At 41.0% G+C, this 59,736-nt stretch overlaps 2 protein-coding genes across 2 annotated transcripts; one reads left to right on the top strand and one right to left on the bottom strand.

Moving 5' to 3' along the window:
- The first annotated feature begins 2,322 nt into the window (after positions 1–2,322).
- LOC132401375 (testis-specific serine/threonine-protein kinase 2-like) lies at positions 2,323–3,877 on the top strand. Its single transcript, XM_059983501.1, has one exon. It carries the CDS (start codon positions 2,468–2,470, stop codon positions 3,875–3,877), a length of 1,410 nt encoding a protein of 469 aa, XP_059839484.1. The 5' UTR covers positions 2,323–2,467.
- Positions 3,878–6,252: 2,375 nt separating this feature from the next.
- Positions 6,253–59,526, bottom strand: ess2 (ess-2 splicing factor homolog). Its single transcript, XM_059983236.1, has 10 exons — positions 59,333–59,526; positions 50,313–50,481; positions 47,772–47,870; positions 47,479–47,636; positions 43,222–43,339; positions 28,561–28,691; positions 23,879–23,981; positions 16,008–16,117; positions 11,486–11,601; positions 6,253–9,883 (listed from the first exon to the last, which is right to left on the bottom strand). The coding sequence occupies exons 1-10, from the start codon at positions 59,468–59,470 to the stop codon at positions 9,613–9,615; spliced, it is 1,413 nt and encodes a 470-aa protein (XP_059839219.1). The 5' UTR covers positions 59,471–59,526; the 3' UTR covers positions 6,253–9,612.
- Between the last annotated feature and the right edge of the window lie 210 nt (positions 59,527–59,736).

Raw genomic sequence — 59,736 nt, 5'->3', positions numbered from 1 at the left:
GTTAATCAGTCTGATGGCCTGGTGGAAGAAGCTGTCCCAGAGCCCTTTGGTCAGGTATATGGATGCAGAGGGGTTTGCAGGTCAGTGGGACTACACAGAAAAATGGTTCAGCACAGCCAAGAAGGGCTAAAAGGCCTGTTTCTGTGCTGTAATGTTCTATGGTTCTATGGTCTTGGCACTTATGCTGTGGTACCATTTCCCAGATGGTAGCAGCTGGAATCGATTGTGGTTCTGGTGATTCGATTCACAACTATCTTTGTAAATGTCCTGAATTATAGGAAGTTCACAACTACAAATGTTCTGGGCTGTCCACACCATTCTCTGCAGAGTCCTGCGAATAAGGGAGATACAGTTTCCATACCAGACAGTAATGCAGCCAGTCAGGATGCTCTCAATTGTGCCCCTGTAGAAAGTTCTTAGGATTTGGGGGCCCATACCAAACTTCCTCAACTGTCTGAGGTGAAAGAGGCACTGTTGTTCCTTTTTCACCACACAGCTGGTGTGGACAGACCATGTGAGGTCCTCAGTGATGTGGATGCTGAGGAACTTGAAGTTATTTACCCTCTCAACCCCAGATCCATTTATGTCAATAGGGGTTAGCCTGTCTCCATTCCTCCTGTAATGCACAACCAGCTCCTTTGTTTTTGCAACAATGAGGGAGAAGTTGTTTGCCAGCTCCACACATTTGCACAGCATTCTTGCTCTGTATAGCCTTTCTCTTCAACTGTTTTGTAAAATATATTCCAGTTCTGCGCACTTTAATTATATTTAATTTTAGGTACTTCACTGATATAGCCCAGCAGTCATTTTTGGCCCCTTATTTCACTGTTACCAACAATGACCTACCTCTCTTTGAGCCACTTGCAGTCTCTGGCTTGGTTGACCAGACCTCATTCCCATAATACAAACACAAGAAAATCTGCAGATGCTGGAAGTCCAGAGGAACACACAAAAAATGCTGGGTCATCTCAGCAGGCCAGGCAACATAAATGGAAAAGAGTTAACAGTCAACATTTCAGGCTGAGACCCTTCATCAGGACTCATCAGGTCTCAGCCCAGAACGTTGACTACCTGCCTCCCCTGGCTGGAGCTTGAGATCAAATCAGTTCAGAGCCAATGAACATTACTTTGTAGGGCCACTTGTTTGCACCCCATCTCAGCATACCCGCTAACCCCCATTCCTGATGAAGGGTCTCAGCTCAAAACGTTGGCTACTCTTTTCTCATGGATGCTGCCTGACCTGCTGAGTTCTTCCAGCGTTGCATACATATTCTTTGATCCACAGCATCTGCAGTTGTATTTTTGTGTTGTGTGCTAACCAATCCTGTTTCCACTCTTGTTAAACTTCAGCTCATCCTAAATGTTACTGCAGCATCCTCCCTGATGGCATGATTCCTGGTCTAGCAAAGTTTTATTTGCCATATACATTTACATGTATGTGACACACAAAGAAAACACAACAACATTCAACAATTATATTAAAGAAAGTTAAAGTATGGATATGGAATAAAATGTACATAAGTACCAATATGTATTTACAAAGCTTTATCAAAACTAGCTTAAAGTGTTTACAGTGCAGTGATGGGAGGAGGGGGGTAATACAGAGAGAGAAAATGAAGGGCTAATTGGAATGGTTAACTCCCTGTTTAAGATGGTATAAGGTTTTTGTTTTAATAGTACATTAGCACTTTCCAGAAGGGAGCAAAAAGCTATTTGCTGAATGTGCAGTTTCTGCAATGATTTTCCTGCCCTCTTCTTTGCCCTGGGCACATACAATTGTCTGCTAAAAATTACATACTCAGTTTTTGAATGCCTTGTGACCTTCCATGACATCATGCCCTTTACTCTTGTCTCCACCAACTCCACTGTCATCTGTGACCTTCGCACACTTTCAATCCAACCTGTGCTCAATCTCCTGCATCTACCATTTCCAGTTCATCCAGAAGGTTTCAAAATGCTCACCAAACAGTTACCATGATTAATAAAAAGCAGGAAAATAAGTCATTCACAAATTACAAGTTGTGGAATCAGGACACACAATCTAATGTCAGAGTTTGATCAAGAGAAAGCAAATGAAAATGGCATTGTAAGAAGAACACAATAAAATGGGAGAAGGCCACAGCTCTTCAAGCCTGCTCCACTGTTCAACATGATCAGGGTGGGTCGATAACGATCTTTTCTTCTATGAGGTGTGGCAGAGGAGGAAGTAGTGACCATTCTGCAGCCGTGTTCTCTACCCATTGTAGCACACCATCCATTGTGCCTTCACCTGTGATGTAACAGGCAAACATTCTTTCTAGAGCCATCACAACAGGAGTTGTCAGTAAGGTGGTGACTTGTTACTGTGTGGAAAACGACCTGCTGGAGTCTGAGTGAGAAAGTAACGTTCATGCACTGGGCAGAAGTCTCCATGGCATTTGTGGGCTGGCTGTCAGGCAAGGTGTATATCTATTGATACCACAGCACCATGGATGATGGAATAGTCTTGAAGAAACGAGGCTACACCTTGGGTGTCAACCTGGGAGAGGGGTCATACGCCAAAGTCAAGTCCGCCTACTCTGAACGCCTGAAGACTAACGTGGCCGTAAAGATCATTGATAGGAAAAAGGCACCTGCTGACTTTCTGGAGAAATTCCTACCCCGCGAGCTGGATATCCTGGCCATGCTCAACCACCGCTACATTGTCAAAACCTTTGAGATTTTTGAGACTTCTGACGGGAAGGTTTACATTATCATGGAGCTGGGTGTGCAGGGAGACTTGTTGGAGTTCATCAAGACCAGGGGCTCCCTGCCGGATGAGGTGTCACGGAAGATGTTCCGGCAGCTGGCTCTAGCCATCAAACATTGTCATGAATTGGGCGTGGTCCACCGGGACCTCAAGTGTGAGAACCTCCTCCTAGATAAGGACTTCAATATCAAACTCTCCGACTTTGGCTTTGCCAAGCGGTGCAGTACAGACGACCAAGGGAGACCCCTGCTCAGTAAAACCTTCTGTGGCTCTGCAGCATATGCAGCTCCTGAGGTTCTACAAGGGATCCCTTACCAGCCCAAAGTGTATGATGTCTGGAGCCTTGGGGTGATCCTTTTCATCATGGTGTGTGGATCAATGCCATACGATGACTCTAATATCAAAAGGATGCTCAGGATACAGAAGGAACACAGAGTAGATTTCCCTCGATCAAAGGTGGTGTCTCCTGAATGCAAAGAGCTGATCTACCGCATGCTCCACCCGGACACCACTAAGCGCCTCACCATCGAAGAGGTACTGGAGCATCCCTGGCTCATCACCAGCAAGATGAAAGACTCTTCTGCACCCAAGAAATCAGAGGCGACCTCGGAGAAGCAAGGGCACAAAAAGGAGGAGAAGCACAACGAGAAAAGTGAGCAAAAGCACGACCAGAAGTACCAGTGGGAGCTTGAAACGGGGCACGAATGGGTGGACATGAAGCACGAGGCAAAGCATGAGTGGATGAACATGAAGCGAGACAGGGCAGACAGCAAGCAGGAAGAGGAAGCTCAGGCCGAGCCCGAAGCCCACCGCATAAGCGGGGCTGAAGAAGAAAGTCAGCAGCAAAAAGGGGAGCTGAAATCAGAGTACAAGGAAGGGACCAATTCCGGGTTGAAGCAGGACAAGTCCAGAAGAGAAAGTGTGATTAGCGGCAAACTAGTGGACGCCAAAATGGAGCCGAAAAGCAGCCGTCGCAAATCTCGGAGCTTCAGAGTGAGCAACGAGGATCAGCCCGACGACAGTGAAGTCTACCCTGACCAGGAGAGCTTGATTGATCCACACAGCAAAGCCGAGCTGAAAAAAGTTAGTTCCAAAAGGTCAAAATCTGTGGAAAAGAAGGGCAAACATTCAAGCAAATCCCGTGCCTAGACGCAGATGCTCAGAAGCTTCTACATACAGTAGCAAAAGACAAATAATCATTTGTAAGGCTACCCAACTCGTTGCCATCTGTTACTTCTGCTTGCACAGAAATCTAATAAAGAATCAGAAAAGAACTAATACCCTATAATATTTGTAAAGTACTCAGGTCATACAGCCTTTGACCAAGTACAGTAACTACCCAAAGTCATGTGCAGGTCAGGCGGAACATTAACGGGAAAAGGGAGTTCTCGGCAGTACACTAAACTGGTCACAGACCAAAGGGAAAAACGTTATGGGACAACCGGATTGGGAACGGCTGCCTGGGGGTCAGAAAGCTGACAGTAGATAAGATCTCAAACCCTCCACTCTGTTGCTCCTGCCCCCAACATAGCTTACATTGGTAAAAGGCAGTCCCAAAGATCTTTTTAACAGTCCCCTCTGAATCAAAACTATTCTCGGTAACAATAGTTCACACTGACCTTGCTTGGTTTCTTTCCATTTTTCACATTTCATTTCCATCTCGTTGCCCCTCATCCTCACCGATTCATCAGCGGCTTGGTTGGTATTCTTTTCCTGGACTAGGATTGCAGACATTACCAGAACCAAAGAAAAAAAAGAGGCCTCTCAATAGATCATGATTGATTCAACATTCCTCAAATCCACTTCCATGCTCTTTCCCCATAAACCTGATTCCCTTATTAATTGGAATCTCCCAATCCTACCCTTGAATACACACAGGGGTTCTGCCCCATGTGGCAAGTAATGACTCACATTAAAAAAATTGTCATCTTAGTCTTCAATGAGCACACTATTATTTTGATACCAAAAGATTCTGTAGATACTGGAAATCCTGATGAACGGTCTCAGACCAAAATGTCAACTGTTTATTCCTTGCTATGGAGGCTGCCTGAACTACTGAGTTTGTCCAGCATTTTGTGTGTTATTCTGATACCAAGTCCTCCGATTCCTTTGTAGCTGCCAATAACTTTCCTCTCAATGCCATTGAGTACAGTCCCAACACTGCTTCCTCTTAGGACAACTCCTCCCAACACAGGTTAATCCTAGTGAACCTTCTGCAAATTGCTTCCAGTGAAATCTTCTTTCCTTAAAAAGAGAAATTAAGATACTTTACAGTTCTCTTAATGTTTTGCACAGTTGCAGTACAATGTCCTTGAAATTTCCATTTACTTTCCAGACTACCTGCTGCACGTGCTGGCTTCCTGTCTCTCAGCATAGGGATCCTCGAATCCCTCTGTGCTACAGCTTTTCTCGTTCTTCCTTTCAAAACCCATTTCACATTTTCCCCACATTATGCTCCACTTGCCAACTTTATGCCTGCTCACTTAACCTATAGATGCTTCTCTGTAAACATTGTATTCTCCACATGCCTATCACTGAGTTGGCCACAAATCTATTTCCTTCCTCTAAGTCATTAATATATCAACAGCTGTGATTTCACCACTGATCTCTGTGGCATCCCATCTAGGTTAATAAATCCCATCTTAAATTACCACATTATCTTGACTTGTTACTTCCATACCCCTCCCATCCATATACTTATCAAAACTTCTCTTAAATGTTGAAATGGAATCAGCATCTATCACTTCCATTGGCAGCTTGTTCCACACTCTAACCGGCAACTTAGTGAAGAGGTTTCCCTTAAACATTTCACCTTTCACCCTTAACCTATAACCTCTAGTTCCAGTCTCAACCAACCTCAGTGGAAAAAGCCTGCAAGAATTTACCCTATCCGTACCCCTCATCATTTTGTATACCTGTATCAAATGTCTGCCCCTTCCTACATGCCAGGGAATAAAGTCCTAACCTATTCAACCTTTCAATCCTGTATCGTTCCCATATGTAGGTGACCAGAACTACACAAAATACTGCAAATTATGCTTCACCAATCTTTTGCAACTTCAAATTAACATCCCAACTCCTGTGCTCTATACTTTGATTTATGAATGCCAATATGTGAAAAGCTCTCATTACGAACCTTTCTATCTGCACCTTCCGGAAATCTAAAGGCACGTTATCAACTTTTCCCCTCTAGCCACTTTGGTCAATACTTCATCAATAAAAGACTAATACATTTGCCTGACACAAGTGCTCTGGGGCAGCATCATCAGCCTTTAGCCTTGATTATTTTGCCAAATACTATTTCTCTAGTGAAGGTGATGGTATTTAATTCCTCCCTGGCAATATTCAGGGTTAAGGGAATGCTTGTGGTATCATAGGGACTGGTGCAAAATACCTGTTTAATTGTGTGTGCCAAGCTGTGATGGTGAATACCTGGTCACATGAAGAAACAGCAATATCACTCATATCCTTCTTCATTCTGGGTTAATTCAGCACCCCCAAGAAATACAGCAATGTACATGTCGTAAATATGAAAAATACACACATTCTTCAAGTTTATTTAAAAAGAGATACACAGAGAAGGGTAAGCCTCTTGTTCCTTGAGCCTGTTGGGCCCATCAATGTGACTTAATTGAATTAGTGACATTACACTACATTCTCCTCTGTGCTTTAATGTCTATTAATTTCAGATTTTAAAAAAACATTATTGGCCTGGTATCAACCAGACTCCAATCACTATTTACATGTAGAAGAGGGAAGACCCAGTTTTAATACTTAAGCCAGTCCTTTCATTCCAGGCATCTTAACTAGTGTGACAACATACCCCGAGTTCTCCCAAATACCTTAACAACTTCATCCAAACCACCCCTCCAGGGAACACTGCGTAACTTTAATGCTGCAGAATAATTCTCTCTAAGCCCAAATATTCTACCAAGGTCACCCTGAGTCCTGCATGTGTGATCGGCCAGGATTTTCGAAAGCTCTGGTTTTATTTGACCATAGCAGCCCTCACCCCAACCCACCCTGTCCACTCGAAATACAATCAACAATCTATGTGGCTTTTTGGGACATTTCCCATGGCCTATGTATAGTAAAGTTCCAAAAAGCAGGAATGCTTGGGACTATGTTGGAGGTTTAGATTTTCCAAACCATCAGATATTTTATTAATATCCCAACACACATGTTTAATTCCCATTTTTAAAGATGTTTCACAGTAACATTTCAATGAACCCATTTAGATTCAGGGGAGCATGGCCAACAAATCGCGTTAAGTTTAAAGGGAGTGTGGGAACTGGGTGTGTGCTGGTGAGCAAGATGTAACTTTGATCCCAGATGTTGCAATCATCTTAGCTTCTGTCAGCTGACTGCATTTGTCAGCAGCAATCATTCGCCACATCTCTGACCCATCATATTGCACTCCACTTGTACATCTGAATGGAGTTTCACTTCTCCCTTGCCTTAGCTTATAACATCTTTTCCAAGGTGCTCAGTATTTCTTTCACTGACTATAGGGAAGGAATTGAAAACCCATTTTCCTACTCTTCTCATCTACACAAAGGTGGCAGATGATCATGAAACACAAGAGGATACTTATTAACTCAGAGATATCAATGGGAATATATATGCAGAAAAGTAGCAAATAGAATTATTTTAGATCAGTGTGAGGTGATGGATTGGAGAAGAAACAAGCAATGAGATGGATTGTAGGAGACTGAGTGCATTCTACAGGGTCCAGATAAGAACTCAGTTCCATTAAATTCTGATAATCCACAATAATTCAACATCTGACTCACTCATTAGGACACCCACTATCCCTGGATCTGCATACTCAGAGACAGCTGCACCTGGGAGCACCAGGGGCCAGGAATGTGAGCAGGAGTTCACAATACGAGGGACCCCAAGGTAGCTTGGATCTGGTGTGCACCCTGAGCAACGTACTGGAGACTCACCGGCTTCTGTTTCCCTGAGCTCCCTTTAAACTCATCAGGACTTGGTTTCCCACTCCCTTGAAATTCAGAACTTACTGGAAATTTATTAAACTATTTGTCACTTTTAAAATATTGGAATAAAATGAGTAATGCCCAGTAGTCTGAAAATATGTTAGTCTGTCACTAAAGTCCCATCCACACAAGATTTATTGCATATAGATAGGAATAAAAGTGATAGGAAAGCAAAAGATAAACATGCCTTCATCAACAAGGAATGAAATGTGAAGATCTGGGATCCATACATTGAAATAAAGACTAGTTAAAACAACTCTGGTCACTTAAAGGAAATACATGATAGCAAAGAATGTGCTTATAAGATGTTGTCAGGATTGGAGAATTGCAGATGTGAAGAATTATTGATTAGATTGACACTGCTTTCTGTAGAAGAGGTGGTAAGGGTTTAATTTAGCTGCAGTGTATAAAATAATGGTGGTACAGGATAAAGAGGAAGGAGTAAATTTGCCCGAACACAGAGAAAATTAAGCAAGAGGCAAAAGTTTGAGAGGTTTAAGAATTAAGGGTAGGAGGAAGTCCAAGGAGTGGTGACGGTTTGGAACTCACTGCCCGTTGTACCAGGAAAGAGGGATTAGCCTGAATCTTCAGTTGCTATGGCTACAATCCCCTGAACAGCCTCCAGCGCCAGAACTTGCCTCTATGATTTAGAGCACCTGTCCAAGTGAGGACATGTTACCGAGGCTGCAGTAAGTGAGTAGATGCAGGAGTTGGTTCCCATCTGGAAGCATTACAGTACTCAAAGTCCACATAAAAAAAGCCGCATATGGTTTCTTTTAACCAGAGGTCATTTCTAGAAAAAAAATTTGTCAGGAAATTTCAGCACAATAACGGAATAAAGACATGTCCAAGGGGGCTCAGGGCAAAGCAAAGACGTGTGTCTGTCTGTCTGCGTCTCCCTGCATACACATATATACACACGCTCGCAGCAAAAAAGGAACCAAAAACATTGTCTGGGGACGGTAGAATGGCAGAGGGAAACAACCCAGGGGAGGGCAAGAGAGAGGATGGTCTGAGAGAGGATGCATCAGACAGACGTGGGTTAAAAACCCTGCCCAAGGCTGATGCAGGTGGAGAAACAAATTTTAATACAGAGGGAGGGCTCGACCTGGGGTGGGGGGGGGGGGGGGAGCCAATAAAGAGATGTGAGAAAGGGAGCACTGATAAGGTACCAACGGGCAGAGAGGGGACACTGATGATGATTGGGAGTGCGGGTACAGACAAAAATGAGTGAACGTGAATGAGCAGCATCCCCTGAACACTGGCACAGTTTGTAGATGGTCGCTCAGGGTGCACGAGAGGGAGACCCTCCAGTTTGTGTTGTGTACAGGGAAAGGTATGTCTCGCTCTCTGTGTCTGTGGGTACACGCAATTAACACACTGATCATTAAGTGGGAAGGCAGTGCCTTAGGAAGTGAGGCCACAGTAGAGTCCCTGAACCAACTGTACTTCCACAACAAAGTCATCAATCCCAAAACCCCAATACTACTAGCCAAAGTAAATGGATAACAGGCTGGACAGAAATGGGCATGAGATGTGCCCATACCAAAATGGTTAATACACAGGCAAAACCTTTGAGCGTTCTTGAGGACTGCAGTTGTATCAGGTAGCGAAAGGCTGAGATGGTCAGCCCAGGCCCATCAACTCGGCTGGCCGGCCTTGGCAGATTACAAGAACACAAGTAGTTTAACAGCCAGCTCATGTGCCGAACTCTCACTGCCAACATGTTGACTGCACCATGTTAGACCTATAGAAGTGGCAGACAGAAACGACATAACAGGACTCCTTAGTAGATGAATGCAGGGCCATAGTTTGTTGTTAAGTACTCCCATCCTCAGTCTGAAGATTTCCCATTTCCACAGGAGAGACGGGACTGGACTGAACCTAGAAGAAGTCCGCTGCTTTCTTTCTCTTGGGCAACTGCAGCAGGTTGTCTGTGATGGAGGTGGGGTCCTGGCTGCTCGGCGTGTGGGTAGCAATAAACGTTTTAGGGGTGACACCAGCACGTGGCGTTTTACACCGTGGCGTCCCTTTGTGTGCCGGCGAGGGCGTGTAACTGGCACGCAGAGCTTTGTCCGTGTATTTGCTGGAGGTGCGGTTCACAAGGCGCTGCAGGGCTGGTGACATCACCGGACTGATACCATGTGGAGAAAGGCTGTGGAGGAGAAACAAATACCTCAACCCTCCAGTGAAGGAATAAGCTGTCATGCTAACACCCCAAATTTAGAACATAGACCACCACAGCCCAATACCGGCACTTTGGACCATAATGTTTTAACCCACCTGCCCTACCTTTCCACATGAACCCTCCACTTTCCTATCGTTCATGTACTTATCTAAGAATTTCTTAAATGTGGCTGATATATCTACCTGCCTCTGCCACCATCCTTGGCTGGGGATTTCACACATCCACCACTCTCTGACATCCCTCCTGTACTTTTCTGCCCACCACTCCCCGTTTTCCACAGGAACACTCTCTCCATGATTCCCTTATCCATACATCCCTCCCCACTTATCTCCCTCCAGGTACTTATCCTTAGAAGTGGTCAAATTGTTACACCTGCCCATTCACCTCCATTCAGGGTCCCAAATAGTCCTTCCAGGTGAGGCAACACCTCACCTACAAACCTGCTGGGGTCGTCTATTGTATCTGGTGCTCTTCAAGTGGCCTCCTCTACATTGGTGAGACCCGTCATAAATTGGGGGACTGCTTCGTCAAGCACCTTTGTGCTAACTGCCACAAGCGGAACTTCCCGGTGGCCAAGTATTTTAATTCTGATTCCCACTCCCGTTCCAGCATGTTGGTCTATGGTCTCTACTTGTGCAACAATGAGGGCATCCTTGGGGTGGAGGAGCAACACCTTATGGCATGAATATCAACTTCTCCTTCCGGTAAAAATATTCCCTCCCCCCCCCCACCATCTTCTATTCACCACTCTGGCCATTTAACTCTTCTCACGTGTCTATCACCTCTCCCTGGTTCTCGCCCACCCCCCCCCCCACCCTTCGCTTTCTCCTGTGGTCCACTATCCTCTTCTATCAGATTCCTTCTTCTCAGCCCTTTACTTTTCTCACCCACCTGGCTTCACCTATCACCTCTAGGTATCCTTCACCTCCGCCAACCTTTTTATTCTGCTGTCTTCCCCCTTCTTTTCCAGTTTTAAAGAAGGGTCTCAGCCTGAAATGTCAACTGCTTACTCACTTCTATGGATGCTGCCTGTCCTGCTGAGTTCCTCCAGCATCTTGTGTTTGTTCCTTTGGATTTCCAGTATTTGCAGAATTTCTTGTCTTTCAAATTATGCCTCTAGGTATTAACTATTTCCACCCTGGAAAAAAGTCTTTGGCTGTCCACCCATTCTATGCCCCTTATTATCATTTACACCTCTCATCCTCCTTCACTCCAACGTCAGATTCCCACATTACTGCATGCTCATATTACTCCCAGAGGGAGACCCATCTGCCTCCCTCCACTACTGATATCCCAGCACAGATGCACTCCCTCCAACCTAAGACCTGCACCCTCCCTTCCCTTGGGTCTGTCCCCAAGCTCACATACATCGGCAGGGTCCAGGTTGTTGAAGGGAAGAGACAGAACTCACCTATCTAGCACCTTTTTGCCAACTAATGGCAAACTGCACCTGTCATTGCGGCCCCCAGCAGTCTTCATAGGTCTGGGTGCTAATCCCTGGGTTGGGGTTCCCACACCGTAATCTCGTTCAAGCACTGTGAAAGGATGATGCCAAGTGTCCACACTCACCTGACCAGACTCTCTGTCGCCTTCCTCAAAGCTTCCTGTTTCTTGGTTCTGTTTTTGGCTGCAACCTCATTGACCATTTTAAGGCCCAGTCTCTCTCTCCTGCCTGGTTCCAGAATCTGTGGCAAGAGAGCAGAAGCCAGGAGGTATTGAGTGCACACACAGGTTTCCTAACCACAAACACTCAGTGGCCACTTTATTAGGTACACTTACTCATGAATGCAAAAGCTAATTAGCCAATCACGTGGCAGGAACTCAATGCATAAGAGCATGCAGACATGGTCAAGAGGTTCAGTTGTTGTTCAGAACAAACATCTGAATAGGAAAGAAATTCTGACTATGGAATGATTGGTGATGCCAGACAGGGTGGTTTAAGTAACTCAGAAACAGCAGATCTCCTGGGATTTTCACCCACAATAGTCTCTAAAATTTACAGAGAATGATGCGAAAAAGCAAAGCACCTAGTGAGCTGCTGTTCTATGGGCGAAAGCATCTTGTTAATGAGAGAGGTCGGGGAGAACGGCCAGACTGGTTCAAGCTGACAGGAAGACAGTAGTAACTCAAACAACCATTCATTACAACCACATTGTGCAGAACAGCATCTCTGAAAACACAGCATGCCAAATGTTGAAGTAGATGGGCTACCGGCGTAGAAGACCACAAACATAAACTGTGGCCACTTTATACTGGAGGTGCCTAATAAAATGGCCACTGAATGGAGATGTCTACATTGGCACCCCATGAAATAACAACATATGGTTCCATGGGCAGATCTGCCCTCTGCTGGAGCTTGTTAATTGTTACTGTGTCCCCAGATTTCCATTGTCCATGAGGCTAAAAGGTGCAGAGAGACACAACCCATGTTGTACCAAATAAAATGACCATATCCCAATAGTTCCCTTGTCGCTCACATTCTCCAAGATGGCTGAAACCTTGACTAAACTCCCTTTCCTGCAGCATTGCCACACAGCTTTTGGTGTTTTCTCCTCAATTGTCCATCCACTGCTCTAATTGCTGCTGATGAAGCTGGAGCTTAAAGAGTCACCAGCATAATTTTAAAGGGAATTAGAAATGGACAGTAAATTGGTGGCCTTCCCAGTGAATCCAACATCCCAATTTACCATAAACCTTCTGTAAGGGCCACACATTAATGTTTAAAGATTTTATAGAATATACACAAGAGATCCTCTGGAAATCCAGAGTAATGCAGACAAAATGCTGGAGAAATTCAGCAAGTCAGGCAGCATCTATGGAGGGGAATAAACAGCCAATGTTTCAGGCCAAGTCCTTTCTTCAGGACTGGAAAGGAAGGGGGAAGAAGCCAGAATAAAAAGATAGGGGAAGCAGTAAAAGCTGGCAAGACCAAGAGAGGGGGAAGGAGAGAGGAATAAACTGAGAAGTTGGGAGTTGATGGGTGGAAAAGTGGGTGGGCTGAAGAAGGAGGAATCTGATAGAAAAGGTCAGTGGATCATGGGAGAAAGGGAAAGAAGATGAGGACCAGAAGGTGATAGGCAAGTGAGAAGAGAAGGGGTAAGAGGGAGCCAGAAAAAGAGGAAGGAGAAATTAACAGAATTTAGAGGAATAGATGTTCATGCTGTGACGTCAAATGGAATATGAAGTTCTGCTCCTCCAACCTGAGATTAGTCTCATCATGGCCCTAAACTCACACTTTCTTTCCCCTCTTTAAGCTAATCTTTCCACTTAAATTCAGCTCCCTTGACCTCATTCCCATTAATCTGCTTAAGATCCAGCTTTTTCCATGTGACCAACCTTGTTGCAGATCTGGCGATTCTTCAGGTGTTGTCACAACAGCCTTCAAATCTGCCTCAAAGAAAAGGAAAAGTACATCTACTCCATCACTGCACAGTACCACCCGATTGCTAACTAACCCTTCCCTTCTGTGGCCTTGAATGTATAGCAGCTTCCTAAAACACTCCTTTTTACTTTCTTGGATTCATGACAATGTTTAAAAATCACTTTGGTGAAAACCAAGAGAAACACCTTCTATGATTATGTTGCAAGTAATCAACAGTTCTTCTTATTGACCAACTCTGATACAGATGACAGCAGAACCTTTCTGTAACATATTCTTCATTGTTGTCCACCTGGGTCCGAAGTTATCAATTCCAGTTTCAATAAAAACATTCATTTGCATGATACAGGTGTCACTGGCAAGCCAACAATCACCAACTCAATGCTCTCGAGAAGAGAGAGGTGAGGCTCTCTTGAAATGCCACATTCCCAGTGGTACCTTGCTTTGGGTAAGTAGGTCCACAATTTAAACCAGGAATTCATTTTGAATGATACATTTTCTAGTGCTTGAAGGGGGCTTTCAGGCAGCAGTAACACGTGTGCTTGTCCTTGTTTTTCTAGAAGAAGGAGAAGTGGTGGGCAATGTAGAAGGGAAGGGTTACTTTGATCTTAGAGTAGGTTAAAAAGTCAGCACAACATCGTGGACTGAAAGGCCTGTAATGTGCTGTAGTGTTCTATCTTGTATGGATACTGGAGTAACAGTAAAAAACACTGCTTCCTGAACTTTCTGCTTTTGCTTCAGATTTAGAGTAAATATAGATTTACTTGTATTGTTTTTCATTTACAGCTAAAATGATAGGTCTGGCAGGTGCTGTCTGGATACAGCCCTTGCAGATATCTCTATGTTGCAAATGGTCGTCACATCAGACACAGGGTGATGGTGATGGATTGAGTTCCTATCAAGTCACCTCCTAGTCGCTGAACGGGTGTAAACTCCTCAGGTGCTGTTGTCAGGGCACTCCTGCAGGCAAGTGGGGATGAGTCCATCTGATCTGCTGCTGACCTGTGGGCATAGCTGGATGATGACGGGGACTGAGCAAAGGCTGTCCCACTGAAGGTCAAGGACACGAGTTTCCTGGGACTTAAGTGCATGAGGATCACATGGCATTGCTGAATAATGGCTAGGTTTGGATGAATGATTGAGGAGTGGTGCATGCATCCCCTGATCAGAGAAGGTAAGTTAGTGAAGCAGGTTAATGACACCATCCTGAGGAACTCTGACAATGGTATCCAGGGGCAGAAATGATTAAGCAGGTTTAGCAGTTTGTATGAGGTGTGATTCTAACCAATAGAGCATTTTTTGCAATTCCCAATAAGCAGTTCTTTACAGCCCTCTACATGCTGTCTTTAACAGGAATAGGGGGACAGATGTCTGTCCTTGGTCATTAATGCTCTGCACACAATACCATCTGGTATAAAGGTACCAATGCACAAGATTGATAAAGCTGCATTGGGTTGTAAACTCAGCCAGCTCCGTCATGGTTAAAAGCTTCCACACCAATGAGAACATTGTTAAAAGTTGATGCCTCAAAATGGATGAATCCATTACTAAGTAACCCACCACCCAGGACATGCCATCTTCCTATTACTACCATCAGAGAGGTGGTACAGGAGCCTGAAGATACTCAACAATTTAGGAACAGCTTCTTCCCCTCCCCCATCAGATTCTTGAGTGATCTATAAACCAATGAACACTACCTCACTATTTTCCCTCTCTTTTTGTAATACTTAATTTCTTTTATTATATATATTTCTTATTATAATTTATAATTTTTTATGCATTACACTGTACTGTTGCTGCAAAAACAAATTTAACAACATATCAGTGATAATAAACCTGATTCCGATTCAATGTAGAAACACAAGTGCCTTCTATACTTTGAAACCAGCTACAATTTGCAGCCAGTATTACTTTGCATGTTTATCCTGGTGACTGAGCACAAATTGCCTATTATGATCCAGTCTGTGTATGTATTAAGCTTTGTTTCAAATGTTAAAATGCTCATTCCTATTTTCAAATCTCTATAGTTTCTCAGTTCCCATTTGTCTCTGTAATTTCCTCTATTCCATGAAATGAGTAGTAGTCAGGTTCTGGGCTCCTGATCCAATACAATTAATACAATTGATCCAGTATTAACAAGTGTATCTTTATCTTCAATGACCCAGCAGGAATGCACCATCAATCTTCAGGCCATGCCACTCACTGACCTGTGACAACAGCTGCTATCATAAGTAGATATGCTGTGTGTGACAGTACGTACTGTGTTTTTCACCTTGGCTCCGTCGGAACACTTTTTCATTTAGATGCATACATGTGTGTGGTTGACTGGCAATTAAATTTAGACTTGCTCTGAAATCTTCTTAGTGTTTTGGTGCCAGTTTTGTAAAGGACTTTAAGACTCAGTACAGTCAATTGTGGTTTTTGTACTCAACTCTCTGTAGTATGATGAATAATATCCTAAATTCACCTTTCATCCACCACCCCAAAGTAGAGCTGGCTGAACAGGTACAAAAATCACATGTTAAAATATTAAACACACAAGATTTTGCAGATGCTGGAAATCCAGAGCACCACACAGAACTTAGCAGCTCAGGCAACATCTACAGAGGGGAAATTTCGGACTAACACCCTTCATCAGGTTAACACGTTAATTGACTAGGGAAATGTAGTGAACAGTTTCTACTAGAGGTGTTCTCCCTTTCCAGGATGTACCTTAAATGCAGGTCCTGGTGTCCTGTCAACATGAGGGGTTTCTGAACCGCTCAAATGCAGTGGTGTGCCTTCAATCTCACCCCATGTCATCATCGGTGAGTCCATCACACCTGGGGAATGAGGGGAACAAGCTTTGATTAACGATACAGTCTGATGTCTCAGTTCCAGCAGCACAAATCCAGTCATTGGACAGTCCCACATGTAGTAGAATCACAGCAGCCCTCAGTCAATCGTGCTAAATACAAAATGAATTGAATCATAGAAGCCAAGCACATGTTTAACATGGGCAATCAAGACACACCTCTGCATCAGAGCATCATAGAACCCCAGAGAGCATAACGAGCCCACTCAAAGGGCCCTGCTTCTACACAGACTGACACCTGGCTAATCCACATCCTAGTTTGTGGTCTGTTGACCAACACATTACAGAGGTTCAGGTACTTTTTAAAATAGTGTTTATGCCTCTGCTACCTTTCAGAAAGACCCATTGACCCTCACAGAAAAAATAACTTATTTCTTTTACACCACAAATTAATTTAAATCTATGCCACCAGGTTACTAATTTACTTGACAAGGAAACTTTGCTGCTCTTTCCCTGCTATTCAGACTCAAATTAGTGTGGGTGGCACGGTAGCATAGCATAGCATAGCACAACACTTTACAGTGCAGGTGATCCAGTTTCAATTCCTTTCATGGTCTGTAAGGAGTTTGTTCATTCTCCCTGTGACTGCGTGAATTTCCTCCAGATGCTCCAGTTTCATCATGTATCCATTGGTATGTTAATTGGTCATTGCAAATTGTCCTGTGATTAGGCTAGGGTTAAATTGGGGAATTGCTGGGTGACGTCCCCAAAGGGCCAAAAAGGGCCTATTCTGCACTGCATCTCAATATTTAAAATAAGTAAATAGATTTATGCACCTCAATTATATCACCTCAGCCTTCCACAGCAAAGAAAAAAACAATCCCATCAAAATCCAGTGATATTATCTACTGCCAAATCCCCTATTTCCCCTTCTGCTCTTTACCAAATCCAATATTTCACATTGCCTTAACAACATCAGCAGAATCTAATCCCTTCATTAAAACTGATGCAATGTTTCATTAAATGAAAAAAAATCTAATTCGTACTTTCAGTCTTCCTAAAGAAAGCAACACACACAAAATGCAGGAGGAACTCAGCAGGTCAGGCAGCATCTATGGAAATGAATAAACAGTTGACATTTTGGGCTGGGACCCTTCTTCAGGACTAGAAAGGATAGGGGATGATGCCAGATAAAAATGTGTAAGGAGGGTAGCTAGAAGGTGATAGGTGAAGCCAGGTGGGTGAGAAAGGTAAAGAGCTGGAGAGGAGAGTGGGCCATAGGAGAAAGGGAAGGAGGGAGGTGACCCAGGTGGGTAAGGGAAAAGGTGATCGGCAGGTGAGAAGAGAAAAGAGGTCAAAGTGGGGGGGATGTTTTTTATTCTGGAAGGAGAATTAATTATTCATGCTATCAGGGTGGAGGCTATCCAGATGGAATATAAAGCGTTGCTCCCCCGCCCTGAGGGGGGCCTCATCTTGGCACAAGGGGAGGCCATGAATCAACATTTCAAAACAGAAATGGGAATTGGAATTAAAATGTTTGATTGAAGGAAAGTTCTGCTTTAGGCAGATGGAGCAGAGATGCTCGACAAAGTGGTCCCCCAATTTATGACAGGTCTCACCAATGTAGAGGAGGTCACATCAGGAGCACCAGATACAACAGATGACCCTAGCTGTCAATAGGTGTTGCCTTACCTGGAAGGACTGTTTGGGATCCCGAGTGGTAAGTGACAGGAGGGATTTTAGTGGGGAGGGATGAACGGACAAGGGAATCACTGTAGGATGGGGAGTTGGTAAAGATATGTTTGGTGGTAGGATCCCTTTGGATGATGTGTTGAATGTAGAGGCTCTGGGTAAGGACGAAGGGAACTCTATTACTGTTGAAGCAGCGGGAAGATGGGGTGAATGTGGATGCTCAGCAAATGGAGGAGATGTGGGTGAGGGCAGCATTAATGATGCAGGAAGGGAAACCCTGCTTTTTGAAAGAGGACATCTCTGGAAAGGAAAGCTGCATCCTGGGAACAGATGCTCAGAGATGAAGGAACTAAGGGAAAGGAACAGCATTTTAACAGGAAACAGGGTGGGAAAAGGTATAGTCTAGATAACGGTGGGAATCTGTAGTTTATAAAAGATGCTGGTTGACAGTTTATCACCAGAGATGGAGGCAGAGAGACTGAGAAAGGGAGGTATCAAAATTGGACCAAGTAAATTTAAGTACATGTGTAGAAATTAGAGGCAAAGCTGATGAAATTGACGAGCTCAGCATGACTGCATAAAGCAGCACTAATGATGTCGGAATTGAGGAGCATTACTGGGGAAGGGTTGGAATAATGGGAGACAGAAAGTCATTGATGGCCTATGTTCCATTAAGAGCTATGGGCTCAGGAAGAAAACATAATCCCTGCCACAGCTGACTAGCCTGTATGGGGCTCTGTTTAGGACTCCTTTATAGCGATCATTTCTTGATTTCTTGTAAAGGTCAGGTTAACTGATATGAATATTAGAAGTTCTAGATTTCATAGAGTGTGGATTTCCCGTTTTCAGTTCGGTAAAATGTTAGATTGTCCTCTTTGGCACAGTCCTCAATCCACTTGCTGATGAAGTCCATGACAGTGGTGACACTCATCTAGGATGGCCGCTAAGTCTTGGAACAGGGAATAATCTACCGACAAGACTGACTCTACTGACTGTAATTTGGGAGGGACAAGCATAACTCTCATGTATTAGTATTGCAATGGAATAGAGGGAATTACAGAGGCATGAGAGAGCAGCTTGCCCAGGTGGATTGGAGGGGGATACAGCAGCGGATGACAGCAGAGCAGAGGTAGCTGAGGTTTCTGAAAATAGTTCACAAGCCACAGGATAGATATGTCCCACAGAGGAAGAAGTTCTCAAGTGGCAGTGGTAGGCAACCGTGGCTGACAAGGGAAGTTAAGGACTGTACAAAAGCCAAGGAATGGCATACAAGATAGCAAAAGTGAGTGTTGGTTGATTGGTAAGTTTTAAAAATCCAACAAAAGGCCACTAAAAAAAGTTATAAGAAAAGATGAAATATGAAAAAAAAAATGGCAGATGGAGTTTAATACAGACAAGTGTGAGGCATTTCACTTTGGAAGGACAAACCAAGGTAGAACATACAAGGTAAATGGTAGGGCACTGACCAAGGGATCTGGGAATACAGATACAAAATTCCCTAAAAGTGGCGTCACAGGTAGATAGGATCGTAAAGAGAGCTTTTGGTACATTAGCCTTTATAAATCAAAGAATTAAGTATAAGAGTTGGAATGTTACGGTGAGGTTGTATAAGGTATTGGTGAGGCCGAATTTGGAGTATTGTGTGCAGCTTTGGTTACCAAATTACAGGAGGGATATTAATAAGGTTGCAAGAATGCAGAGAAGTTTTACAAGGATGTTGCCAGGACTTGAGAAACTGAGTTACAGAGAAAGGTTGGATAGGTTAGGACTTTATTCCCTAGAGCGTAGAAGAATGAGGGGAGATTTGATAGATGTATATAAAATTATGATGGGTACAGATAGAGTGAATGGAAGCAGGCTAGGGGAGGAAAAAAAACCAGAGCACATGGGTTAAGGGTGAAGGGGGAAAAATTTAAAGGGAACAGTAGGGGGAGTTTCTTCACACAGAGAATGGTGGGAGTGTGAAATGAGCTGCCAGATGAAGTGGTAAATGGGGGCTCACTTTTAACATATAAGAAAAACTCGGACAGGTACATGGATGAGAGGTGTATGGAGGGATATGGTCCAGGTGCAGGTCGATGGGACTAGGCAGAAAAATGATTTGGCACAGCCAAGAAGGGCCAAAAGGCCCGTTTCTGTGCTGTAATGCTCTATGGTTCTGAGGACAAATGAGCCAATAATATAAAGCAGGATACCAAAAGCTTTTTCAGTTATATAAAGAGTAAAAGGGAGGTGATAATTGATATTGGACCACTGGAAAATGTGCTGTTGAGGTAGTAATGGGAGACAAAGAAATAGCTGATGGGCTTAATGGGTACTTTGCATCAGTCTGCACAGTGGAAAGCACTACCAGTGTGCCAGTGGTCCATGAGTGTCAGGTAGCAGGAGTGAATGCCATTGCCATTACAAAGGAAAATGTGCTACATAAACTCAAAACATCTTAAGGTGCATAAGTCACCTGGGCCAGATGGACTACATCCCTGAGTGCTGAGAGAGGTTGCTGAAGAGATAATGGATGCATTGGTCACGTTCTTTCAAGATTCATTTGATTCAGGCATGGTCCTGGAGGACTGCAAATGTCACTGAACTCTTCAAGAAGGCAAAAGAAAGGAAATTACAGGCCAGTTAGCGTAACCTCAGTGGTTGGGGAAGTGTTTATGAGCCTATTATTAAGGATGAGGTCAGCATGACTAATCTGTTAAGGGTTCTTTGAGGAAGTAACAAGCAGGGTGGACAAAGGAGAGGCATTAGATGGCATTTACTTGGGTTTTCAGAAGGCATTTGATAAGGTGCCACACATGGGGCTGCTTAACAAGATAAAAATACTATGACTGACAGGCAGGAGACAGCCAATGGGAATAAAAGGGGCCTTTTTTGGTTAGCTGCCAGTAACCAGTGGTGTTCCTCAGGGGTTGCTGCTTTTCACATTGTTAGTCAATGATTTAGATAACAGAATGGCTTTGTGGCAAATGCAATGTTGGCATTTATTTCAAGGGGAATGGAATACAAAAGCAAGGAGATAAAGCTGGGCCTTTATAAAACACTAGGCAGGCAGCACTTGGAGTATTGTCAACAGGTTTGGGTCCCATAACTCAGAAAGGATGTGTTGTCATTGGAGAGAACCCAGAGGAGGTTCACAAGGATATTCCAGGAATGAAGGAGCTAACATACGAGGAGGGTTTGGCAGTTTTGGGCCTGTACTCACCAGAATTTAGAAGAATGTCGGGGATCTTATTGAAACCTACCGAATGTTGAAAAGGCACAGCCTCAAAATTGAGGAGCGACCTTTTAGGACAGAGATAAGAAGGCATTTTTTTTAGCCAGAGAGTGGTAAATCTGCGGAATGCTCTGCCACAGACTGCAATGGAGGTCAAGTCCGTGCGTATAGTTAAGGCAAAAGTTAGTTTCCTGATTGGTCAGGACATCAAAGGATATGGCCAGAAGACAGGTGTATGGGGTTGACTGGGATCAGAGATCAGCCATGATGGAATGGTGGCGCAGACTTGATAAGCTGAATGGCCTAATTCTGCTCCTATGTCTCATGGTTTTATGGTCTAAAGCAGTTGCACAGAAGCTCATCTATTTACTCAGACTGCTCGGAATGATTTTCTGTGTCAAATCCTCTGTTTCATTTTGTTTGTATGTAGGGAGAAGGAGCACAGCTTGTTCAGCCTGTTATTCAGATTTACCAATATATGAACAGTGGAGGGGGTAGGCAGTTTGATGGTTGTATAGCAATGGCCAAGGGTGTTTAGGCCCCTGATGCCCTGGTGGGACAGGAGATGTACTGGTAATGTGGTAACAGACTCTTGAGGTTGGCCTGCTTGAAGTCACCGTCAATGATTAAAAAGGCCTCTGGTTCTCCCGTTTCAAGACATCTGACCACAAAGTTCAGTTCCTTGAGTGTAGGCTACACATCCGCTTGTGGTGAGATGAAGTCTGCCAGCAGAATATCTGAAGAGAACTCTCATGGCAGGTAGTATGGACAACACTATTCCTGGCTGGGTGAGCAGGATCTCACCGGTCCAAACACCATGAAGTCTTGACTGGGAAGCAGACAGTTTTGCATCTACTTTGCCCAAGGACATCATATGAACCACCCTGAGAAGCCCTTGGGTTATAAAGCACTCAGGTGAAGCAGGTGTGAGCACACAGCAGTCATATAACAATTACAGCAAGGAAACAGGCTATCTCGGCCCTTCTAGTCTGTGCCAAACTCTTACTCTCACCTAGTCCCACCTACCTGCACTCAGCCCATAACCCTCCATTCCTTTCCTGTCCATATACCTATCCAATTTTGCTTTAATTGACAAGATCGAACCTGCCTCTACCACTTCTACTGGAAGCTACCACTCTCTCAGTAAAGAAATTCCCCCTCGTGTTACCCCTAAACTTTTGCCCCCGTAACTCTCAACTCAAGTCCTCTTGTTTGAATCCTCCCTACTCTCAATGGAAAAAGCCTATCCACATCAACTCTATCTATCCCCCTCGTAATTTTAAATACCTCTATCAAGTCCCCCCTCAACCTTCTACGCTCCAAAGAATAAAGACCTAACTTGTTCAACCTTTGTCTGTAACTTTGGTGCTGAAACCCAGGTAACATTCTAGTAAATCTTTTCTGTACTCTCTCTATTTTGTTGACATCTTTCCTATAATTCGGTGACTGGAATTATACACAATATTCCAAATTTGGCCTCACCAATGCCTTGTACAATTTTAACATTACATCTTAACTCCTATACTCAATGCTCTGACTTATAAAGGCCAGTATACCAAAAGCTTTCTTCACCACCCTATCCACATGAGATTCCACCTTCAGGGAACTATGCACCATTATTCCTAGATCACTCTGTTCTACTGCATTCTTCAATGCCCTACCATTTATCATGTATGTCCTACTTTGATTAGTCCTACCAAAATGTAGCACCTCACACTTATCAGCATTAAACTCCATCTGCCATCTTTCAGCTCACTCTTCCAAATGGCCCAAATCTCTCTGTAAGTTTTGAAAACCTACTTCACTATCCACAATGCCGCCTATCTTAGTATCATAAACGTATCTTAGTGTCATTCCCCGAGTCTCTTTTGGTAGACTAGTCTCGCTCTTAGTTCATTGATAGCCTGGATATTAGCAGGTGGGATGCTGGGAGGGGGGAAACTTGAACCCACACTATTTCGGTCTCGCCTGCAGCCCCCACTTCCGAGGTAAATGGCTGCATCTGATCTGCCCTAAAAAAAAACCTGGAGTGAAAGTAAGTAACTGCTTAAGGACAGACATGGAAGTCCTGGGATGGATTCATCTGATGTGAAAGTTGTTTTTCTCAATGCAGGTTTGAAAGCTCACTGAAGAGGAGTGATCTGCCTCAGCAGGTAAGTAGGGGCATCTGGGAGAGCCTTGTTGTCAAGATTTGACCTTGGATGCTCCGTACGGTCAAGCTTCTGATCCAGAGAAGCCTCGGATTTGGATGCCTCCACAGGTTGGGTGTTCGTTCAGGCTCGGTCTCAAGACTTGGCCCTCACTGCCTATTTGGGATGTGGGAGCGTGGGCCTCATATTTGAGCTCCCCGCCACAAAATTTAGATTGACACTCTAACACAGTGTACCAAGGGTCTATCATATTCTAAAGCAGTCTGTACAGAAAGTGAATTTCCAAAGTGCTGTTGGAGAAGCTGAAAGTTTTCCCAGAATTTTGAGTTGAGGCATAAAGCTGATGAAATAGCCAATTGCTTGCACACTGATTGAGGAATATTGCTGTTAGTCTGGTCTACGCAACAACACCAACCACTTCCAATTGAGTGCTCCAAGTTTCTCACCTACATACAAGTCTTCATTAACTTTATTTTTACTTGGAGATACAGCTCATGAATTAACAAGCCACCTGATTACACCCATGTGACCAATTAACTGACTAGCCCATTTGTCTTTGGAATGTGGGAGGAAACCCAGGCAGTCACAGGGAGAACATACAAACTCCTTGCAGACAACGGCAGGAATTGAACCCAGGTCGTATTACGCCACCATGCCACCCTGAATGCTAGAAAAATAGGGATTTCTGGACAGCGATGCAAGAATGTCAGTGTGAGGCTCCATAACTTACCTGGAGCAGGTGAAGGAGTCCTTACAAAGCCATAGCCATTCACCTTTGGCGACTCCTGTGGGATCAGTTCCTTTCCGTCTGGCCCCACTTTGCCCTGTTTAAACTTCAAAACCAAAGACAACGTGAGTGCATACATTGTGACAAAGCATCAATATTTCATTGCTACAGATGCAAATCAAATTTTCCATTTCTTCTTCCTATAAGTGTATTTAATTCAAGTTTTAACTTGTGCACTCCTCCCTAATTGCCCTTGAGAAGGTCGTGGTGAGTTGCTTTGTACAACTACCTGATGAAGGAACTTGCCAAACACCGTTGATTCAGGGCTTCCAGGATTTAGACCGAGGGATGATGGAAGGTCAGTGACATATTGACAAGTCAGGTTGTTGAACGGTACTCTGTTACGTTTACCAGGATCCTTACCTCTAGTAGTTACTACATTTACGTGACCAATCCTGAGAATTTCTGAATAATGATGACTCTTCTAGGGAAACATTTTCAGGCCAAGTCTGAATGCTGCATGTAACCACAGAGCTGGAGTTTGCTGAGGAGTTGTGAACTGAACAAATAACAGTACAGCACAGTACAAGCCCTTCAGCCCACAATGTTGTGCCAACCTTTATAAACCTAATCCACAATCAATCTAACCCTCCTTCCTACCCAGCCGATAACCCTCCATTTCTCTTACATCCACATGCCTGTCCAGGAGCCTGTTAAATGTTACCTTTGTATCTGCCTCTACCACCACACTTGGCAATGTGTTCCCTGTATATAAAAAAAACTAACTCTGACATCTCCCCTAAACTTTCCTCCACTCACTTTAAAACTGACATCCTCTGGCATCAGCCATTGCCGTTCTGGAGAAAAGGTGCCAGCTGTCCATTCCCCCTGTGCCCCTCATAACTTAAACACCTCTATCAAGTCACTTCTCATCCACCGTCACTCCAACCATTCCTTGTAAGATATGTTCTCTTATCCAGGCAGAAACCTGGTAAATCTCCTCTGCAACCTCTTTACATTCCTCCTGTGATGGGGAGACCAGAACCAAAAACATTACTCTAAGTGTGGTCTAACCAGAGTTTTATAGAGCTACATTAATGTGCCTCATGGCTCTTGAACTCAATCTCCTGACTGACTGATGCAGGCCAGTACACCAAACATCTTCTTACCCCCATATCAACTTGTGGGGCAACTTTGAGTGATAAATGAACTGGGACAATAAGATCCTCTGTTCCTCCCCCTTCAAGTTTGATCTTTCAAAGTGTATCACTTCACACTTGTCCAAATTGACCTCTGTCCGCCACTTCTCCACCCAGCAGACAGACAGACATAATTTATTGATGCCGAGGAAAATTGGTTACTATCTTCAGCCCCCACAATCTTCCATCCTCACCTCCTACCTTCTGCTAGAAGGATGGTCATTGATGAAACAGCATAAGATAGTGGGGCCCAGGACACTGCCCTGAGGAATCCCACACTAATATCCTGGAGATGGCATCATTGACCCTTCCACAGTTCTCTGCCTTTGTGAAATATGTCTCCAGCCACTGGGTATTTATCCTCTTGATACCAATTACGTCAATGCTATCAGGGACTTGGATGCCCCATGCAACCCAACATTACCTTGGTGTCAAGTGCAGGCTAAATCACCTCACCTCTGTAAGTCAGCTGCTTGGAGCCGAATGCCCCTGGCGAAACCCAAACTGGGTGTCAGTGAATAGGTATTGGACAGCAAGTAGCCATTAAAATACTGTGAATGACACTTCGAACATAGAACAATAGAGCACAGTACGGTTCCTTTGACCCACGATGTTCTGCCGACCTTTAACCTCCTCCGGGATCCCTCCCACATAGCCCTCCATTGTCCTTTATCTATGATAAATGTCTAAGAGTCTATTAGATGCTCCTAAGGTATCAGCCTCTACCACCAGCTCTGGGAGGATGTCCAAGCACTTCCCACTCTCTGCGTAAAAAAACTCTGACATTCCCCCTCTACTTCCCTCAATTCACCTTAAAATGATGTCTTCTTGTATTAGTTTACTATCACTTTCCTAATATTGAGAGTGAACTGATTGTAGTGGCTTATTTGCCACTCAAAAGCCGCTTCTGACGTATTGGCCACTGATTGGTGCGTTTAAAAGCTGCAGCCACCCTTTCCCATTGGTTGGCTTGTGTGCCACAGCACCCATTTCCATTTCCAGGTGCCTTAGAGGGTACAAGAATAACACATGCAAGAGGCCCTCTCGCTCAATCCCTTTGTCTCTAAGGCACAGTACACAGACTATTAGGGAGGTATGGTCTGCACTCACTTTTAGCTAAGTCTCTGATTGTTAAATATTTAGTTCTGTGGTTTGTTTAACTTGGGGGAACTTAATTTTTTGTTTATTACTGTTTGTAAGTAAATGATTAATATGCTTTTTGGTAATCAGTGTTTTCTGTCCCACCCACCAAACCCGTGAACCTGCTTCCACAGTACACTGATTGGGTAGACACTACCACATTGCATTTCGTAAACAGGATAAACATTTTATAAACATTGATGCTCAGTTTTTAGCTGCCACTTAGAGCTTTAGAACAACCCATTATTTTTGGTCATCAATACCAAAGACATCTGTCAACATGGAGAGTAGCACTGATGAAAAGAGAGACTTTGCTCTGTGTGTGTGTGTGTGTGTGTGTGTGTGTGTGTGTGTCTGTCTGTCTGTCATGGGCACATACATCTATCTCTGGTAGATTAGGGAAGAGGTGGTCAAGTATATTTATCTCATTTTGGTTCATTTACCAAAATGGCAGACATGGACAGGCAGTAATGCCTTCAGTGGTTACCCTGGCCAATCAGTTGTATCACTTCCTGGCCACTGTTCTAGTGGATAATGAAGTTCCCTCACCCAGAATCCAGAAAGAGAACAGAGAAAATTTACAAGGATGTTGCCAAGACTTGAATTATAGGGAAAGGTTGAATAGGTTGGGACTTTTTCCCTGAAGCAGAGGAGACTGAGGGGAGATTTGACAGAGGTATACAAAATTATGAGGGGTATATATAGGGTCAATATATAGGGTCTCCCACTGGGGTTGGGAGAGAGTAGAACTAAATAAAGGTCATGGGTTAAGGATGACAGGTGAAATGTTTAAGGGGAACTTGAAGGGGAACTTCTTCACTCAGAGGGTGGTGAGGGAGAGTGTGGAATGAGCTGCCAGTGGAAGTGGTGGACATGGGTTCATTTTTAACACTTAAGAGAAGTTTAGATAGGTACATGGATGGGAGGGGTATGGAGGGCTGTGGTCAGAATGCAGGTTGGTGGTACGAGGGAGATTAATAGTTCAGCACGAAGTAGATGACCAGAAGGGCCTACTTCTGTACTGTAGTGTTCTTCTACTAGAGAGTACAATATGCTCCCTTGTTACTGTTAGTGGTTTGGACAGGAGGCAGTAATCAGGAGACTTTCTTGTCCACATTTTACCTAATGCCAAGAAACCTCACAGAGTCAACACAAGAGGGCTGCTACCTCCTGTGAGAGTATCACTCAATCACATCCCCTCTGGTGAATCTGTCCTCTAATGGGGTAGAATTAGTGACGGAGGAGCCCAACATATTGCTTGAAAGGGAAGGTTCTGTAAGAGTCAGGCTGTAACTTGACTAGTCTGTGGGACAACTCCCCAAAACGTGGACACCAATCCCCAGATGTTTGAGAGGAGCACTTTGTAAAAATTGGACAGGAACTACTTGTCACACCCTCATTCAATGCAAGGAGATGCATCAGGTTTTAAACTGTCCCTGCTTTAACGGTTACAATTGCTAAAATAAAACCCAGTGGTTTGTTGCAACATTTCAACCAGCAGTTTAGAGTTCAACCGCCTTGGTGATCTGCAGTAACATACAGAACATAAAACTGTACAGCATGGTACAAGCCATTCAGCCCACCTTGTTGTGCTTATCTTTTAACCTACTCCAGATAAATCTAGCCCTTCCCTCCCACATAGCCTTCGATCTTCTTTCATCCTGCAGATGTCAACTTCTGATTAATAAATAAATTATGTGTGTGTGTGTGTGTGTGTGTGTGTGTGTGTGTGTGTGTATATATATATAAAAAATTATTTGTACTGTCAGAAACTTTCTGTGCCTAAAGTCCATGTTCTCACTGGTTTTGTAGACTAAGGAACGACAGATTTCTTCCTCCGAAAGGTATTAATGACCCAGATGATCTTTTACAGTGATCCAATCATTTTTTTGTTCACCAATATACAAACTAATTGTTTTCCTTAAAAATCAAAGTGTAAAGTTCCACAACTGCTGCCTCAAGTCCTCTGGATTGTTAGCTGTGGAATAAAAACAAAAAAAAAAATTGAAAAACTACTCAACACCTTAGATTTAATGTTTCAAATTAAAAGACCCTTCAGCTGAGATAGGCATTTGATAACTTGACAATGCTGTCACGACTGTATTGGACTACTCAAACCCATGGATTCTTCAGTGCATAGGTACTGAGTGGGGAAGATCAAGGGAACGATTAAGGTGGAAAGGTAGGGAGATGGATGCCCAGACTGTCGAGAAATGATGAAGGAAGGGGTTCTGATGGATGCAGATGAGGGAGGAACAATCACGGTCACATAGTGTGGTTGCAAAAGGGACAGGAGGTGGCCAAGACGTGTCAGGACCAGCTGGAAGGAGGGCCCATTTCACATACCTGCGCATTGAGAGCTGCTGCTTGCTGGAGCTGAGATCTGCTCAGGGTTTGACTGAAAGGGTCACTCTGGAAGCGGGTGTTCTTGTGAATTACCTCACGGGGTTTCTTGAAGAGTTCATCATCCTTCACTCCTACAAAGAGAAAGGGAGAGGAACAGCTGAGTGGACGGAATATCAGATCGACTATAGAGGACCAGAGACTGGTGAAACAACCAGGGGGTGACTTCATAGCACAATGGATAAGCAATTATAGACATCTTTTCACTTGCTGCATCAGATGAGGGTTAAGCAAACAGATGTCAAATATTAATTAAGTAGCTTTTATTAAGGAATTCAGCTAAAAATATCTCAAAATATAGACTGAACAAAAACATTAGAGCTGGAACATACACATAAAACCCTACAGCACAATACAGGCCCATCAGCTCACAATGTTGAGCCGACCTTTTAATTGACTCCAAGATCAATCTAACCCTTCCCTCCCACATAGCCCTGACTTTTCTTTCATCCATGTGTTTCTTAAATATCCCTAATGCATCTGCCTCTATCCCCACCCTGGAAGGCATTTCATGAGCCCACCACTCTGTGTCAGAAACATACCTCCTCCCTTATACTATGCTCCAATCACCTTAAAACGCTGCCCTCTCGTATTTGTCATTGCTGCCCTGGGAAAACGGGACTGCTTGCCCATTCTATCAACTCCTCTTTCTTTCTTTTCTTTTTCAATCTTTTTATTGAATTTCATATATAAAAAAATATTGTAAAATTGAATAGGTTATGGGTACATTAGACTTAGTTAAATTAGTAATAGAATAACAATATCTTATTAAAATATCAGCAAAAAAAAAGTACATTAATCAATGTAACCTATATTAATTATACATGAAAAAACAAGAATAATCATCAAAAGAAGAAGAAAAAAAATTTTTTTTAAATGCAAGAAAAAAAAATATATATTGAAAAAAATAACCTAAACTAAACTAACATGGGCAATAATAACAGTTTATATATATATATGATAGTGTCAAAAACTCCGGAACTCCATACCAGAACAAGAATAAAAAGAGAAAAGGTCTGGAAGAGATCAAATTAATTCATATGAAAATGTCGAATGAACGGTCCCCAAGTTTCTTCAAATTTAATTGATAAATCGAAAATAGTACTTCCAATTTTTTCTAAGCTCAGACAAGAAATAGTTTGAAAGAACCACTGAAACGTGGTAGGAGGGTTTACTTCTTTCCAATTTTGTAATATAGACCTTCTGGCCATTAATGTTACAAAGGCGATCATTCGTCTAATTGAAGGGGAAAACCAGTTACCATCCTCATTTGGTATACCAAAAATTGCAGTAATAAAATGAGGTTGTAAATCAATATTCCAAATTGAGGAAATAGTAGCAAATATGTCCTTCCAATAGTCATGTAAAGTGGACATGACCAAAACATGTGGGTCAATGAGGCCACATCTAAATGACATCTGTCACATTGAGGGTTAATATGAGAATAGAATCGAGCAAGTTTATCTTTAGACATATGGGCTCTATGTACAACCTTAAATTGTATTAAAGCATGTTTAGCACATATAGAAGAAGAATCAACCATTTGTAAAATTTTTTCCCATTTTTCTGTTGATATATTGTATTGAAATTCTTTTTCCCATTCTTGTTTAATTCTACCTGATATTTCTGGTTGTATTTTCATAATCATATTATAAATAAGAGCCACTAATCCCTTCTGACAAGGATTCAAGGTAAAAATCATATCTGAAAAGTCTATCAAAGTTGAATTGGGGAAGGATGGTAGAACTTTATGTAAAACATTTCTGATTTGTATCTAAAAAAATTAGATTTAGGTAACTTAAATTTGTTGGAAAGTAGGGGGGGGGTGGAGTTTCAAGATGGCGACGTAAGCATCTACCTTTTAGGTGCTCTTTATTTTTTCAACTATAATCACCCTTTAATTAGATCTTTTCGAACTTAATCATATGAGTTGCTACTTCTGATTGACCCTTTTTTCCTAAAATAATATTTGATCTAATTTTGTCAAACTTAAAATGGCTACAAGTAAGAAATCGGCTAAGGATCCTTTATCTATCGACACAGTTGCTAACCTTCTGGATTCTAAACTTGCGGGTTTGGAAGGCAGACTAGAAGGTAAATTGGATAGTAAACTGTCAAGTTTGGAAAAAAGGCTTACTACGAAAATATCCGATCCTGAAGGAGTTGTTAGATCGCTTGAAATTAAGTTTCAGTCGCAGGCGTTAGATGTTCAGCGGCATGAAAATAAGATCACGACCCTTGAACAATCAATTTGTGAAAAAGCACGTACAATTGAAGTGTTGGAGAAGAAGATAGAGTCGACTGCTAAAACTTTGGATCAGTATAAGTTTAAAATTACTGATCTTGAAAATCGTTCTCGCAGACAGAATTTGCGCATCATCGGAATTCCCGAAAAAGTTGAGTCCGGTGATTTAACTGAATTTTTCTCTAAATTACTGTGGGAAATTTTCGGTGGTGAAGGTTTGCAAAATGAACCTGTTATCGACCGCGCTCACAGAGTTGCGAGGTTTTCGTCTGCGACTAATAAACCACGAGCGGTGATTGTTTGCCTTCATTATCCTCGTGAGAAAGAGCTTCTAATTCGATTAGCTCGTAAAAAAGGTATGATCTCCTACAAAAACTATTCATTTCGAATTGTTGAGGATTATTCTTATGAAGTAATGAAAGCCAGAATCGCTTTTAAACCAGTGATGGCAGAGATTCATTCGATTGGACTTAAACAAGCTTTAATGTATCCAGCGAAGCTTAGAATTGTGCTGAACGACAACAGTCTACGATTTTTTAACACTCCGGAAGAAGTGAAGAAATTTGTTGAAGAATATCGATCCTCTAGTGCAACTTGAACTATGAGTTACATTGAAGATTTTTTTTTGGAGAGAGGATGCCATTTCATTTTAAGTTTTAACCCTTGAAGTTGGGTTATAACTTCTTATTTTGAATTATGGGTCTGGGTTTTTTTTTACTACTATTATCATTGCTTATAGATGCTGTTTTAATTTTTATAATATCCTTTTTTATACACGTTTGTATTTTGTAATAATGAATTATTTTTTCAAAATGTCGTTTCTTCTTCCCATAAGTCTTTACTTTTTATAAGCGTTTATTTGCTTGCCTGTATTTAGAAATGGAACAAAGGTTTTGAATTCTTTTTTTTAGTCTTTTTTTATATATGTTGTAGTGTCTATTAAATCTTTTTTTTTTAAAAAAAATTCTATTTTGATAACTTTTTTTTTACTAAACTTTCTTATTAGATTGCTGAACTTACATTCATATTTTGTAATATGGTTTTCTCAAAATGTCGTTTCTTCTTCCCATAAGTCTTTGCTTTTGAAACGTCATCTTTGTATTTGAATATGGAATTTTTTTTTTAAAGGTGTATTACACTTTTAAATTTTAATGTTCATTTTTTTTTATTAATGATTTTTCTGGTTTTACTATTTTAGTTTTTTTTTGACTTGACTGATGTGTGTATGTATGTGTATGTATATATATGTATATATATATAAATATATTTTTTTTTTGCAACTCTATATTTTAATTAGGGTGTTATATAGTTTTTTCTTAAAAAAATTTTCTTATGGAGCTGCCATCTTGAAATGGGGGTAATATTAGTATTAGTTTATGCGCCTGCCGCTTGGCTTTCTTTCAAAGGGTGGGGGGTGGGGGGAGGGATCTTTTTTCACGCTTTTGCTTTTTATTTTTTTGCTTTTAGTTTATGGGCTGACTTTAAATTATTAATATTGTTGAGGTGTCAGGATCTCCGGTTGCTCCTGAATCAATTTTCCTTCTTCCTAAATTGTGGGTTATGCGTCTTTTTAACCTTTTATGATACACACAATTAATATTGGTATGATGGATAAATCTATTAACTTTATCTCGTGGAATACTAATGGTTTAAATCATCCGATTAAACGTAAAAAAATATTTAAAGTATTCCATAGATTGAACGCTAATATTATTTTTGCACAGGAGACCCATATTAGGAGGGAGGATAATCAACGTTTTTTTAGGTTCTGGAAAGGCCAACAATTTCACTCAAATTGTACCGCTAAAATTAGGGGTGTGTCTATTTTTATAGACCCCTCAATTTTGTTTACACATTATGAAATTATTTCTGATCCACAGGGTAGATTTTTGTTGATAACTGGTTCACTTTTTAATCGGAAAGTTGTTTTAGTTAATATTTATGCTCCAAACTTTGATTGTCCTGAATTTTTTAAACGTTTATTTACTTCCCTTCCTAACTTGAATGAATATATGTTGATAATGGGTGGAGACTTTAATTGTTGTTTGAATCCTTCAATGGATAGATCTAAACCTATTCGAACTCTTCCGAATAGATCAGCTTTACTTATTAATTCTTTTATGGTTGATTCTGGAATTACTGAAATATGGCGGTTTTTGAACCCTAAAGATAAAGAATTTTCATTTTTTTCACATGTATATCATAGTTATTCTAGAATTGATTATTTCCTTATTGATCATCGTTTATTAACAGATGTTATTGATTGTAAATATGATTCTATTGCTATTTCGGATCATGCACCTTTGAAGTTATCTATCAAGATTCCGGACTCTTCTATCAATACTAGATCTTGGAGACTTAATGCTACTTTGCTTCAAGATCCAGAATTTATTACCTTCATAAAACAACAAATTGACTTATTTTTTTCAACAAACTTTACTGAAGAGATTGATAGAGGAATACTTTGGGACTCTTTCAAGGCTTTTATTCGTGGACAAATTATTTCATATTCCGCTGGTAAAGGAAAACAAAGATATTCAGATATAGCTTTATTGGTGGATAAAATTAAAGAAATTGATAAGATTTATTCCGTTACTCCTACCAAAGAACTTTATAAGAAGAGAGTTGAGCTTCAAATGGAACATAGTTTATTATTATCTTCTTCAATTGAGAATCAATTAATTAAGACTAGGGCTCAATTTTATATTCATAGTGATCGAACTGGTAAATTGTTAGCTAATCAATTAAAAGCTATTTCGACTAAGCGACAAATTATTAAAATTCGTAAACAAGACGGTAATTTAACTACTGATTATAAAGAAATCAATAACACTTCTCAAGATTTTTATAAATCTTTATATCAATCAGAATTTGATGGTGACCGGTTTATGATGGATAATTTTTTTAATAACTTGAATATTCCTAAACTGATAGATGAAGATTGTAGCTTGCTTGATGCTCCTATCTCTATGGATGAAATAAGAGAGGCTATCTCATCAATGAATTCAGGGAAAGTTCCTGGTCCTGATGGTTTTATTGTAGAATTTTTTAAAACTTTTTCTTTATTGCTTTCTCCTTGGCTATGTGAAATCTTTAATGATGCGTTTGTTAAGAAGAGATTACCTCAATCTTTTTATGAAGCTACTATTTCTCTAATTCTTAAAAAAGATAAAGATCCTACTTTATGTGCATCTTATCGCCCTATATCATTATTAAATGTAGACTCTAAGATTCTTACAAAAATTTTAGCCATTAGATTAGAAAAGGTACTACCACAGATTATTTCAGAAGATCAAACTGGTTTTATTAGGAATCGGTATTCCTTTTTTAATATTAGAAAATTGATTAACATAATTTATACTTCATCACCTACAACCCCAGAATGTGTTATCTCATTAGATGCTGAAAAAGCTTTTGATAGAGTTGAATGGACATACTTATTTAATGCATTGAGAAACTTTAATTTTAGTCCTAATTTTATATCATGGATTAAATTAATATATTATAAACCTGTTGCTTCTGTTCTTACAAATAATTATAGATCCTCTTTTTTTCAATTATCTCGTGGTACGAGACAAGGTTGTCCTCTAAGTCCTTTATTATTTAATATTGCATTAGAACCTTTAGCTATTGCTATTCGTGAGTCTCCTAATATTTTTGGTATTATCCGTAATGAGAAGTTATACAAATTATCGCTTTATGCTGATGATTTGCTGTTATATATTTCTAATCCCAGTAGGTCTATTCCTGCTATTTTATCCTTGTTGGCTCAATTTGGTAGCTTTTCTGGTTATAAGCTAAACTTAGATAAGAGTGAGTTATTCCCTTTAAATGCGCAAACCTTATTGAATGACAGGATGCCATTTAAAGTTGTTACTGATAACTTTATCTATTTAGGTATAAAAATCACCAAGAAATATAAAGATTTATTTGGACTGAATTTTTTACCTATGCTTTATCAAATTCAACAACTTACTACAAGATGGTCTCCCTTATTTTTATCATTAGTTGGTCGGATTAATGCTATTAAAATGATGATTTTACCGAAATTTTTATATTTATTTCAAGCTTTACCAATTTTTATTCCTAAATCTTTTTTTGATAATATTGATTCAAAAATTTCCTCATTTGTGTGGCAAAATAAAAATCCTAGGTTAAGCAAAAGGCAATTACAAAAGTCTAAAAAAGATGGTGGTCTAGCTTTACCTAACTTTAGATTTTATTATTGGGCGAATAATATTCGTAATCTAATGTACTGGAAACTAGATTTGGATTCACCTGTGTGCCCACAGTGGGTAAATTTGGAATGTAGTGAGGTAAAGGGATATTCTATATTTTCCGTTCTTGGTTCTTTTCTTCCTATTGATTTAGCCAAATTCAATAAACAGATATCTAACCCTGTTGTCAAACATACACTACGAATTTGGTTTCAATTTCGCAAATTCTTTAATCTGAAAAACTTTGTTCTGGACAGCCCTATTTTATGTAATTTTTTTTTCAAACCTTCACTGACAGATCAAGCTTTTAGCATATGGAAAAGGAAAGGTATAAAATGTTTTCGTGATCTTTTTTTTGAAGGTACTTTGATGTCTTTTGATCAACTTTCCAACAAATTTGAATTACCTAAATCTAATTTTTTTAGATACTTACAAATTAGAAATTTCTTACAAAAAATTCTTCCATCTTTTCCTAATTCAACTCCATCGGATTTTTCAGATTTGATTTTTACTTTTAATCCTTGTCAGAAGGGATTAGTAGCTTTTATTTATAACATGATTATGAAGATACAGCCAGAAATATCGGATAGAATTAAACAAGAATGGGAAGAAGAACTTCGATGTAATATATCAACAGATAAATGGGAAAAAATTTTACAAATGGTTAATTCCTCTTCTATTTGTGCTAAACATGCTTTAATACAATTTAAAATTGTACATAGAGCTTATATGTCTAAAGATAAGCTTGCCCAATTTTACTCGCATATCAACCCTCAATGTGACAGATGTCACTTAGAAGTGGCCTCATTGACCCACATGTTTTGGGCATGTCCCACTTTACATAACTATTGGAAGGACATCTTTGATGTCATTTCCTCAGTATGGAATATCGATTTACAACCCCATTTTATTACTGCAATTTTCGGTATACCAAATGAAGATGGCAATCAGTTTTCCCCTTCAATCAGACGAATGATTGCCTTTGTAACATTAATTGCCAGAAGGTCTATATTACAAAACTGGAAAGAAGTAAATCCTCCTACTACATCTCAGTGGTTCTCCCAAACTATTTCCTATCTGAGTTTGGAAAAAATTAGAAGCACTATTTTTGATTCTTCAATTAAATTTGAAGAAACCTGGGGACCATTTATTCGACACTTTCATATGAATTAATTTGGCCTATTTCAGATCCTTTTCTCTACTTATCCTTGTTCAGGTATGGAGTTCCGGAGTTTTTTTTCTTGACATCTTCATATATTCATAAAGTGCTATTATTGCCCATGTTAGTTTAGTTTAGTATTTTTTTTTCAATATATATTTTCTCATATATATTTTCAAATTTTTTTTTTTGATGATTATTTTTGTTTTTTTTCATATATATTTATATAGACTTGATTGATTTATGTACCTTTTGTTGATTGATGTTTAATAGGATATTATTATCCTATTACTAATGTAATTTCAAGTTTATTGAATTTGTAATCTATTCATTATCATGTGTTGTTTTTTTTATATGAAATTTAATAAAAAGATTGAAAAAGAAAGAAAGAAATTTGTTGGAAAGTTGGTCGAAAGACATCAAACTACCTTCAAAAAAAAGATCTCGAAAACATATTATACCTTTCCTTTTCCATATGCTAAAAGCTTGATCTGTCAAAGAAGGTTTAAAAAAGAAGTTAAGTAAGATAGGGCTATCTAGAACAAAGTTTTTCAGAGTAAAAAACTTACAAAATTGAAACCAAATTCGTAACGTGTGCTTGACAATAGGATTAGATAACTGTTTATTGAATTTAACTAAATCAGTAGGAAGAGAAGAACCAAGAACAGAGAATAGAGAATATCCTTGTGCATCATTACATTCTAAATTTACCCACTGTGGGCACAATGGTGAATCCAAATCTAATTTCCAATATAATAAATTTCAAATATTATTCGCCCAATAGTAAAATCTAAAGTTAGGTAAAGCTAAACCACCATCTTTTTTAGATTTTTGTAACTGCCTTTTACTTAACCTGGGGTTTTTATTTTGCCACACAAATGAGGAAATTTTAGAATCAATGTTATCAAAAAAAGATTTAGGAATAAAAATTGGTAAGGCTTGAAATAAATATAAAAATTTCGGTAAAATCGTCATTTTAATAGCATTAATCCGGCCAACTAATGATAAGGATAAAGGAGACCATCTTGTAGTAAGTTGTTGAATCTGATGAAGCATAGGTAAAAAATTCAATCTGAATAAATCTTTATATTTCTTGGTAATTTTTATACCTAAATAAATAAAGTTATCAGTAACAACTTTAAATGGTATCCTGTCATTCAAAAAAGTTTGCGCATTTAAAGGGAATAATTCGCTCTTATCCAAGTTTAGTTTATAACCAGAAAAACTACCAAATTGAGCCAATAAGGATAAAATAGCGGGAATAGACCTGTCAGGATCGGAAATATATAACAAGTCATCAGCATAAAGTGATAACTTGTATAACTTCTCATTACGGGTAATACCAAAAATATTAGGGGATTCACGAATAGCAATGGCCAAAGGTTCTAATGCGATATTAAATAATAAAGGACTTAATGGACAACCTTGTCTCGTACCACGAGATAATTGAAAAAAGGGGGATCTGTAATTATTTGTAAGAACAGAAGCAACAGGTTTATAATAAATTAACTTAATCCATGATATAAAATTAGGACTAAAATTAAAATTTCTCAAGGCATTAAATAAGTATGTCCATTCAACTCTATCAAAAGCTTTTTCAGCATCTAATGAAATAACACATTCTGGGGTTGTAGGTGAAGAAGTGTAAATTATATTAATCAATTTTCTAACATTAAAAAAGGAATACCGGTTCCTAATAAAACCAGCTTGGTCTTCTGAAATAATTTGTGATAGTAACTTTTCTAATCTAATAGCTAAATTTTTTGTAAGAATCTTAGAGTCGACATTTAATAGCAATATAGGGCAATAAGATGCACATAGAGTAGGATCCTTATCTTTTTTAAGAATTAGAGAGATAGTAGCTTCATAAAAAGACTGGGGTAGTTTCTTCTTAGTAAATGCATCATTAAAGATTTCACATAACCAAGGGGAAAGCAAAGAAGAAAAAGTTTTAAAGAATTCTATAATATAACCATCAGGACCAGGAGCTTTCCCTGAATTCATTGATGAGATAGCCTCTCCTATTTCAGTCATAGAAATAGGAGCATCGAACAAGCTCCGATCTTCATCTGTCAGTTTAGGAATATTCAAACTGTTAAAAAAAATTATCCATCATGGATAGATCGCCATCAAATTCTGATTGATATAAAGATTTATAAAAATCTTGGAAAGTATTATTAATTTCTTTATGATCAGTAGTCAGATTACCGTCTTGTTTACGAATTTTAATAATTTGTCGCTTAATCGAAATAGCTTTTAATTGGTTAGCTAACAATTTACCAGTTCGATCACTATGAATATAAAATTGAGCCCTAGTCTTAATTAATTGATTCTCAATTGAAGAAGATAATAGTAAACTATGTTCCATTTGAAGCTCAACTCTCTTCTTATAGAGTTCTTTGGTAGGAGTCACGGAATAAATCTTATCAATTTCTTTAATTTTATCCACTAATAAAGCAATATCTAAATATCTTTGTTTTCTTTTACCGACAGAGTATGAGATAATTTGTCCACGGATAAAAGCCTTAAAAGAGTCCCAAAGTATTCCTCTGTCAATCTCCTCGGTATAGTTCATTGAAAAAAACAAGTCAATTTGCTGTTTTATGAAGGTGATAAATTCTGGATCTTGAAGCAAAGTAGCATTAAGTCTCCAAGATCTAGTATTGATAGAAGAGTCCGGAATCTTGATAGATAACTTCAAAGGTGCATGATCCGAAATAGCAATAGAATCATATTTACAATCAATAACATCTGTTAATAAACGATGATCAATAAGGAAATAATCAATTCTAGAATAACTATGATATACATGTGAAAAAAATGAAAATTCTTTATCTTTAGGGTTCAAAAACCGCCATATTTCAGTAATTCCAGAATCAACCATAAAAGAATTAATAAGTAAAGCTGATCTATTCGGAAGAGTTCGAATAGGTTTAGATCTATCCATTGAAGGATTCAAACAACAATTAAAGTCTCCACCCATTATCAACATATATTCATTCAAGTTAGGAAGGGAAGTAAATAAACGTTTAAAAAATTCAGGACAATCAAAGTTTGGAGCATAAATATTAACTAAAACAACTTTCCGATTAAAAAGTGAGCCAGTTATCAACAAAAATCTGCCCTGTGGATCAGAAATAATTTCATGATGTGTAAACGAAATTGAGGGGTCTATAAAAATAGACACACCCCTAATTTTGGCGGTACAATTCGAGTGAAATTGTTGAACCTTCCAGAACCGAAAAAAGCATTGATTATCCTCCCTCCTAATATGGGTCTCCTGTACAAAAATAATATTAGCATTTAGTCTATGGAATACTTTAAATATTTTTTTACGTTTAATCGGATGATTTAAACCATTAGTATTCCAAGAGATAAAATTAATAGACTTATCCATCATGCCAATACTAATTGTATATATCATAAAAGGTTAAAAAAATACATAACCCATAATTCAGGAAGAAGGAAAAATGATTCAGGAGCAACCGGAGAACATGACACTTCAACAATATTAATAATCTAAAGTTGGCCCATAAACTAAAAGCAAAAAAATAAAAAGCAAAAGCGTGAAAAAAGATCCCTACCCCCTCCCCCAACCCCACGAGAAAAAGCCAAGCGGCAGGCGCACAAACTAATACTAATATTACCCCCATTTCAAGATGGCAACTTCATTAAAAGAAAGAAAAAAGACTATATAACACCCAGATATAAATACAGGGTTGTAAAAAGAAAGAATATATCAATCAAAATGAAAAAATAATATAACAAAGCAAAAAAAACATTAGTAAAAAAGAATAAACATTAAAGTTTAAAATAGTGTAATATGCCTTTAAGAAAAGATTCCATATTCAGATACAAGAAAATGACGTTTCAAAAACAGAGACTTATGGGAAGAAGAAACAACATTTTGAAAAAACCATCTTACGGAATATAAGTGTAAATTCACCAATCTATTAAAAAAAGGTCATCAAAAAAGGATTAAAAAAAGGTCATCAAAAAAGGATCAAAAAAAGGATTCAAAAATCACTACAATATATATATATAAAAAAAGGTCCAAAACATTCATCCCATTTTCAAATACAAGCAAATAAATGCTTACGGAAAACAAAGTCTTATGGGAAGAAGAAACGACATCTTAAAAAAAATCATTATTACAGAGTATTAACATGTATATCCAATTCAGAAGAAAAGAATTAAGAAAGAAAAAAAAACATTATAGTAAAATTAGAAGAGCTTCTATAAACCATGATAATAAAAAAAGACCAGGTCTACAGACCAAAGTAAAAAGCTATACCACAGTTTCATAAGTTAAAGCCCAAAACGAAATGGCATCTTCTCTCCAAAAATTCTTCAACATAACACATAGTTCAACTTGTACTAGAAGACCGATATTCTTCGATGAATTTCTTCGCTTCTTCCGGAGTATTAAAGAAACGCTGACTGTTGTCACTCAACGTAATTCTGAGATTCGCTGGGTATCTTAAAGCTTGTTTAAGTCCAATCGAATGAATCTCTGCCATCACTGGTTTAAAAGCGATTCTCGCCTTCATTACGTCAAATGAATAATCCTCAACAATTCGAAACTTGATGTTTCTGTGAGAAATCATACCTTTCTGATGAGCTAATCGGATTAAAAGCTCTTTCTCACGAGGATAATGGAGGCAAACAACCACAGCTCGTGGTTTATCTCTCGAGATCGAAAATCTCGAAACTCTGTGAGCACGATCGATAGTAGGTTTAGCCCGCAAAGCGTCCTCACTGAAAATTTCCCACAATAAGTTAGAGAAATATTCAGTTAAGTCACCAGACTCAACATTTTCGGGAAATCCGATAATACGCAAGTTTTGTCTGCGAGATCGGTTTTCAAGATTGGTGATTTTAAACTTACTCTGCTCCACTATTTTAACGGTCGACCGTAACTTCTCCTCCAAAGTTTCAATAGTACGTATTTTCTCACAAATTAACTTGTCAAGAGCCGCAAACTTTTCTTCATGCCGTTCAATATCTGCTGCCTGCGTTTGAAGCTTGGTATCAAACGATCTAACGACTTCTTCAAGCTCAGACATTTTCGCAGTAAGCTTATTTTCCAGACTTGCAAATTTAGTATCCAGTTTAGTATCCAAAAGACTGGAGATTGCCTCAAGAGATGGAGCGTCTTTAGACGATTTCTTAGATACAGACATTTTAAGTTTGAAAAGATTAAATCAAGTATTATTTAAAAAAAAGTAAATAGTGAGTATCAACCCATGTAGATTTGATTAAAGGGTGATTAAAGATTTGATTAAAGGGTGATTATAGTATAAAAAATGAAGAGCGCCCGAAGGCAGATGTCTACGCTGCCATCTTGAAACTCCGCCCCCCAACGCCTCTTATCATCTTGTACAAGTCACCTCTCATTCTCCTTCTCTCCCAAAGAGAAAAGCCCAAGCTCACTCAACCTTTCCTCATAAGACATGCACTCTAATCCAGGCAACATCCTGGTCAATCTCCTCTGCACCCTCACTAAATATTCGGCATCCTTCTGTTAGGCAACCAGAACAGAATACAATACTCCAAGTGTGGTCTACCCAGGGTCTTAAAGAGCTGCAGCATTACCCCAAGGCTCTTGAACTTGACTAATGAAGGCCAACACACCATAAACCACCTTAACCACCCTATCAACTTACATGGCAATGCTGAGGGATTTATGGACATGAACCCCAAAATCTCTGTTCCTCTACACTGCTAAGAACAAGAGTAGATGCTGGCTATAAAGGCAGGCAGATTGGGAACATTGGTGTCCAGTTTCCTCCCTCATCCCACAGATGTGCTGGTCACTATGTTAATTGTTCATTGTAAATCTTGCCCAGTGTAGGTAGATGGTAGGAAATTTGATGGACATGTCAGAGAGAATGGGCACAGGAAAAATGTGAGAGTGACGGCAGTAGTTAGATAGTTGGAAAAGAATGACGTAGGGATATTTATTATGGAGAACATCGCAAAGGCAGAGAGAAGCCAAAAACTATCTGGGCTTTATACCTAAAGTACAAAACCAACGAACTTATTTTGAACCTCCATAAAGCATTGCTCTGAAAGAGAAGCACTTTCAAAAGCACTGGAAAAGAAGAGTCACTGGAACGGTTCCAGAAAGGATGAGCTTCATTTATGTTCTAACTGACAGAAGAGGTCTGTTAGCAATCAAAGTGGACGAGGATCTTGACATTCTTTGTTTTTCACTCCAACTGTGCTCACAACTTGCACTATTCTTTGAAAATCTCCTTGAGAGAGCAATCAAAAATTCAGACCTTCGACTCCTTTCTCTTACACCCCAAATGCTCCAGCTCTCATTGCTTCATCACAAAAAGTATTACATATCCTCTTCTCAATTTCTTGTACCTATCAGCAAAAATAAAACAAACTGCTGGGGGATCTCAGTGGGTCAGATAACATTTGAAGAGAGAAATGGCTGGTCGATGTTTCAGATTGAGACTCTTCATCTGGACTTAATGAATAGAGGGGAAGTAGCACAGAAAAGGAAGAGGTCGGGCAAGACTTAGCAAGCACTACGTGGATTCAGGTGATGGGTTGGGTGATTATATGAATGAAGGAAGGGTGAAAAAAGCAAGAGTCTGGGAGGTGACAGCAGAAACATTAAAGGGCTGCAAATGATGGAATCCAATATCTTCCCAGCTCTTGCCACCCATCCCTCTCATCTCATCTCTCCATCTCTCCTCTGCTCCTTCAGTACCGATGAAGGATCTCGGCTTGAAGTGTTGATCATTTCTTCTACAAAGGCTGTCTGACTCACTAAGTTCCTCCAACATTTTGTTCTGCTTTTACTTGAGATTCCAGCATCCAGCTTGTTTGTCTCTACTTTCTTACTCCAATATTGGCAGAGACAGAGGCTACAAACTGTAGGTGACAGTGTACATGTGGCCCAGTTCTTATCAATACTCTAACAATAAGGGGACAGAGCAAAATAGGATTATCAGTCTGAGCCTTACCTTCTGGGTAATACATCAGAATATTCTTGGCTTTGTACTTCCAGGTTTTCACCCCTGGTTTCCTGTCCTCAATGGCCAAAGCATCAGGTGAAGGTAGTGCCAGCATTTCTTCATGGCCCTGTAATGAGATCCACCATCACCTACGGACTTGGTGAGACAGCAAAACTTTAGCACAGCCCCTCTATAAACCTCAAAGAGCAATTTTTCCTTTATTTTGTATATGTTAAAGCCGGCCGGTGGTGTAGTACCATCCGTACCGAACTTCAAGGAGAGTGGTCCTATTGGAGAATAAATTTGCATCGTTTGCTGTGTGGCCAGAACTATGTGGCCAGCCTTGTGTTTGCTATTTGCTATGTATCCAATTTATTGGCCAGAATGTAATCTCTGTATTGCCTCTGTACTATTGAACGCATCGGTGCCATAAGAATGTAGCTAATAGTGAAAGTAAGCATGTAGAGATAACGGTAGTAGACGGGATCGTGGAGTGGTGTGATGGTATGGGGACCAGTCAAGGCCAGGAAGAGGGACACGTGTTCCAAGGAGTAGACTAAAGTATGAGCTACTGAGCAGAAATATTGGTGGCAAATCAAGAAGCTAATGTGCTGGTGATAAGCATTGCAAGCATATAGAGTATGCTAATGTAACTGAGATAGGAGACGGGGTATGCTAATGTAACTGAGATAAGAAATTACTATAAAGAATACTGTGTACTAGGCTCAGCGGGCAATTAGTGACATGTTCATTAATTGTCTCAGCTTTTGTTTGCAAATAAAAGGCTTAAATTTCTCGAAGAATCTTCTGCATCTCCTGGTTATTTCAAAAAACCATGACAGTCCTGAGTTTGAATCCAGCCGGCTCCTTACAAGCTTTCCATCCGTGCTGGGTTGAGCGTTGAACTAGCAACTCGACTTCGTATAAAACAGACAAATGCTGAAGAAACAGCAAGGTTGCTGCCTGATGTGCCACAAGGCGTGGAAAGGAACGACAACATATATTAGCAATAAATAAGCACTCCATAGGTACATTGCTTCTATATTTCAGCTATTCATTCCTCCCTAAAATCAAAGGGATTTATCCTCCACAAACCATTCAGCAGCAGGAGGATACAGAGTGGAGGGCACCCATTATCAAAACTCTTGAGTCCATTAGTCAGCAGGAGGGTTACAGTTTCCGTGTTTAAGTTGCACTTGTCTGAGCACCAGTTCAGACATACAGCATGCTCCTCCAGAATCAGACAGTATGACTGAGTGGGCACGATCAAGTCAAATTGTCCTCAGCTCTCCTTTGCTACACACTTTGTGATAGAAAACAATGTACAGTGGTGCTAGAAAGTTGTGAACCCTGTACAATTTTCTCTATTTCTGCATAAATATGACCTAAATTGTGATCAAATCTTCACACATCCTAAAACTAGATAGAGAACCCAATTAAATAAATCATGCGAAAAAAATTGTACTCATTCATTTGAGAAAAATGATCCAATATTACATTTATTTGTTAGAAAAAGTATGTGAACCTTTGTTTTCAGTAGCTTGTGTGACCTCCCCCAGCCCCCCGCCCCCCACTTTGTATGCAATAACTTCAACCAAACATTTTAAGTAACCTTTCATCAGTCCTGTATATCGGCTTGGAGGAATTTTAGCCATTCCTCCTTACAAAACTGCTTCAAGTCTGGGATGTTGATGGGCTTCCTTGTATGAACTGCTTGCTTCAGGTCCTTCCAGAAACAAATTTATAGAATTAAGGTCCAGACTCTGTCTTGGCCATTCCAAAACACAAACTTTCTTCTTTTTAAACCATTCTGTTGTTGATTTCTGACTTTCGGATCATTATCTTGTTGCATCATCAGACATCTATTTAGCTTCAAATGCCAGACTGCTACCCTGACATTCTCCCGTAAAATGTCTTGATACATTTTGAATTCATTGTTCCCTCAACTATTGCAAGCTGTCCAGACCCCGAGGCAGCAAAGCAGCCCCAAACCATGATGCTCCTTCCACCATGCGTCACAGTCGGGATGAGATTTTGGTGTTGGTGTGCAGTGCCTTTTTTTCTCCCCAAACATAGCAGTGTGCACTTCTGCCAAAAAGTTCAACTTTTGTCTCATCTGTCCACAGAACACTGTCCCAAAAGCTTTGTAGAACATCCAGGTGGTATTTTGCAAACTTGAGATGTGAAGCAATGTTTTTGTTTTGGAGAGCAGTGATTTCCTCCATGGTGTCCCTATATGAACACCATTCTTATTCAGTGTTTTTCTCATAGTGGACACATGAACAAAGACTTTAGCAAGTTCTAGAGATCTCTGTAGGTATTTTGGTGTTATCCTTGGGTTCTTTTTCACCTCCTTCAATATTGCAAGCTGTGCTCTTGATGTGATCTTTGCAGGATGCCCACTCTTAGGGTGAGTAGCAACAGTACTGAGTTTCCTCCATTTGTAGACATTTTCTCTTACAGTGGACTAATGAACACTCAGGTTTTTGTAGTCTTCTCCAGTTTCATGCATCTCTACAATTCTTCTTCTAAGGCCCTATGAAAGTTGTTTTGATCCAGACATGGTGCACATAAACAGATCTTTCTTGCAAAGAGCAGATTCCATCAGTAACCTGACTTTGTGCGTCTTTTTTAGAAGGCAGGGCACTTCTACAACCCACACCTCCAAATCCATCTCATTGATTGGAATACACAGCTCAAATAGCTTTTGTAGAAGGCATTACCTCAGAGATTCACATACTTATTCCAACAAATACATGTAATATAGGATAATTTTTCTCAATAATTTATTAAGTATAATGCTGTATAGTGTTATTTATTTAATTGGATTCTGTTTATCTAGTTTTAGGACTCGTGTGAAGACCTGATCAACTTTAGGTCATATTTATGCAGAAACAGAGAAAATTCTACAGGGTTCACGAAGTTATTAACACCACTGTATCTATTTATAAAAAGACAGCATCCCTGGGCATCTCACCACATCCCCAAACTGATTTTTCAAAATTATCCAAGGATTTAACTCAAGAAGGAGGTGTGTCAAACATATGTAAAGGGGGTTTCTTTTTTTTCTTTGTTACTGTTGGGAAAGGGTTTCCTTTTGTTAACTAGCAGGAATGCTAATTTACTGATAACGAGAATGGTATTCTTTTGTAAACCAAATGGGGATTAATGTTCTTTCTTCTGAGTCTGTAAGCTTTTGTTGACGGGCTTTTGGGCAGATCGGCGCGAGGGGGTCGAGAGAGAGGATGCAATGCTCTAAGCTGGGCGAGGATCGGACCCCAAAGGGGGGTCCGAGGCCAGGAGATTCTCCGGGGGGGGGGGGGGGGGGATGAAGCTAGATGTGCTTGGTTGACCACTCGGAGGGTCCTGAGCTGTTTGGAGAGTCGAGTTCAGAGGGTCCTGAGCTGCGAGTCGAGGAGTTCGGAGGGGATCGAATGGTAGCCAGAAGACTTCAGTAATTGAGCTCCGATGGTTGTGCACGAAGTGGTTTGGACTTTGATAAGTTTGGCGCCTTTTCTTTAATTTTCTCTTCATATATACTGTATCGTTATTAATCACTTAGTTATAGTAACCTTTATAAATTGTACTCATTTAATCGCATATGGTGTACTGTCTGTTTTGGGCGAGGCGGGGACATCACACAGCATCCACACCAGCTGATTACCCAGTTTGGCGGGGCTGAAGGCTGCTCCCCCTAGACAAGAACGAGCTGAGTGAGCCTGAGGCGACCCAGGGAGTTACACATACTTGCAAATGCACACACTTAGAATATTGTGCACAGTTCTGGTCGCCTCATTCTAGGAAGAATGTGCAAGCTCCAGAGAGGGTGCAAAGAAGATTTACCAGAATGTTGCCTGGACTAGAGAACATGCCTTAATGAAAATCAGTTGAGTGGGCTAGGGCTTTTATCTTAAAGAACAGAGGTGGACAAGAAGTATAGATAGAGTGGACAGCCAGAGGCTGTTTCCCAGGGCAGAAATAGAATAGAAGAAATACAAGAGGGTATAAAGAATAGGGGGAGAGGGGGAAATGTCAGAGACAAGTTATTTACACAGAGAGTGGTAGGTGTATGTAACAAGATGCTAGGTCTTGTGGTAGCAGTAGATATATTACAGGCTTTTAAGAGACTCCTAGGTAGGCACAAGGATGACAGGAAAATGGAGGGATTTGGGCTGTGTAAAAGGGAAGGGTTAGATTGATCATGGGAGTAGATTAACAGGTCAGCATAAAATTCACATATGATGAAGTTAGGGAAAGAAAGTGCACCTGCTCTGATTTTTCCTCTGCCTCATAGAGCCAGGCATGTTTAGCCCTATTCCGCTCTTCAGCAAGCTCCATAATCTGATTGAAGGAAGCATTGTCTTCACTGGTACTTTGCCCCAAGTAAGTGTCCAGAGTTGGCAATTCCTCTTCTTTCTTTTCTCCTGCAAAGTGGGAGACTCAGTAAACTGGGATAGAAACCTTGAGCTCAGCTGGTTAAGACACTGAGGCCAGTTATTATCACAGAATGCCAGAAAGCAAGGAAGAGTTTAAACTCATGAAAATGAAATGAAAATTACCTCCATCACTTGGAGGCTTTCCATCTAATCGGGTTTTACTCTGCGAAGATGGAGAACCTGAGGTAACTTCTGGCGTCTCAAAAGAACCTGGCGTGTGATCTGCAAGACATTAAAACATGAAATGGAGGAGACAGAACATCACGAGACTGACACACACATTACTCCTCCACTCTTCTTGACAACACACCAACATACCTCTCTGGCCTTTGACAACCACTCAGCTCACCACAAACACCTATCACCAGAATGGCCACACCAAACATTTTTAAGGTGTTCAGAGGAAAGCATGGGGGATGTCAGAGGTAAGTATTTTACACAGAATGGTGGTGATAGAGGCAGATACATTAGGGAGATTTAAGACATAATTAGATAAGCACAGGTGATAGAAAAATAGAGGGTTATGTGGGAGGGAAGGGTTAGATTGGTGGCATTCTCATAGTACTGGAATCACAGAATAATAAAATGTTTGAATTCTTTAATTCCTCCTACATAACTAAACATTTTTGTGTGTTCACATATTTTCTTTACCCTTCTTTTGCCACTCACATTAATTTTCTGATGTGACAATTTCTCAGACTGGACAAGCAAGCCATGCCAACCGCTTGCTGTTGAGTTAATATTCAGAACAAGGTTTATAAAAATTACACAAATGTTTTAACCATAGGGAGAATCATAGTAAAGTCCATCCTATTTTCATCTAAAGCACACTTTGCAAAATCCTGGTTGATGCCCACCATTCACCTGCTTCTTTATGAGAACCTCTCGCCTGCAATGCTGAGCTCTCCTCCAAAGCGGAATTCCTCCTACTTTCTGGCATTATCTTTACTTGTTTGAACATCTGGGGAAGGTGTTTTTGGGGGGGGGGGGGGGGGGTGTGGAGAGAGATTCCTGGACCAGAGCTTCAATTTTAACATTTTCATTCTAATTCCCATGGACAACGACTGAGAAAACCTACACTCAGTGGCCACTTTATTAGACACATCGTTAATTCAAATATCTAATCAGCCAATCATGTGGCAGGAACTCAAAGCATAAAAGCACGCAGACATGGTCAAGAGGTTCTGCTATTGTTCAGACCAAACATCAGAATGGGGAAGAAATGTGATCTAAGTGACTTTGACCATGGAATGATTGCTGGTGTTAGAAAGACTAGTTTGAATATCTCAGAAACTGCTGGTTTCCTGGGATTTTCACACACAACAGTCTCTAGAGTTTACAGAAAATAGTGTGTAAAACAAAAAATGCACAGTGAGTGGCAGATGTGTGGGAAAAAATCCCTTGTGAATGAGAGAGGTTAGAGAAAACTGGTTCAAGCTGACAGGAAGAAAGAATGGAAATTCCTACAAAAGGTAGTGGATTCAGCCCAGTATATCATGGGTAATGCCCTTCCAACCTTTGAACACATCTACATGAAACACTGTCCTAGGAAAACAGCATCCATCATCAGAGATCTCCACCAGCCAGGCCATCCTCTTCTCTTGTTGCTACCATCAGGTAGATGGTACAAGAGCCTCAGGACTCGCACCACCAGGTTCAAGAACAGTTACAACCCAATAACCATCAGGCTCTTGAACAAAGGGGATGACTACACTCAGTTGCCCATCATTGAGGTGTTCCCACAACCAACGATCTCACTCTAAGGTCTCTTTATCTCGTGTTCTTGTTATTTATTGCTATTTATTTATATTTGTGTTTGCACAGTTTGTTGATCTTTCATTGATCCTGTTATAGTTACTGTTCTATAGATTTGCTGAGCATGCCCACAGGGAAATAAATCTCAGGGATGTATATGGTGACATATATATACTTTGATATTAAAATTTACTTTGAACTTCCACAGTAACTCAAATAACCATGTGCTACAACAGTGTTACAATATTCATCCAGGAATGAAGGGGTTAACATACGAGGAGCCTTTGGCAGTTTTGGGCTTGTGCTCACTGGAATTTAGAAGGATGCTTAGGGATCTCATTGAAACCTACCAAATGTTGAAAGGACTAGAATACGGTGGATGTAGAGAGGATATTTCCTATGGCGGGGGATATCCAGAACTAGAGGACACAGCTTCAAAATTGAGGAGCGACCCTTTAGAACAGAGGTAAAGAGGAATTTTTTTTTTAGCCAAAGAGTGGCGAATCTGTGGAATGCTCTGCCACAAGCTGCAATGGAGGCCAAGTCCATGAGTATATCTAAGGCAGAAGTTGATCATTTCCTGATCAGTCAGGCCATCAAAAGATACAGCGAGAAGGCAGGTGTATGGGGTTGAGTGGGATTGGGATCAGGATCAGACATGCTGGAATGACGGAGCAGACTCGATGGGCTGAACAACATAATTCTGCTCCTATGTCTTATGGTCTTAAGAGCATCTCTGAATGCACAACACGTCGAACCTTGAAGTGGATGGGCTACTGCAGTAGAAGGTACCTAATACAGTAGCCACTGAGTGTATGGTGCAAGTGTAGTAGTTAAAGAGTCTATGGGCAAAGCAAAGAAAAACTTGTGCAGTCAGAAACAGAGGCAAGAACAGAGAGAAGAACTTACATGGGGCAGGGGTCATCAAATTTGGTTTCCCAAGTGAAGGGCCATATTTTATGGTTATTTCACGCATCTTTTCCATGTCGCCACTCTCTTCAGCCTCCAAAAACTCCTTCTGAGCATTTAGCTTTACCACATCGGGGAAAAAGTCACGCTGGATAATTTTTTCCAAATTCTGTTGGAAGTGCAACAATCAGAGCTGTATTATATAGTAACTCACCTAACATCTTTAACCTAGCAAAAAGGTGCTTTACAGATATTTAAAAACCACAAACATTCACACCTGAGCCATATAAAGGAACTGTTAGGGCAGCAAATGAATCCTGATCAAAGCTAATAGTTAGAAAAGCTGCAAGGGAGGGAAATGGGTTCAAGAGCAGAGCAGCTTTGCAGAGAATACAAGAGAGTTGGCTAAATAATTAAAGTCAAGGATGTAAAATGTCTAGAAGTGGAAGAACACGTCTATGTCACTGGTTACTCTTCTTGAGAAGTTTACTGTTAAGGGAAAGTCTATCTTCAAATAGCGGGGGAAACCTGGACTAGTTTCTTTTATTGCTATTTTGCGTGATTTTGATCGGGGTGGACTTGCTCTGCAGTTTGCAGTTAAAGAACAACACAGCACTAAACTGAACTGAACCAAACTGAACACTTCTAGACTATTTCAAGGACTCCGCAGTTTGATGTTTAATACTCTGTGTATATAGGGTGTTTGATGTTTTTTGAATGGAAAGGCAGTTGCGAAGGAAGGGGGTGGACTCTGTGGTTTAGAAACAGTTCGCAATGGAGACAGAATATAGTCGCTTTGATGTTCTCCATACTGGAGGGGAGTTCTGCTCATATTAAAAGTTATGAAAACTGTGACAATTTGGAGACAGAAGAAAAATCAGGAGAGGCAAGGTAAAACTGGAAGCCAGCAGATTCAGATTGCATCCAGCTTTCAGTGTGGAAACTCACACTGATTTCAGATAGTGTTGTCAAGGATGAAAGGCAACAAGGGGGAGGAGGGGAAGAGTGAGAAAAAGGCATGGTGTCAAATGCTAACCAGTCTAGTAACTGCAGATCAGTGCTGAATGTAGAAATATGTTAGGGCATTTAGAGGTCAAGGAGTAGGAAGTGTCGGGCCTCCACATGTGTATTAAGGTGGGTAAGTCCCCAGGGCCTGATGGGATTTACCCCAGGTTACTGAAGGAGGCAAGAGACAAGATTGCTGGGGCCTTGACCAGTATCTTCATGTCCTCTCTAGACATAGGCAAGGTCCTGGAGGACTGGTGACTGGCTAATGTCATAGCTCTATACAAGAAGGAAACAAGAAAAAATCCTGGGAGGTATAGACCAGTGAGTCTCATGACAGTGCAGGGAAATTGCTGCAGAAGATTCTTAAGGAAAGAATATATGAGCATTTGGAAACCCAGGGCCTAATTAGGGAGAACCAGCATGACTGTGTGCGAGGCATGTCGTGCCTTACCAACTTGATTGAGGTTTTTGATAAGGTGACGAGAGAGATTGATGAGAGTAGAGCAGATGTTGTCTACATGGATTTGAGTAAAGCGTTTGACAAAGTTCCCTCAGGAGAGGCTAATCCAGAAGATTAAGATGCATGGGGTCCATGGGAAATTGGCTATTTGGATTCAGAACATGCTTGTGCATAGATGTTAGTGGTTGAAGGGACTTATTCAAGCTGGAGGTCTGTAATTAGTGGAGTTCCACAGGAATCTGTACTGGGACATCTTCTGTTTGTGATGTATATAAATGACCTGAATGAAAATGTAGATGAGTGGGTTAGTAAACTTGCAGATGATACCAAGATTGGTGAAGTTGTGGGCAGTGTAGCAGACTGGCAAAAAATACAGCATGCTATAGATCAGTTTCAGATACAGTATGGGCTGAGAAATGGCAGATGAAGTTTAACCCAGATAAATGTGAGGTGTTGAACCTCAATAGGGCAAATGCATGAAGACAGTACACTGTTAAGGCCAAGGTCCTCAACAGTGTTACTGAGCAGAGAGATCTTGGGATCCAAGTTCATAACTCCTTGGAAGTGGGTACACAGTTAAGGCAGCTTACGGAATGCTTAATCAAGAGAAAATCTGCAGATGCTGCAAACCCTAGTAACACACACAAAATGTTGGAGGAAGTCAGCAGGCCAGGCAGCACCTATGAAAAAGAGTATAGTCAAAAGAGTAAAGTCAAGAGGTTATGCTGCAACTTTATAAAACTCTGGTTAGGCCACTACAGGAAGCATGTTGAGGCTTTGGAGAGGGTGCAGAAGAGGTTTACAAGGATGTTGTCTGGTTTAGAGAGCACTTGCTATCACAAGAGGTTGGATAAACTTGGGTTGTTTTCTCTGGAGCAGTGGAGACCGAGGGGAGATCTGATAGAGGCTTACAAAACTATGAGAGGCATAGATAGAGTGGACAGAGAGTATCTGTTTCCCAGGGCTGAAATGTCTAATACCAGACGGCATGCATGGAAGGTAAGAGGGGGTAAGTTCAAGGGGGAGGGATGAGGGGAATAAGTTTTTAAATCAGGGAGTCATGAATGGATGGAATGTGCTGCCTGGGGTGGTGGTAGAAGCAAACACGTTAAAGGTTTTTAAGAGACTTCTGGATAGGCACATGGACATAAGGAAGATGGAGGGATATGGACATGTGTAGGTAGGAGGAATTAGTGTTCAGGTGTTTTTGATTTGCTCTTAGCTGGCTTGGCACAACATTGTGGGCCAAATGGCCTGTTCCTGTGATGTACTGTTCATAGACTAACAATCCAGAAACACCAACTGAAATGCACTTTGACAGCTCTGGGATTTAAGTAAAGTTATTGTCAAATTAAAGTTGCTGTGCAAGTTAATAGGGCATATAGTGTGCCGGCCTTCATTAGTCAAGGGAATATGTTCAAGAGCCACGAGGCTAAGTTCCAACTGGTTAGACCACACGTGTTCAATTCTGGTCATCTCATTATGGGAGGCTGCAAAGGAGATTTTCCAGAATGCTGCCTCAATTAGAGAGCATGTCTTAAACAGCTAAGCTTATCAATCTAGGACTTCTCTCTTTGAAGCTAAGGAAGAGGAGAGGTGGCTTGATAGAGGTTTACAAAATGATAAGAAGCATACATCAACTGGATAGCCAGAGAGATTTTCCCAGGGTGGAAATGGCAAATACCAGGGGGTCAAGTTTTAAGGTGATTGAAGGAAATTATAGACATATTATAAGTGTCAGAGTTGGCATTTTTTTTTAAACCAGAGTGTTGAGTGCGTGAAAAGCCCTGCCAGGGATGGTAGCAGAGGCAGATACATTCGGGACATTTAAGAAACTCTTAGATGGGCACAGGGATAATAGAAAAATTGAGGGCTTGTGGTGAACTACATATACCTGTCTGGACATGCCCCCCCCCCCCCCACAATGATTGCTCCTGTGGCTCCTCCCACAGACCCCTGTATAAAGGCGATTGGAGGCACTGCTCCTCCCTCAATCTCCAGGATGTTGTGTGGTGGTCGCTTGCTGCTGACGGTGCTTTCTTCCAGCCAATAAAAGCCTGCCTTGACTCACGTCTCCAAGAGTTATTGATGGTGCATCAGGGCTACGTCAGAGGAAAGGGCTAGATTTATCTAGATGAAGATCTGCAGATGCTGGAAATCCAAGCAACACAAACAAAATGCTGGAGGAAGTCAGCGAACCAGATAGTATCTATGGAAAAGGTTAAACAGTCAACGTTTTGGGCCGAGGCCCTTCATCAGGTAGTTTAAAAGGTCAACACAACATCGTGAGCCAAACTGTATGTAATATTCTATGTCAATACATTTAAAATGAATTATAAAGAACCTTATTAAGAACTACCATAAAACTAACAGACTGTCAAGCATAGACCATCTAGTCCAGTAATGGCCTTCAAATTCAGGCCACCTTGAACTGGTCTGGCTGAACTGCCACTCCAAACCTGCAGCAACATGACCAACTGTTAACTCTCCTCAGTCATGACCATACTGTTGTTAATTAAATGCTACACTAAATCAAAAAGATTATGAAATCAGACAGACCAACCAAAAATCACCCTAAACAATGTTGATATCACATTGTTAACTTTAAAAGTTTTCAAACAACTAAGGAGCGGCATATTAATTGGAGAAATTCAAATGGAGTCACACAATGGTCTAACCAAGTCATAATTACAGAATCAGATTCAAGTCTACATGGCCGACTCCTCCATCAACAATCCTCACAGATATCCTGCTTCACCGATAGGTCAATATGCCTGAATCCTCCATCATAATCCTCACAGATATCCGGTCTCACCAACAAGTCCATATGACTGACTCCACCATCACAATCCTTACAGATATCCTGTCCCACCAACAGGTCAATATGCCTGACTCCTCACAGATACAATGTCCCATAAACAAGTCCATATGCCCAACTCCTCAAAGATATCCTGTCTAAAAAACAAGTCAATATCACAGACACCCATCATAATCCTCTCAGTGGCCCTGACACACCAACAATGATAACCTAACCTTTGCGGCAATACAATAAAGAGCCCACTGCTCTTCACACCATTAACGCACAACTGTACTGCTTTTCACAGCGCTAACAGACAACTGGTCTGCTCTTCACAGTGCTAACGTACAGCTGTACTGCTCCTCACAGTGCTAACAGACAACTGTTCTGCTCCTCAAAGTGCTAAGGTACAACTGTACTGTTCGTCACAGTGCTAAGGTACAACTGCACTGTTCGTCACAGCGCTAACATACAACTGTACTGCTCTTAACAGTGCTAACAGACAACTGTACTGTTCATCACAGTGCTAACATACAACTGTACTGTTCATCACAGTGCTAACATACAACTGTACTGCTCTTCACAGTGCTAACAGACAACTGGTCTGCTCCTCACACTGCTAAGGTACAACAGTACTGCTCTTCACAGTGCTAACAGACATCTGTACAGTTCATCACAGTGCTAACATACAACTGTACTGCTCTTTACAGTGCTAACAGACAACTGTACTGTTCATCACAGTGCTAACAGACAACAGGTCTGCTCCTCACAGTGCTAAGGTACAACTGTACTGCTCTTCACAGTGCTAACAGACAACTGGTCTGCTCCTCACACTGCTAAGGTACAACAGTACTGCTCTTCACAGTGCTAACAGACATCCGTACAGTTCATCACAGTGCTAACATACAACTGTACTGCTTTTTACAGTGCTAACAGACAACTGTACTGTTCATCACAGTGCTAACAGACAACAGGTCTGCTCCTCACAGTGCTAAGGTACAACTGTACTGCTCTTCACAGTGCTAACAGACAACTGTACTGCTCTTCACACTGCAGACAACTGTACTATTCGTCACAGTGCTAACAGACAACTGTACTGCTCTTCACAGTTCTAACAGACAACTGTTCTGCTCCTCACACTGCTAAGGTACAACTGTACTGTTGTTAACACTGGTAATGTACAACTGTACTGCCCTTCACACAGTTAACATACAACTGTACTGCTCTTCACACTGCAGACAACTGTACTGTTCGTCACAGTGCTAACGTACAACTGTACTGCTCTTAACACTGCTAACGTACAACTGTACTGCTCTTCACACAGCTAACGTACAGCTGTACTGCTCTTCACACAGCTAACATACAACTGTACTGCTCTTCACAGAGCTAACGTACAGCTGTACTGCTCTTCACACAGCTAATGTACAACTGTACTGCTTGTTTTATTATAAAGTGCCAGTAATATTATATTATCGTGTATAAAGATGCACCTCATGCTTTATGTCACTCTGTCAATCTTCAGGCCATGCCACTCAGGGCCTTGTGTTAATGTTGTTTTGTGGTTGTGACTATATGTGCTCAATTGTAACTATACGTGCTGTGTGTGACTGTACGTCTGTGTTTGGCACTTTGACCCCAGAAGAATTCTATTTCATTCACCTGTATACATGAGGATGGCCGAATGAAAATGAACTTCAAGTTGAACCTGAACCTTATTTTCAGACTCCATAATGTGATGTCCCGTATTTGACATCCCATCATGTCAAACATGACTAAGAGAACAATCTGCTGTTCACCAGCTATTGCCTCCTTGAAATGATGAATTATTGCCTCTCCAAGTTGGATAACGCTTGATTAAAACACTGAAAATTGCAAGGGCATAGAATGTAATCTAGACGTCAATGTTCAGATTATAAAATAAGATTCACCTTATTTGCCCCTGTACATTGAAACAGAGGGAAATACTAGTGTCAAATTAAAGCAGCATGGATTGTGCTGGGCAGCCCCCAGCTGTGGCACCCACACAGCTTGCCCACAACTCTCTAACCCTAATCCACGTGTCTTTGGACAGTGGGAGGAAACTGAAGCAGCTAGAGGAAACCCACAGAGTCGCAGGGAGAATCAGACCCTGATCTTACAGCGGGTGCTGAAAAGTACTGTGCTAACCGCTACGTTACCATGCCACCCACATTTATAGCCTGGTGGTCAATATCTGTCGGTGATAATAAACCCGGATCGGATTCTTATGTATCTTGGTAGCACCTACTCTGACTGAACTCACCAAGGTCTTAATGGCATAGCTGGCAGACTCAGTTTATGACAGATCGTGAGGGATAAATGCTTTTGACTTTTTCCCCACTAATCTACCATGGAAGGTGCATCACAGAGTCAAAACGCAGGGAAACAGGCCTTTCGTCCCACTGAGTCCACATTAGCCATCAGTACCCATGCTTACTAATCCCAGTTTACTCTCCCCACATAGCACTACACTCCCCTACGCTAGGGGTCATTTACAGTTGTCCATTCATTTTACCAGTACCCATCTTCAACACATGGGATAAAACTGAACCACTGAAGGAAACCCACATGTTTGTGGGGATAATGTGCAGGCTGCACACAGACAGTATCAAACCCAGCTTGCCAGATGAGTGAGGAAGCCGTTCTATAGGCTGTGTTGAGTCTATGACAGCATGAGTCCTGATTGAGGAAGGCTCCTCATTACACTGAGGGCTAGTCCATATATGGTGTGACGCTAGTGCATTGAATGGGAGAAACTCTGAACAGATCCAGTAGCTAAACATTGAACCACAACAGCAGAAGTGGACATCACCACGTTCTGCAAATTCATCACCTAATCTCTTTCTACCATTAAAATAAAACTAGCTCAATGAAGTGTAGAAAGGGCATCACAGGAGCAACACAAGGTGCCAGGCTGCTAAAACAGTCACAAACATCCACCAAGCCACGAGAAACAAATACAATACCACAGCCAGAGCCAAGTAGTCCCTCAGCTGATTATTAGGGCATACCCCGATGGTCCTGCCAGCCAGATCACAATTACAGGAAAGATACTGGCATGGATCGATGATTGGCTGACTGGCAGGAGGCAAAGTGTCAGAATAAATGGGGCCTTTTCTGGCTGGCTTCCAGTGTCTTGTGATATTCCGCAAGGGTCTACACTTCGACCGCTTCTTTCACTTTACAGGTCAATGATCTGGATGGCGAAAGTGATGGTATTATGGCCAAATATGAGAGCAATACAAAGATAGGTGGACAGGCAGGTAGTCTACATAAGGAAAATAGACAAACAAGTGGCAGATGGCATTTAGTGTATGGTCATGCACTTTGGTAGAAAGAATAAAGGCATAGACTATTTTCTAAACTAGTTCAAAAATCAGAGGTGCAGAGGGACTTGCACCTCTTGTGCAGGATTCCCTAAAGATTAACTTGCAGGTTGAGATGCAGATTAGGAAGGCAAATGCAATGTTAGCATTCATTTCGAGGGGACTAGAATATAACAGCAAGGACGTAATGCTTTGGCTTTATAAAGCACTGATCAGACCACACTTGGAGTATTGGGAACAGTTTTGGGCTCATCATCTCAGAAAACATGAGCTGGTATTGGAGAAGGTCCAGAAGAGGTTCATGAGAATGATTCTGGAAATGAAAGGTTAATGTATAAGGGCCATTTGATGGCTCTAGGCCTGTACTTGCTGGAATTTAGAAGAATGAGGGAAGATTTCATTGTAAGCTATCGAATATTGTAAAGCCTAGATAGAGTGGATGTGGAGAGGATATTTCTTATAGTGGGTCAGTCGATAATCAGAGGGAACAGCCTTAAAATAGAGGGATGTTCATTTAGAACAAAGATGAGCAGGGATTTATTTAGCAAGAAGATAGTGCATCTATGAAATTCATTAGCACAGGCAGCTGTGGAGTGTTGTGAGGGTTTTAATTAGTCAGGGTGTTAAAGGTTATGAGGCGAAGGCAGGAGAATGTGGTTGAAAGGGATAAATCAGCAGTGTTGGAACAGCAGAGCACACGCGATGGACCAAATTCTGCTCCTAAATCTAAACAGTCACAAATGGTCAAATAGCTAACAGGCATAGCTCCAAAAGAATTCCCATCTAACTAAGTGGCACTGGGGATAAGAGTGCAAAAGACTACAGTATTCTTAGTCAGGAGTAGCAAGTGGATGGCCCACCTCAGCCTCTCCGAGATCCCAACCATCAGAGAAGTCATTATTCAACCAATACGGACACAAGAACTGTAGATATTGGAATCTGAAGCAACACGGAAGATGTAAGAGGAACTCAGTGGGTCAGGCTGCATCTATGTAAGGAAATGGACAGCACCCATTTCAAGTCAAGACCAGGTGACGTATCCGAATACTGCCTGACCCACTGAGTGTCTGCAGCATTTTGTGTGTTGTTTCTGGCAATAGGGCTGACTCAAGAATCAGTCAAGGGTTCTGGATTAGGGAGAGGTTATAGGGCCAGTGACACCTTGACTGTACGAGGGAGGGCTACCTGGGGGAAAGGGGGTGGTGGGGAAGAAGAAAGAGAAAAGGGAAAGGAGTGGAAGGAACTGGGGAGAGGGGAGGGGTGGGAAGGAGGCCAAGGCCCATGGATGTGATGGCGGGTCACGGTAGATATGCTGGGCCGGACAGGACGCAGTCAGGAGGCCGGGTCTGTCGTAGGGGCAGGGGACACTGGAAATCTGAAGAGGATCTGGCCTGTGACTTTTATCCCCTACCCCGATGTACGACTCCTCGTCCAGGATCCGTTTCTTGCCCCGGCCACAAAGCTTCCCCGGGCTCTCAGCACTGATACTGGCCAATGCCCGACTCTCGTTGCCATTGCCGCCGTTCGGACCCTTTTCCTCGGTCCCCATCGCAGCGCCGAAGTCGCTAGTAACTGCGGCTGCGCAGCCTCTCGGAGGGAGTCTTCCAGTTTCCCAGCAGTCCCCTCGACCCAAGTCAGCTGATGTAAAGGGAAGCGGCTTTTATCAGTGGGGCCCCTATCACAGGGAGCGAGCGACTGGCGAAATTCTCAGCTCGGTCTTCTCCTGCCCGTTCTAGTCAATGGAAGAGACTGTTCTGGGATCGGTGAGCTCAGTTGTTACCCCGGTCGGGTCAAGGGTTTATTGTCATTAAGCCG

Source organism: Hypanus sabinus, chromosome 10, assembly GCF_030144855.1.
Source record: "Hypanus sabinus isolate sHypSab1 chromosome 10, sHypSab1.hap1, whole genome shotgun sequence".
NCBI lineage: Eukaryota > Metazoa > Chordata > Chondrichthyes > Myliobatiformes > Dasyatidae > Hypanus > Hypanus sabinus.
This window is presented reverse-complemented; position numbering and strand designations above follow the sequence as displayed.

Bases quoted from the DNA above. Each gene is read 5' to 3' on its own strand.
- LOC132401375 (XM_059983501.1), top strand. From the start codon at position 2,468: ATGGATGATGGAATAGTCTTGAAGAAACGAGGCTACACCTTGGGTGTC.
- ess2 (XM_059983236.1), bottom strand. From the start codon at position 59,470: ATGGGGACCGAGGAAAAGGGTCCGAACGGCGGCAATGGCAACGAGAGT. The intron at 47,871-50,312 runs GTAAGTTCTTCT...AATGTCTTGCAG, and splicing joins TTTGATGACCCCTGCCCCAT to ATCACACGCCAGGTTCTTTT. The intron at 11,602-16,007 runs GTACATCCTGGA...CTCTTGCCACAG, and splicing joins CACCAGGACCTGCATTTAAG to ATTCTGGAACCAGGCAGGAG.